Raw genomic sequence first — 71392 nt, 5'->3', positions numbered from 1 at the left:
AGGAGCCCAGGGCACCTCGGTCTCCCCCCGTGCTCCCACAGCCGTAAAGATGGGCTCCGGTGCAGTGCGGAGAGACCCCTGAAGGGAGAAGAGCTTCTGCCATCAATGGGGATCAGCATTCAGCTCCCCCAGGGATCGGGGGCCAGGGTGGAACATGAAGCTGGTGTGTCTGCCTTGAGCAATTGTGCCGCGTGCTTGCCATCCCTGGAGAGAACGGCTCCCACTGGGACACGTGTGTCAGGAGCCTTTCTGGGTGCTGAGAGCTGGCAGCTCCAAAGGGGAGGCTACTCCTACACGAGCACACGCATCTCCTTCTTCTTTTCACCCAAGGCTCTCACCTGGCAGAAGGCTCCTTCACCACGTCTTGCTGCCTTGAGCTTGGCTTGCGCTGCAGCAGCATGGAGGGGGGAAGTGTCTTCCGCCTCTGCAGCAGCCTGCCGGCAGAGCCCCCTGGAACCAAGACAGAAAGAAGTTCTTCAGAGCAGCCCCACGGACACAGCACGTGAACCTGGATCCGGTCACCCGGCACGGGACAGGGCCCACCTCCCTACAGCTGGGACCCGTTCCCTCACCTCTACTCATCTTCCGCTCTACTGCAGCTTTCTTTTCCGCGGCAACCTCTGCTCTGCTCTTTTCCACAGTGAGCTGAAACCTGGAAACAAAGAGTGACAACCCTTGAAGAAGGATGACTTCCTACCCCACACAGTTGGTTGGCAGTATTTATCTATGTGCTATGCAAAGCGTGGCATCCTTTTCCTTCCTGGCCACGCCAAACCAGCACACGTAGCCCAAATTCCTCTGCACGTGCAGTCCATTCTCTCTGATGAGAATCGGGACAGCTTGGGCACCAGTAACACAACCATGATTCCCAGGAGCCAGACTTTCCAGGATTTCTACCCGACTGGATGCCGAGCACGGAGACCCAGCAGGGCACGTCTCAGAGGAGGAGGTGGGAAATAAGCCTGTCTCCTGGCCAGCTAAGTGCTGCAGAGGAAATGCGCTCACCTCGGGAACACCCGGATCCCATGGGCGGTGGTCTCTGGCCCGAAGTCAGCAGAATCTTCTGTCCAAAATCTCTGCAAAGGGACACAGACCTGCTGGAGGCTTGCCAAGGCCATTTTTTCATGGCTCTTCTTGACAGGAAGCAAGCCTGGCTCCCATGCCAAGAGAAAGCTGCTCTCCACCAAAGCCTCTTCCGTGAACATCAGAGCTTTGTTCTGCTCTGAAGGAGCAGGATGGCCAAATAGAGAGGCTGTGCAAGAGCACTGCCAGGCTTTCTGCAGGGGCAGAGATCCAGGAAATCTCTTTGCCAGTGGAGAAAGCCGTGGGGACAAGCATTGGACTGGCCTGCCACATCCAGGCTGGCCAGCAGTGATCTGATGGCGCACCCTCAAAACCTCCTCAACTTACAGTGCGGAACAGAGAAAGGACGGTGGCATTGCTTTCCAGCGTTGCAATGCAGCTGCAGAAGAACCTCATGAGGAGGAAGTCGTCTTGGCACGTCATAACGCCGATGTTCTTAAAGACAAATGAGACGGGCTCCCTGTTCCTCAGGAGGTGACAGTATAAGAGCACGCTCTCTCGCACGCAGCGCAGCACCACGTTCAGCGGGACGCCGGAGGCTCGCGAGAGCTGCCGGTAGTTGAGCGACTCAATCTTGACATCGTCTGCAAGGAGAAGGCACAGCCTCACTGCCACAGCAAGCCACATTCCCATGCAACATGATCGTGACCAAATCCCATAGAAAAGGTCTTTCAGAGAAACAGCTCTTGAGCTGTGGTTCCTTCGGGACGAACTCACGCTGTACCCCGAGCTTTGCAGACAATTCTCTGCTGCTCCCGGCCATTTCCAGAGAGCAGGGATAACACACCCAGCCAGACGTGGGACAGGAAGGGGAAGGTGGCTGCTGCCTTCTCACCAGGGATGATGTCGTTGGGAGACTGGAGGTCCTGCAGCCACAGCACCCCGATGTCCAGCTGGAAGACAGGCCTTAGCACCGAAACTGCCTCTTCTTTGCTGTGGAATTGCTCTCGGACCCCAGCAAAGACCCCAAGCCCCGGAACCAGGACTCCCTGCACGGGGAAAAGACAGAAAGGCTGACGAGTGTGTACTTTAGGGGCGGCAAAAGCCACAAACATCAAGAGCATGGGGTCACTGCTCTCCGCCCTCCCCACTCCTGATGGACAGCAGGGTGAGATGGGGCTCTCCGGAAAGCTTTGGAAAAATCTGTGATCCCTGCAAGACAGTCACCTTCGCATAGTATTTCCCAACATCCTTTGGCTAGAGAAGAGCCCGGGCATTTACAGCACAGGGCTTAAGCCTGGGACTTATTCCCAAGGACATCCTTGGCATAGGGCCAGAAAAAATCCCCCACCCATTTCTCCCTTGGCTCTCCCCGTTCTGATCACAGGGCAGAGCAAAGCCCCTGCGTGTGCCAAACGTTTGCTCAGGGCAGCTCTGGCCTTGGGTTTCCCTCCCAGTTGGCCAACAGGCTGCTCTGGGCACCCGGCTTGGGCTCAGAGTGCTGCTCAGTGTGGTGCTCAGGGAGGGACTGCTCTGTGAGGCCCACACTCTTGGCGGGACTGAACCTCTCTCCAGGGCAAGGGCCACCAGCATACCAGCCCACCTTGTCCAGCTTCATCTGTTCCAGGATGTAATCAGACACGGCATCCCAGACCGCCACAATCTCTGCAAAGGAAAGAAAAGACATGTCATGCTCCAGGACAGCCTCTTCACAACTGCTTGGCAAGCTCCTCACACAGACAGTGATCGATACAGGCACACGCACACACCCCAGAAAAGCACCGCCATGGCTAGCGGAGCTGGGCTTTGCTCTGATTTCAGCCTTATTCAGGGCCCCGAGGGGAAACGGGGACATAGGAAGCCTGTGGGACACAGGATGCCTTTCCTCCCAGAGCAGGAACCTACGGAAACACCTGTAGGTGTGTTCTCCCAGGGAAACCTGGTCTTGGACTGCCCTATCACAGGGGACTGAGCATGCCTAAAGGAACCTGGGGGCTCTGGGCAGCTCGACTATTGGGACCTGGCTGCCACGTGGTCCCCAGAAGAGCTGGACCCTTGGGCAGGGCTCTTGCAGCAGCCCCCAGCCATGCCCAGCCAAGCACAGAGAGCAGGAGCTGAGGCTTTGGACAGCTAACAGCCCCGTGCGATGCCTTGGGAAGGGAGTCCGGAAAGCCTTACCTTTGGTAGAGAGTTCCAGCAGCGTTGGGAACGTGTAGACCAGCTCCGAGCTGAGGCTCACAGTCCAACAGCCTTCCATGTCGCTGGCCGACAGCCCTCAGCTCAGAACTAAGGATGCCCTCCACAAACAAGGCTCCTCAACCAACCAACAATTCTCCGCAAAGTGCCCCTGCTCCTCCACGTGTCAACAAAGGTCACCCAGTGCAGCCTTGCTGCCCCTGAGCCGACTCCTGACCGCAGAAGGACAGAGCTCCTGAGCAGTGCTGCAGCAGCGCCCAGGCCTTGCAGGGAAGTGCTGGCACTGATGCTGCCCTGTGGAAGATCTCCTTGTGATGCAGCGCATCGCACTGTGACATCAGCCCGGGTCACCTGGAGCTCTGTTGGGTCACTGGCATGGAGAGGAGATCTCCTCTTCCAGGAGGAGTTCCAGTTAACTTACTGAATTCTGTTATGAAAGAACGCAAGCCTAACTTTAATGGCTTAGTAAGAGAAGTTGTTTCACGTCTGCTTAATAAACAAAAACCTGTGCGTTCACAGGCACACACACACCTCACGAGGTTGAAATATCATTATTGACAGTCACCGTGGTTTACTCGGCAAATGGCACGAGAACTTGCCACGTGTCATACAGGCTGAAGCTGGTGAGCTGCTGGCGACGCACAACGATGATGACACTGCATCACGGCTGTGCCACGCTGATGTCACATGTGGTCTCCTCTGGTGGTGGCACAGAGTTCACCACCGTGTGTGTCCCCGTCCTCGTGGCAGGCAATGATGGGCACCAGAGGGCTCCAGTGTCACTGAGTCCGGCTGTAGGCAGGCCTGGAGGGGTGACAAAGGACAGCAAGAGGCTCAGAGACAGCACGGTGACAACGCGGGGCCACCAGTGCCTACCTCTGTGTGGTGATCACAGCACAGGGAATAATGTCATCCAAGGGATGGTGACACACGAGTGATGGCGACACCGGATGACGGTAACAACAGTGACAGCCAGGGATGGGGACACTGCATCACGGCTGTTCCACATCGAGGTCACCCTGTGTCACGGTGTTACCTGAAGACAGTGACACTCGATGACACCCAATGGCATCCAGTGAAGGTGATACCCAACGATGGTGACACCACCAACCCCATGTCACACCCCACGTGTCCCCCAACTGTCCCCAGCCCCCCTCCCTGTACCCCTCCTCATCACCTCTTCAATGAGGATGGCACCGCGCTGCAGTTGTGCCACCATGGCAGGGGGGACAGCTTGGGACAGTCATGGACAGCCAGGGTGACAGCGACACCAGGCTCCAGGAGCTGTAGGACGCTGATGGGGCTCTCGAGGTAGACGGGTTGGTACGGCCCCAGATTCCATGGTTACAGTGACAGTGTGGACTTCGGGACAGGCGGTTGTCCCGGTGCTGGCATCCGGTGCTGGGACCGGGGGGGGGGGGGGGCAGACAGGTGGACCCTGGGGGTCAAAACGGGGGAGGCACAGAGGGGAGGGGTGGGCACCTTCGGCCCAGAGAGCCGAGCGCGTTCCACCGCCGCCTCCTCCTCTCCCTCCCTCCCTCCGCCGCTCGGGCGCGTAGCGCTTCCCCACGCCGCTCTTCCTTCCCTCCACCCCCTGCCGCTCCTCCCTTTTCTCCCCCCGGCCCCCTCCGGGCCCCGTCCTCCCTCCCCACCGGCTCCGCTCCCTCCCCCGGCTCCCGGGGGTCTAGCCGAGCTGCCCTCCCCCTTCACCGCCCCTACCCGGCACCGCGCCCCTTTCCCCGGGCCGTGCCGGGGATTACGCGCAAATCGCCTCGGCCTTAACCCTGTTTGCGGCCGCTCGGGCTGTCGGGGAGCTCCCGGGGTGTGCGGACGGCCCTTCTCCGTTGCCCCGGACCGGACCGGACCGGACCGGCGACCCCCGGCCCTCATCGAGCGACCTTCGAGCTCGGCGCCCCCTAGACTCGCAGGAGGGGCCCGAGGGGGTGAGAGCATAAAGGGCAGCCCTACTGAGCAGCCCCTTGCCCCCGCTGGGGGATCTGGGCTCAGCAGCTGGTCCCGCGTATAGGGCGAGCACTGCGATGTAGTCCTTCGAGGCATGGGTCGGGACGCGATCCGTGGCTGGGACGTGGGCTGGGACATGGGCCCTGCGTTAAATGCAGAGCAGAGATGGACACCGTGTGCATCCGTTCATGGGGGCACCACGCCTTAAGGAGCAGCACATTTCTCTGCCCTCCACCAAGCCTTTTATTGACACACTGAGTGTTTACTTGGAGGCTTCTCAGTTTACGAGTTACCAGCATACCCTTGAACCAGCATACCAGCCAACGTCTCATGGCTCTTCAAGTGGAGCTCATGTCTCCTACAAACTCAACCCTTTCACTGATTGTTTTTTTCCTCTTGCTGTACAACAGCAGGGTATGTGAAAGAGCAGAATTTCAGAGGAGATAGGAAACAAAGCTCCATCACCACGTGAAGCCACGCTGTTCTTTTCTCCAGCATTGCTGTGTTGCTTTCGTTCCAGCCTGCCCTTTTGAGTTCACAGCTGCCAGGTTTGATCACAGAAAGTAACCACTGGGTTGTCTACTTGGTAAGTGCAAACATCAGGAAAGCAGTTGGAATTCACAAGAATAGAAGAAAGGAAATTGCATTGCTAATATTTAAAGATATAGTCATTTTCTTTGTGGTTTTAGGCTTTCATACAGAGCATTGGGATACTGCAAACTGAGGGTAGTTTGCAAAAAGTAGCAATTTTTGCCTCTCCTGCCCTCCCTCTCAGTAAAAAGGTGAAGTACCTTCTGTATTTTATTAAGCCTACTAAGTTAAAGTGGTGCACCACTAACTCGAGCCCAAAGAAGTGCTGCAGTGGTATAGCTCATCGGGAGACTGAAACTGCTGCAGCTCTTCCAGCAATAGAAAAAAGAACTATTTTTGTTGACCGGGAGTTTATGAGTGGTCTGTTGTTGAATTGCTTTTGTTGTAGGGTTGTAACCTCAGAAGGGAGCAAGCCAGATGACTGACAGCAGGTTACTTTTTTGATGATGGTGAGAAATTGCATGTGGTTGTCCGAGGATGTTTGGTCTCCTTCCCTTTACCCCCAGGTGAAAGATACTGCTAAGGAATACCATCCTACAAAAGCCTGTAGACTAAGAATTGGTGTCAGAGTCATATTAGCTCCCCTACTTACCACGTGATGCACTGGATAATCACACGACTGCTGTTCTGTATCCTCTGACATCATCCAGCCTCTGTAGCCATGGCCATGCTTTGTGGCAGAAGTGGTCTGCTATTAAATATTTGTCATCCTTGCACCCTGCTGAACCACAAAAGCCAAAAACAAGAAACAAGACTCTTATTTAAGCTACTTCTTCAGCTCCAGCCCTATACATATTCTACTACCTTAAAGTTCAAACTCGTTCTTGGTGTCCCTTTTGCCCCATTTTTTATTTCATATGCCTTAAATCTTACAGCTGTGACTAGATAGATAGACAATTTTGTTCACCTCATTTCATCCCCTGGAGTTCAAAACTTAGTTTCCATTAGTGGAAAGCCAGTATAGGCCCCTGAAGACTACAACAACCTACTTAAGCTTAAGGTATGTTTCAAGGTCGTGTTGGATAAGGAGGAAAGAAATCAGCTCCTACTAGCTAATGAAAACTGCAATGTCATTTCAGATCAGGCCTGCCAGTTTGGGCTCCAAGATGCCAAATTTGTTTTTTCACTTCTTTTTGTTCAGGGGATAGATTCAAACCTGCTGACAAGCCTGCCCTTAGTGATTTCCCCTCATGTGAGCTTTGCTCACCCTATCTGAGAGCCCCATTTTACAGAGACCAAGGTCTGTGCACTGCTTGACAGAACTAACTGAAAATCACAGGCCAAGTACTCCTCTAAAAACATGTAATTCTGTCAAAGCAGACATGGAATTTGAGGACAGGTGTCAAAACCACAGGATTACTTATTTATTTGTTTGTTTATTTTTAGGGGCATGCTGCTGTGTTTGCAGAGGGGCAAGAGAACTGAAGGCAAGGGAACTTAAGTTGAGGAGGTGCTGCCCACTAAAATAAACCATGGCACCTGTCCCCTGAAGGAAGGGGGTGGTGGTCTGGGAGGAAACCTTCCAGAGGTCTACGGTTGAACCAGATGATATTCATGGCCTTTTCCTACCTTAACGATTCTGTGAGTCCAGAATTCAGAGAGCAATCTTCACAGCTGGCCTGGGAGCAGGAAGTGAGCATATAGCTGGTCTGCCAAACTGCATCAAAACATCTCCATGAGGGGAGATGGAGTTTGTTTCATTTCATCCTGGTTTTTTGACTTCGTTCCAAGTTGTGTTTTTGTGTGTTGTTTTTATTTTCTTTTCCTTCAAGTTTTTCCACTTAGTCTAGACGTTTGGGTTTGAATTTCTCAGTAGTCCGCTGTATACGCTGCGTTCAAAGATGTCTCATATCCTTCTGTCTCTTCTGTTCCCTGCCCTTAATGACTCAGTGAGAACTGGATCAACAGAGTGAATGCTTCATTATTGACTTTTTTTTTTTTTTTTAAACATGAAACGCATTGAAAATAGTAACACATGCCTGCCTTCTCTAAGCAAAATATTTTGGCTGTGTTGGACACGCTGAAACATACAGATTTTGAATTCAATGCAAATGTTTTGTTTAGACATTGACAACAAAACCCCCATCTCTTGAAGTACTTCCATTCTTCATGGAAAACAAACAAACAAACAAAACAACAAAAAAGCCTTTCCATTGAAGAACTTGCCATTTTCTTTCCCTAAATTGAGGCAGGAAGACCTTAAAACAATGATTTTTCTTCATATTTTTTTTTCCAGCATTGCCTTCAGCATGTACCATATAAAGAATATATGCTAATGTTCATCAACTGATGCTAGCATCAAATTTCCTTCTTTTCTTGGCACATAATACGCACGCCTACTTTGAGTAAATTCTTCAAGGAAATGTTGCTCATTCTCCTCATAGTAGATATGCCAGTTGGATTCTTTTCTGTTAAGTAATTTTGGATGACATCCAAAGGTAAGGTTTGATCAACGGGGTAACTGGGTAGTTCCTGCCAGACAGATAGGTGGTAACAACCCACAGGAAATGGATTACAAGCAGAGAAAAAAGCACTTAGTTTTCAACCCTTCAGAGAGAGCCAAAGTAACACAATGGGTTAAGGAACACATTTAAAACTAACGGTATGTTTTATTATTGGCCAAATCCTGATACCTGTCTTGAAGCCCGCTCCTTTCTCTTTGTGAGGGCATTCAGACAAAATGCTGTAGAAGTTCTGGATTTCTCCCACTTCACAGTGTCTGTTGCTTGGGAATATTTCGTGCAAGGAACCTGAAAAAATGCTTTCGCCCACACTTTCTTCACAGGCTTTTTCCACCTTGTGCTTTTTCTTGTCGTTATTATTCCTCTTGTTACTGTAATTGCTGCTTCTGTATGTATCTGTACAAGACAGGATGCTCTTAAACAGTTCCCCACTGTTTTCAGTGTCACAAGGTGGAAGTTATTAATGCAGCTGGCAGGAATGTGTCTGTTGCCTTAGGGAAGGGCTGCAGGAAGCAAGAAATTGCAGTGAGAAGAAAGCCCTGCCCTCAGAAAAGAATTTTAGTGAAGGACCAGCAGAGGTATGGAGGGACAACCCACCTGCCACTTCATTGCCTTCTTCTTGTTTTACTTCCCCTTCTCAGTATTTTTTCTCAGATGTTAGCATCTCCTACTTTCTCTGTTGTTCTACTGACTTGATTCGGAGATATCTAGCAGGAGGTTGATGTGTTTCTCATTCAGTATTGTCAGGGCATTAGGAAAAGTATTAACAGCAGGTTGTGTGTTTATGGCCTCAAGTTGTGCCAGGAAGATTCAGATTGGACATTAGGAAAAATTTCTTCTTCAAAGGTGTGGTTAGATGCTGAAATGGGCTGCCCAAAGAGATGGTGGAGTCACCTTCCCAGGAGGTGTTCAGAAAACATTTAGATGTCGTACTGAGGGACATGGTTTAGTGGGGAAATATTGGTGGTAGGTGGATGGTTGGACTGGATGATCTTGAAGGTCTTTTCCAACCTTGGTGATTTGATGATTTGATGATGATGAAGAGGACTACAGTGATCAGAATGGGGGAACTGGAAGGGGGAAAAAGGGGAGGGGAGGCGCAACCCCGGGGGTCACACAGAGCGACGGGGGAGGCTGTGGGCGACCAGTGGCGGGGGGAGGGGAGGAGGGCAGTGAAATACACGGGGCGGGGGAGGCGGGGAGACACAGGGCAGCTGCCCCCGCCGAGCGGAAGCCCCGAGCGCCACAGAGACCCCGCGGGGCCAACGCAGAGCGGCACGTGGCCCCCAGCCCCCTTAACCCCGGCCCCGCCCCGGTGCCCCCCCCGAACACCCACCTGTAGAAGCTGAGGCGGCGCTCGGAGCCCCGGGGTGCGCCGCCCCACTTCCGCACGGCCGCCTCCTCCTCGGGTCGCGGGGCTGGTGACGTCACCCAGCGGGGACGGCGCGGCGCACGCGCTGAGGCGCTGTCGCCACGGGGACGCCATCACGCATGCGCTGTCGCCGGGGGGGCGGCTTTACGCGCTGCAATGAGGGAGGGCGCGCCGTCTCCACGGCATCAGATGGAAAACGGCGCTTGGAGACTGCAGCTGCGGGGCAGCAGCTCAGCACAGCGCTGCCGATGACTGGAGCCGAGCGAGAAGCGGACTCCGCTGGGCCGGACTCCGTGCCGGGCTCGAACGCGCCTCGATCCGCGCGATCGCTCCCTCTCTTCCGGGGCTGCCCGGCTCAGCCAGGAGCCGCTCCCGGACACCGGGCGGGTCCCGCCTCTCGCGGTCAGCCGCCGCTTCTCGCAGCCCGGCAGCGCCTCGCCGCAACGACGGAGGACGGCTCGGTTCCCCCTCCGAGGACAGCCGGATTCTGACGGGGGACGGACGGGGCCGGCGGCGGTGCCCCCGCGCCGCCTTCCCCCGACCGCGCGGCGTCCCCGAGGGCGGCGGCGGGGCAGCGGAGCGGCGGAGCTCCGCTTTCCCCGCACGGAGCCCCGCGGCTCCTCCATCCCGCCGGCGCCATCGGCATCACCATGGCGGCGGCCCCGCGTCCGCAGCCGCCATTGGCGGAGAGCCCGCGCTCGGCCCCGCCTCCTCCGCTCTGCCATTGGTCGGTGCGCCGAACGGGGCGGGCGCTCCGCGCGGGGTCCTTTCCGTCCGCGGGCGCGCCGTCATTGCGACATCACCGCGCGCGTCCCCGTGGCCCCAGCCCGGCTGCCCTCGCGATGCCTGCCGTCGTGCGCCCGCTCCGCTTCCGGGGCCTCGGCTGCGGCTGCGGGAGGAGGGCGGGGACGTGGGGGACCTCAGCGAGGCCGGGCCCGCCCCGCCCCGCTCCGCCCCGCCCCGCTCCGTGCGGGCCTTGCTGGAGAGCGGCGAGCGCGGGCTGGCGGCCGCCGGCAGGTGGGGGAGCGGGGCGTCCGGGCGGGCGGCGCGGCCCGGCGGTGGCGTGGGGAACCCGCTGGAGACGAGCGGCTCCGGGGCACCTTGGCGTCCCGCTGCAGGCGGCGGTCGCGGTGCCGGCCCGAGGCCGGCGCTGTGCGGGGCGGGGCTGAGCGCGGGGCGATCAGCGGCTGCTGCTGCTGCTGATGCTCGGCCGGCTTCTCGGCCGCCTGCGCAGGGCGCTGCTGGCTCGCGTTCAGCCGAGCGTCGGCCCGCAGCTCCGGATCCTTTTCCTCCACGCGGCCTTCCGGCCGCTCTGCCCCAAGCCCGCAGCGATGCCTGGGGTCGTTGTGACCAAAGTGCGGGACCCGGCGCGTGGTGGTGTTGAACCTCGTGCCGTTGGCATCAGCCGTCGATCGGCCTGACCGGAGCCCTCTGCAGGGTCTTTGGAATCCTTAGGCAGATTATAGGCGGATGGCGTAGCTGAGGGGCGATGGGAGACAGGGAGGGGAGCATCCTGCCGTGCCACCGGCAGCCCGGGGACCACGTGCTGTGGGTGCCGGCACGAAGCTCCTCCATCCGTCAGCACGGGAGCTGCGGTTCTGGCTGCAGCGGCAGGAACTCAGCGCAGCCCTGCAGAGAGCGGTCCGGCAGCACGAGAAGAAGATGACGGCCGTGGAGTGCGAGAGCCTCAGCAGCGTCTGCAGCCCGCGAGGAGCTGAGCGGGGCTGGGAAGGGGAAGCTGTGGGAGTCCTGGGGAGGGACTCCCAGAATAGCAGCGTGAGTGGCAGGATCAGCTGCTTCCTCCTGACACCGTTTCCTTTGAGAAGCCAGTGCAGAAGCCAGTCCGCATTGTCACATCTGTGGGGTTGCACAGAACGCACAGGCATGGGGTAAGTTTAGGTTGGATATCAGGACAAACTTCTATACAGTAAGGGTTGTTGAGCACTGGAATGGGCTCCCTGGGGTGGTGGTTGAGTCACCATCCCCAAACATGTTTAAAAACTGTTTGGATGTGGTGCTCCAGGACATGATTTAGAGGAGGGTTGTTAGAGTTGGGGTACTTTGCTCAGGTCATGGTTGGACTCGATGCTCTTGAAGGTCTTTTCCAACGTGAGCGATTCTGTGATTCTGCAGGGACACAGTGTGTTGGACTGCTGTTTGTTGCAGAGCACCAGCACAGGGCAGGACTGGGGACTGGGAAGATCACAGAAGATCACAGAAACACCAAGGTTAGAGAAGACCTGTAAGATCATCCAGTCCAACCGTCCACCTATTACCAATAGTTCTCACTAAACCATATCCCTCAACACGAAATCCAAACGTTCCTTGAACACCTCCAGGGTCGGTGACTCCACCACCTCCGTGGGCAGCCCATTCCACTGCCTGACCACTCTTTGAGAGAAGTAGTATTTCCTAACGTCCAGCGTAAATCTCCCCTGGTGCAGCTTGAAGCCATTCCCTCTAGTTCTGTCACCAGTTACATGAGAGGAGAGGCCAACACCCAGCTCACGACAACCTCACTTCAGGTAGTTATAGAGAGCAATAAGGTCTGCCCTGGGCCTCCTCCACACTAGCTGCTAATGGATCGCTCCATTAATGCAAAATTGCTGTAATTAAGAGCAGGTAAATGCTCCTGCACAAGACTGGGCACTGAGACCTTTGTGTCTGTCAGTGATTCTCCAGCACGTTCTGTGCACGTGGCTGCTTTGCTTTCTAGGGCCTGGGAACAGCCAACAGCACTCTGATCAGAGTGATGGTGTCCTGCTCCGAAAAAGGATCTTTTTAGATCTGCTCTTCTTACCTGTATCCTCTCTTCTGTTCTGCCCTCTTTCTTCTCCCCTCTTGTTCATCACTCTTCTCCCCCTTACAAGCTTCTCTCTTCCCTTTTTCCTTTGTTCTGCTCAATCTTTTCTCTCCTCCTCTCCTCTCCTCTCCTCTCCTCTCCTCTCCTCTCCTCTCCTCTCCTCTCCTCTCCTCTCCTCTCCTCTCCTCTCCTCTCCTCTCCTCTCCTCTCCTCTCCTCTCCTCTCCTCTCCTCTCCTCTCCTCTTTGTTGGCAAGAGGGCTCCGAGCTCCCTTGCTGGTGCGGAGAGGCTCAGACTCCCTTGCTGGTGCAGAAGGAAGGATGAAGGACCTTTACTGAAGATGCTTACAACCTTTTATACCCGTGCAACAGCAACTTACATGTAGGAAGCAGGAGCCTCGTGTGTGTTTACATCTGGCTCAAGTTACTGCTAAGTTTCTTTACTCATTAGCAAGATAATGACTTTCTTTATCCCACATCTCCCCCTTCGCTATTAAGAGAAAAAGAAGCACGGTTCAAAAACAATCCTAAAAGTAGCTAAACTAAAATTAATACACTGAACAAGGATGGGTTCTTTAGAAGTATAAACAGCAGTCCATATTAACCAGTTCCAACGATTCCAATTCTTATGATTCCTTGGTGACACAGTTGACAAAGTGCGTCTTGTCGCTGTGAGTCCAAACCACTGATGAAAGTGCTGTGGTCATGTTACAGCAGATGATGAGACGGATGGCCAGACCCCCCAGATTCGCATGAGCACCCACTGGACACCCCAGGACTCCTCTGGGACATCCCCAGACCCTTCTGGATGACTCCAGGACTACTCAGACCCACATGAGAACTCCCTGGACCCTACCAGACCCTGCTGGGCCATTTCCAGATCAGCCCAGGGACTCCTCAGAGCTCTTGGGCCCATAGTGGGAACTTCCAGATCCTTCCATGGTGCCACAGGACCAACCCGGGGACTCCCTGGACATCCCAAGGTCCCTCTGGGATATCTCCAGACTCTTCTGGTTGAGTCCAGAAGAGCCCCCTAGAGCCCCCAAACCTCTCTAGGATGTCTCATGCAGATCCTTCTGCATGATTCCAAGGGGGGATAAGAGGGGATAAAGGAGGGTTGAAAAGGACCACAATGACCATCTAGTTTCAACCCCCTGCCATGTGCAGGGACACTGTCCACCAGACCAGGCTGCCCTGAGCCACGTCCAGCCTGGCCTCGAATGCCCCAAAGGATGGGGCATCCACGTCCTCTATGGGCTACCTTTTAAAATGCCTCACCACCGTCTGAATGCAAAACTTCCCCCTGATATCTAAACTAAATCTCCCCTGTCTCAATTTAAAACCATTCCCCATTATCCTGTCATTATCCACCCTTGTAAACATCTGTTCCCCCTCCAGTTTATACAGTTTATACGTTTCCTTCAAGGCCTGGGAGGTCTCCCGGAGCCTTCTCTTCTCCAAGCTGAACAAGCCCCGGTCCCTCGTTGCACCAAGAATGCCTCGGCGGCTGCATTTCCCTCGTCCCCCACCAGGGGGGACTTCACTGCACTTCAATGCACTTCAGTGCATTTTTTTTGTAACTTTTGGGTTGAAATGTTAAAGACAGTAAAAGGAATGTTATTTTAGTGATCTAAAAGTACAAAACAATAGTTGTAATTCTTATTTTCAGGATAGCTGGGCTAATCAGAATCTAGTTGCTCTTCAAGCTTAGTGTTGCTTATGTTGAGCTGTTTCAAGCTTTTACAGATGTTTAAATGGGAGCAGCTAATGACACCCAGTTTTCCCAAAGAACATAAAGACGACTTGCCACTCAGGAGTAGTGGTTTAACACAAAGCTTTTGAATGGCGTGGTCTTCCTTACAGCTGCAATTCTAAGATGACTGTGTGTTAAGATAAGCTGCATCAAGCAGCTCTTTCATCCGGTTGCTGAAGACTAACAAAGACTAAATTTGTCAGAGGACAGCACCTAGCATTTAAAGAAGAGGTATATGTAGTTGTACCGTTTCCCTCCAGACTCCCTTGACTGTGCAGTCCAGCACCATAATGGATAGACCTTTATTCTTTGGAAGCCAGGTGCAAGGTGTTGTGTACACATCTCTGCTTGGATAAATAAAGGAGGATTACATTTGGGAGTTCTGCAAATTTGCAGGTGGATCCTAAATTTGTCAGCGATGAAGGGCAGGTGATTGAAGTATGCTGGCATCCCTGCAGACAATAAATGCCATGACATGATTAGCAACAGTATTGCAGTCAGGATAGAGCAAGAACATACACCAGGCAAGAGTTGTGTGTTGAGTGGATGTACAGATGTTCAGCTGGATGTTTACTAAAAATGCATATGTGACTCTTCATTGCTGGATTTCCAATGCTCAGATGTTCAGGATTAGGGAAGCAGCAAAACAAAGCCATATTTGTAGAGGGTGGAGCAGATGTAAAGAAATATTTTCATTTTTAATATCATGAAGACATTTGTAATTAGATGACACAAGATTCAATTGGAAACCCAAATCAGACTTGCCATCATTCTCCTTTTATTTCATTTTAAATAAAACAGGAAAGCTATTGAGATACATTTGAGAAATTACCGTCAATAAAATCATTGCTTGAAAACTTTGTTTCTCCTTCCTCTTCAGCTGTTTTGTTTCCACTGCAGTCATGATTGAAGGAGATGGTAAGCAGTTCTCTAGCTGTTTTCTTAGCTTAGTTACGTTTTGATGAAAGTTCTTTCTAAAAGTGGAAGGAAGGTCCTTTGTTGAATCCCTCACTGCTCCCATTAGACCGCAAAGAGGCATTCTCTCTATCAGACATCAGGATAGATGTGATTAGTCAGAGGCCAAATGGGCAGAAGACCTTACAGCAGCTGTTTTGTGATGATGGAAGATGAAACAGGAGCTAAAGAGAAACCTTTTAGTAATAACCAAAGGCCAGAGATGCTGGGAGATGCAGAGGAGGCTTCCTGCCCCACCAGCTTTAAAAAGGGACACATACCGCTGTGAGGGTGACCACATAGGCATCTCCCCAAATGAACTTAGGGATCCATGACCCAGATTTGTAAAATATTTAGATACTGAACAATTTAGGTGGGCTTTGTGAGGGATTATTTTTTATTAAGTGCCTAGCTTCTATTGTTTCAGTTTGGTTCCTGGAGATATTCACCTATCTGTCACAGGCACCTGTCTTTTGAAAACAGAGGCTGATGATAATTGCACAAAACCAGGAAGGGATTGTACCTGGAAAGATCTGTCCTGCAAAGGCAGAAGTGCAAGTGTCTTAATTTTGAGGAGGAGAGATTGTTTGGTGGGCTTTTGGGACTGTCATCAATGATGAAATGCCCTAAGGCAAATCATTTCACGTGCGTCATGCCACGTTATTTTGTCCCTAGCTCTACAGCTCCCTCACCTAACACTGTAATACACGTCTTAGCCTCACCTAGGCCAAATCCATTCTCAAAGCGGGAGGAAGCCTCTGGTATACAAAAGGAGCCATAAAGTAGCTCATAGTCATGTGGGTCATGTAGTCATATAGGGTGAGACCTACGTTCCAGAAATGCGCTTTCCCCACACTTGGGGACTGGGCTGGACCTCGGCGGCTGCATTTCCCTCGTCCCCCACCAGGGGGCGCTGCTCCCCATCCAGCTCAGCACGCACCCTGCGCTCACTTCCAGGGGGCGTTCTCAGCAGCGTGCGCCCTTTGCACCGGGCAGCCCGGGCTGCGCTTTACTGACGTGCTGCTCGGCCGCGTTCACAACGTGTGCTCCAGTCAGCCCGCAGGCTGTCGGCTTTTCAGCGTCTATTACACAGCCCAGTGCCGGAGCTGGTGTGCGCTAAAGGCACCTGCAGCTGCCGGGACAGCCTGAAGAAAAGCCTCGGGAGGGGTTTGCACGACCCCAGGTGAGCCGTCAGCCCGGCGCTAAGCGCACAGAAGGGAACGCTGGAAGGGCCGCTAGAGGCAGATGTTGCCTGCTGGCACGTTTCTCTTCACTGAGCGAGTGACTTCTATTGCTAACAACTTCCTATCCTGCTTTCTCAATTCGGTCTTCTCTGCAAGGCATGAGCATGGTTAAGCTCTCTGTTGTACGAGGGCTGGCTATGCTATAACTCTCGAGGCCCACACATCATCCACTGTGGGGCAGAGAAAGCCCTGGTATGCACCAGGTACATTACAGGTACAGGGACCCGTATGTCTTAAGGAGATGTCCTCCATTTGGGTGAAGGAGCGAGGGTGCTCCCCCAGAGGGTGGATCCACAGCTATAGGCTGTGTGATGCAGATCGGTGTGGGAGCACAACCCTTGAGAGCAGGGTCCCACTTGGGGAGGTATCTCTGAGGTGAAATCTTGCAAGGCACCCTGAGATTGAGGCTATAATGCGCTCGGGAATGTAAGCTTTGTAATACTTTGGAGAAATCATCGCAACAAAAATGCGCTGGGGGGCATTTGCAGTTAGCTGCCAGGAAGGGGCCTGGTAGGATCATGTAACGAGTAAATGTCCAAACTGGTTTTTCATTGTCGTTATCTTTGTGATTGTTAAGTGTTTCTGTTATAAAATTATTGCTTGTGGAATTCCATTTACAATACAAGTGCTCTTGTTGCTGGGAGACATTGGTTATAGCTCGTGCCCAGGGAATTTGGTGTTCCTGTGCCCTGGGGAAGTAGGCAGACTCCATTACCCAGCAACGAGACTTTATAAGCGGCTGCTATCTAGTGTGAATGCTAACCTTTGGATCCAAGGTGTGAGTGGTGTGAACGTGGGAATCGAGTTTAGTTGGATATTTGTTTAACCCTGTATTTGTTATCAGAGCCTTGACCTGTAGTACTGTCCAGGAATTACAGTGGAATAGAGGAAACTGGCATTTTGGTTGGCGTTGTGGACTGGGGTTTAAAGAGGAGTATGTATTTGGTCACAGTAACTTACTAGCTATAAGGTGTGGACTTTGGGGAACAATAAAGAATCAATGAAATTTAGTATGGAGGAACACAGGGAAAGGAAGTTCCCAGGCAAATTCCACCTGAGATATTGCTGGAGAGCCTGGGGGCCCCGTGAGCAAGAAAACTTTAATTAAAAATTGTAATCAATGGTGGTTGGAAGGCGATGACCATTTAGCAGTTAATATTGTTTTTGCGAAGGCAGGAGATGAGATGCTGGGAGCGAATAGCCTTCATCTGCAGAGACCTGGGAAACTTGATATCCCAGTGTTAGCACGGGAAGCCTTAGGAAGGGAGGAGCTGAGAGCAGGGCTCTAGGACCAGAGATCTCCTCAGGAAGAGCTGACAGGGGAGAGCTGGAAGGGCCCAGGAGGTTCTGCCCCCATTGAACGGGAAAGCAGTTAGTGCAAAAAGAGGCGCTGGATTTGGTAACAGATGCAGTAACAGTCAAGGGTAGAGAAGATTAAGCTGAGGAAGGAATTGCAGCAAAGTGTGGAATTTGTAGTAACTGGAGCATCTAATTGGGTGTTAAATACTCCAGTGAGTGGTGAATTTGTAACCGTAAGGGAAGACACTGGCAAAAGTGAGGAAGTTTACTTTCTTAACCCTTAACTTAGTGTAGGTAAACAGGTAGGGATACACAAATGTTTGTAGGTGCCAAATTCACCAAAGCCTTTACTAGGGTGAGATTTATTAGAACAACTGGAATCTTGAAATCAAGTTGAAAGGAAAATTGGAATGTAAGGTACAAGAAGAACAGTTAATGGAGGTGCTTAGTTTATCATTAATCGCTACCCCTGCTGGGACCAGGATCCCAGACAAAGGAAGTGATCAAGTCTATCCTGGGGTGTGGGTAGTAGAGACCCCAGGAAGAGCTAAGAATGCAGCACCACTAGCAATCGGAATAAAGCAGGGAGCTCGGCCGGTTCGGATTAAACTGTACCCCCTCAGATTCGGAGATGGGAAAGGAATCCAGCCAATAATTGACAGTTTTCAGAAATTCGGGTTGTTACTGGAGTGTGAGCACAAGATTTAAGGGCCATCAATAGGATAGTGTAGGATTTATACCCATTGGTAGCATACCCAAACACGCTGCTTCCAAAATTATCAGGTGAATTGGCATGGTTTGCCGTTCTGGACCTAGAAGATGCCATTTTTTGTCCACCATTGAGTCCAGAGAATCAGCTCATGTTTACCTTTGAGTGGGAGAAAACTGATTCAGGAAGAGCAACACAACTTACATGCACAGCACTTTTCCAGAGGTTAAAACAAACAAACAAACAAACAAAGTCCCACTCTTTTCAGGAACCAACTTGCCAAAGACTGGAGCAATGGGTACGGCCCCAGGACAAGGAATCCTGTCACAGCACATGGATGACCTTCTGATAGCTACCACAACAAAGGAGGTATGCATAGCAAGGACAATTAGTCTACTAAACTTTCTCGGACTTGATGGCTATTGAGTTTCTCCACAGAAAGCCCAGATGGCGTGGCCACAAGTAACCTTGGGTTACGAAATTGCTGCTGGATTCCAAACCCTAGAGAACAACAAGGAAGGAAGCGATTTGCCAGACTGTGGAACCTCAAGCAGCAAAGGCGCTCCGGACTTTCCTAGGGATGACAAGGTGGTGTTGCATATGGATATACAACTATGGAATACTGGTAAAAACTCTCTATGCCCTTTTTAAATCCTATCCAGAGGTCCTCATTCAGGTTGAGGAGGGCAAAGCAGATTAAGGTTTACCTGTGGCAATTAGACACAGACTCTGTTGTTCGTGCAGAACAAAAACTTTTATTGTGTACAGTGGACTTGAACAATATGCTCTTGGTCAAGTGTCTTATGAATTGTGACCCTCCTGCTGCATGCGGCAGTGCTGGATCTTCCATCCTGCCCTGAAGGAGGTGGCACTAGAGCTGGGCTCGTCCCTCTTGTGCCATCCTGTGGCACACAGGCCACTCACCTCTGTCAGCCACCTCAGGTTTGCCACTGGTCAGCTTGACCTTGATAGCATCTGCTCACTCCTGGACGCCTCGTGATCACGTCGAGAGGCTCGGTCTGGCACAGATAGTTACAATCTTTCGGCTTTCTCCCTTCATTCTGCTGAACTTGTTTACATCTCCCAAGGTCTTTTGCTAATCAGCGCAAGAATGTCTTTTCTCCCGGCGATACACAGAGTAAAGGAAGCAAAATACAGGACCTGGATAAACTAATTGAGGGGGCTTGGAGAGCATTCAGAAACAGAGGACACAGAGGTGCAGGCTTCAAAACAAGATAATAGTTCCCACCTCCCTATTATGGGCCATAATCATGGCTGAGCACAGGAAAACTCACTGGGGAACCGAGACCCTGTATAAATACTTGAGCCAACGGGTTGTGGCTTGGAATTTATACACCACCACTAAGCAGGTAACACAGCAATGTGAGATCTGTTTACAGAGTAATCCTAGAACAGGCCCCAGGGTGCCCTGGGAGAAACAGGGAAGGGAATTTATCCTGGGCAACAATGGTGAATTGATTTCCCTGAACTCCCAAGAAAAGGGGGGTATAGGTATATGCTGGTATTAACAGACACCTCTTCAGGTTGGCCAGAGGCTTTTCCCTTGCAGGACCAACAGGGTGCAGGGAGTAACTAAAGTACTGTTACAAGAGATAATTCCAAGATCTGGGGTTCCAGAACATATCATATCATATCATATCATATCATATCATCATATCATATCATATCATATCATATCATATCATATCATCATATCATATCATATACAGCGATCAAGGTGAAAGAGCAAGCTTGTGGAGCTACACGTGAGTTAAGAAGACATCTCAACCCCAGTGGAATATTAAGAAGACTGGACCATTGGAGCTAAGGATTAAGAGACAATAAGTTTAGAATGTGTTTATAGATTGCACTTGCTTTAGCCTGGCGTGAAATCACCTATTCAAATATCACTAGCGGTTAGCCTAAAGCTCACTGATTGTTGGATATGTACAGCCTTACCAAGAGATGGAGGAATGGAAATCCCTCAGTGTGGGATTCCCTCCACCAATTGGACACTATGGGTGGAGCAGGAAGTAGGCCTAGGTGTGCAAATAAAATCACGACAATAGGAAAAAGGACCTAAATTCAGTATACAACTATAGACAGGCCTCAATGTGAGACCCTTCCTGAGAACTAGAAAGGACATTATGAGGAGGATACTTAGTGCTTCAATGGAACAGCGCCTCCTCCAGGGATACTGAGAACCTCTTGGAAAAGGGTGAAGCAGGTAATAACCCCCATATAGACAGGCCCTCTGGGTTCCGTAGTTTTATTGGATGGTTTATTCCTAGACTAGGAGTAAGTGAATCAGAAAAGGCAATTATCAGTATAGCAGCTACATTAGGGAAATCAAGAACTCAACTATGGATGCTATTCTTGGACTGCAGACAGAGGTATCCTCTCTTAGTCAAGTAGTATTGCAGAAAGGAATGGCTCTTGATCTCCTGACGGCCAAAGAAGGAGGGGTGTACGCTATAATCAATCAAAACTGACGAAACTCAAAGAAAAGAAACAGATGTGCACACTAAACTATGGGAATAAATTCAGGTGATCCACCAAGTTATTTTGGATAACACCTCATTTGGATTTACAGAACTGTGGAGCAGATTAACCAGTTGGTTACCGGGCTTTGCCTGGCTAAAGCAACTCTTCAAGGCTTGTGTAGTCTTACTCTTTCTTGGAATATTCGTATGTGTTGTTACATTGTTTCTTGAGTATGTTTAATGGAAACAGCATAAGATACACTAAAAGATGGAAAGCGGGGCGTTCTTCATAAATCCTGAGGTGAGAATGGTGTCATCTAGCGACGTGACAATTGCTAGATTGTAGAAAAGGGGGGAATTGATGTGGGACTATTTCTTTAGAATTGTTTCGGAATTATGTACTAGGTAAGGAGGTGTAGAGCAGAAAAAGTGACGCAGACGCTTCGGGGGGGACGTCAGAGGGGGGTTGACTCACCCCTCCTAGCAGCAGCCTGGAGAAGGGGGAGGTGAGCCGAGGAACGCATCTCTCGCACCGCTCCAGGCACTCGTGCTCACTTACTGGTTCCTTGCTGTGCCACTACAGCAAGGAATAAGAGCTGCAAGCCACAGTAACTCAGCAGTTGGGGTGGAGAATATTATAACTTCTTGGAACCAGTGAATATCTCCTCCTATACTAAGGGTAATATCAGAATAATCTACACCTCCTTTCTTAGAATCAATCGTAATATCCTCTCCTATTCTTGCATATGTGTAACTTGTCTCCATAAATATCCTTAAACTGTCCTTTTACGGTGTGCATGTTAGGAGAGGCTACTCCCTCAGTACCCAGCGTGTGTGTGCAGTGCTGTAACTCAAAATATACCTGCTTTATAACCACTTTGTGGTTATGGAGTTTGATTTTCCACAAGTCGTCCTGTTCAGGCCATGATCTGTGTTCTTCCACACATATGGAAGTTCTGTTTAGCCTTGAGTGAGACAGAAGTGAGAACACTTGGAAGAATCTGGTGAACCATGTCCCAGACTAGACTAGGGTGGGCTTCTTTGTTAGCTTCCTTGTTTGTTTTCTTTTTCTTTTTCTTTTTCTTTTTCTTTTTCTTTTTTTTTTTTTCTTCTCAAGAGCAGAGTCAGAAGAGGATGTGTTGACCTCCTCTGCCATAGGGATACTGGCCCTTTTGTTACAAAACCATTGCTTCCTAGAAAATTTTGATGTGAGCAGAGGAAATAATTTTGCTCATGTGTGCAGCTGGGTTACCAGCACAAAGGAAAGAGATGCGGCTGTGATCACGGCAAAGTTCAGAGGAACATCCCCTGCAGAAAGATGCGTAGAGTTTAAACATTGCCAAGTGAAACTTGGAGCCACTTTTGCCCCACAGAAAATGCAATAGAAAAGGAAGCAGTCTTCTCCAGACACAAACCCCCGGTTACCCCGAGGGCGGTTCCTCCTGGGTGACCTTAAAGTCAGATCTACATAAGTGAACAGCAGAGCTGGCCCTCGTACACAGAGAGCTTAACCATGCTCATGCCTTGCAGAGAAGACCGAATTGAGAAAGCAGGATAGGAAGTTGTTAGCAATAGAAGTCACTCGCTCAGTGAGGAGAAACGTGCCATGAGTGCCATGGGCAGCGCTCAGTGAGGAAGTGAGCCAGCTGCAGGGAGATGCTGCCCTCGAGAGCAGGGCAGCGGGAGATTGCCTCTTCTGGGACCTGCTCACGGGTGAGAGGAGTTAAAGGAGCGCCAGGACAGCAACGTGGGGATGTGCGACCGCAAGGATGTGCGAATGGCCCCAGCAAAGGAAGCAAAGGGACGGAGCAGAGAGCGACGCTTCATTAGCGTGACAAAACACAGCCCCCATCCTCCCCTCTCTCCCACGGGTGCAGATGTGCCACGAGAACGAGCTGTGAAACTGCCAAGGCCTGGCAGCCGGCTCGGGGCGTGCTCGCTGTGGGAATTGCTGCCCGGCACCTGAGGCTGTGCCGAAGCGGCCAGAGCCTGGCTGGAAGCCATCCGGGCAGCACCGCGGCGGCAGGAGGTGCAGCAAGGCCGTCCTGCGGCCAGCTCCGGGCTGCGGGCACTCGGCATCCCCTGCTCTCCCAGGAGCGACTCCCAGGAGCCCGGTTGCCTGCGCCAGAGGTGGGAGCAGCCTGCTCCGCACCCAAGGTAGGAGCCCTTCGTGCCTCGTGCAGAGGAGCGCACGCTTCCTGCCCCCTGCCAGCAGCGGCGGGAGGGCAGCGGGGAGCGGCACCGGGCGGGGCGGAACCGGCGCTGCTGTAGCCCAGGCGGGAGCCCGGTCCCGGCCCCAGCTCCTGCCCAGCACGGCAGGTTTGCTGGGCCAGACGGGCTGCAACGAGGGGAGCAGCGGTTGCCAGGCGTGTTGCAGCCCGGCTTGGGCTCCGAGAGGCACAGGAAGGGGTTGCAGCTGGGACAGTGAGGAAGTGAGCAGAGGAGCTCAGCGTGCTCTGCTGCCCGGTTGGCTCTCTGTAACACAGCCCAGCCGGGAGTGCGTTTCTCCCTCTGGGCCACGGCAGACACGAGATGATCCCGCTCCACAGCTCTGCACGCATGGATTGATGGCAGCTTTCAACTCCTCCTTTGGAGTGTCTGAATGGGAAGCCTCCAGCGGGGGAATTTCCACTCCCCTCTCTCTCCCCGGCAGCCCGCAGTTTCCCTTCGGGGACCCAGCAGGCAACATCTGCCTCTAGCGGCCCTTCCAGCGTTCCCTTCTGTGCGCTTAGCGCCGGGCTGACGGCTCACCTGGGGTCGTGCAAACCCCTCCCGAGGCTTTTCTTCAGGCTGTCCCGGCAGCTGCAGGTGCCTTTAGCGCACACCAGCTCCGGCACTGGGCTGTGTAATAGACGCTGAAAAGCCGACAGCCTGCGGGCTGACTGGAGCACACGTTGTGAACGCGGCCGAGCAGCACGTCAGTAAAGCGCAGCCCGGGCTGCCCGGTGCAAAGGGCGCACGCTGCTGAGAACGCCCCCTGGAAGTGAGCGCAGGGTGCGTGCTGAGCTGGATGGGGAGCAGCGCCCCCTGGTGGGGGACGAGGGAAATGCAGCCGCCGAGGTCCAGCCCAGTCCCCAAGTGTGGGGAAAGCGCATTTCTGGAACGTAGGTCTCACCCTATATGACTACATGACCCACATGACTATGAGCTACTTTATGGCTCCTTTTGTATACCAGAGGCTTCCTCCCGCTTTGAGAATGGATTTGGCCTAGGTGAGGCTAAGACGTGTATTACAGTGTTAGGTGAGGGAGCTGTAGAGCTAGGGACAAAATAACGTGGCATGACGCACGTGAAATGATTTGCCTTAGGGCATTTCATCATTGATGACAGTCCCAAAAGCCCACCAAACAATCTCTCCTCCTCAAAATTAAGACACTTGCACTTCTGCCTTTGCAGGACAGATCTTTCCAGGTACAATCCCTTCCTGGTTTTGTGCAATTATCATCAGCCTCTGTTTTCAAAAGACAGGTGCCTGTGACAGATAGGTGAATATCTCCAGGAACCAAACTGAAACAATAGAAGCTAGGCACTTAATAAAAAATAATCCCTCACAAAGCCCACCTAAATTGTTCAGTATCTAAATATTTTACAAATCTGGGTCATGGATCCCTAAGTTCATTTGGGGAGATGCCTATGTGGTCACCCTCACAGCGGTATGTGTCCCTTTTTAAAGCCGGTGGGGCAGGAAGCCTCCTCTGCATCTCCCAGCATCTCTGGCCTTTGGTTATTACTAAAAGGTTTCTCTTTAGCTCCTGTTTCATCTTCCATCATCACAAAACAGCTGCTGTAAGGTCTTCTGCCCATTTGGCCTCTGACTAATCACACCTATCCTGATGTCTGATAGAGAGACCTCTTTGCGGTCTAATGGGAGCAGTGAGGGATTCAACAAAGGACCTTCCTTCCACTTTTAGAAAGAACTTTCATCAAAACGTAACTAAGCTAAGAAAACAGCTAGAGAACTGCTTACCATCTCCTTCAATCACGACTGCAGTGGAAACAAAACAGCTGAAGAGGAAGTAGAAACAACAAAGTTTTCAAGCAATGATTTTATTGACGGTAATTTCTCAAATGTATCTCAATAGCTTTCCTGTTTTATTTAAACTGAAATAAAAGGAGAAGGATGGCAAGTCTGATTTGGGTTTCCAATTGAATCTTGCGTCATCTAATTACAAATGGCTTCATGATATTAAAAATGAAAATATTTCTCTACATCTGCTCCACCCTCTACAAATATGGCTTTGTTTTGCTGCTTCCCTAATCCTGAACATCTGAGCATTGGAAATCCAGCAATGAAGAGTCACATATGCATTTTTAGTAAACATCCAGCTGAACATCTGTACATCCACTCAACACACAACTCTTGCCTGGTGTATGTTCTTGCTCTATCCTGACTGCAATACTGTTGCTAATCATGTCATGGCATTTATTGTCTGCAGGGATGCCAGCATACTTCAATCACCTGCCCTTCATCGCTGACAAATTTAGGATCCACCTGCAAATTTGCAGAACTCCCAAATGTAATCCTCCTTTATTTATCCAAGCAGAGATGTGTACACAACACCTTGCACCTGGCTTCCAAAGAATAAAGGTCTATCCATTATGGTGCTGGACTGCACAGTCAAGGGAGTCTGGAGGGAAACGGTACAACTACATATACCTCTTCTTTAAATGCTAGGTGCTGTCCTCTGACAAATTTAGTCTTTGTTAGTCTTCAGCAACCGGATGAAAGAGCTGCTTGATGCAGCTGATCTTAACACACAGTCATCTTAGAACTGCAGCTGTAAGGAAGACCACGCCATTCAAAAGCTGTGTGTTAAACCACTACTCCTGAGTGGCAAGTCGTCTTTATGTTCTTGGGGAAAACTGGGTGTCATTAGCTGCTCTCATTTAAACATCTGTAAAAGCTTGAAACAGCTCAACATAAGCAACACTAAGCTTGAAGAGCAACTAGATTCTGATTAGCCCAGCTATCCTGAAAATAAGAATTACAACTATTGTTTTGTACTTTTAGATCACTAAAATAACATTCCTTTTACTGTCTTTAACATTTCAACCCAAAAGTTACAAAAAAAATGCACTGAAGTGATTCTGATACGTTATTAATGACAAAGACTACATTTTCAGCACCACTGCATCTTGTGAAGAAAGTACATGCTACAGGATATTTTCACAACAAAAGGACTAGACTGCTTATCTTTATAACTTAAATGGAAGATAAAGAAGTAAATCTTGTACAGAGACTTGAAATATGAACTGTCACCTAAACTGCTTTAGAGATACTTACGTGGCAAGTAACTGGAAGCCATAGAAACATTATAATGCCCACTAGCACTACGTTTGTCACAGAACTTTACTGCCTTTCCATATATCCTGCTTCTCACTTGGTGACATTTTCTTCTGCAAGGACCTCGCAATGCTTCCTGGGACATCTCCTGATTTTAGCTCCGCAGGCAGAGGTCTTTTCTCAGTGGAAGATCAGGCACATCAAGGTTGAAAATGGGATTAGGAGATGCATTTGCTGATCACTGCTGCACACTTTTCTAACCCTTTCATGGAAGCTGATCAGCGATATTCCAGGTAAGTACGTTAACCTTTACACTTGTGAAAGACAACGTGTCAGCTGATGCTTACCTCCACGTGCCACTGTTTGCCCATAGCATTCACCACACGTCCTTCAACTGGTCTTCTGTGTGCTCCACAGATGGGGACGCCCATTTTGTCACGGCAGGTAAACCATGTAATTATTCTCCTTTCGGTTCGTGAGCATCAGCAGTGAATTCCTTCCTGTTCAAAAATTCATTAATTGAGAGCATGAATAGAACAATTTCAACTTCAGAGCTTCCGTAGAGATCATTTAATTTTTAGCACTTGTTTCAGTAACAGGATTTATACTATAATAATGTCTTTAGCAGCATCAAATACGACAGTTCAATATGATTATTTTTTTAAACAAGCTTGATTGATTCTGAGAAAAGCCTGCTAAGTAGGATGCATCAAATCTCTATGAAAATAGCTACGGAGCTTGTCTCAAACAGGTTAGAAAGCTGTAGTCATGCCTGGCTTACATTCTGGCTCTCTTAGCACAGGTTTCTTTTAGATTTACTTAAATGTAATTGAAGGAAAGAAAAATGCACTCCTCTGCATTTTCCCCGTGATATCAAACATCAGAGAAAGAAAAATATAAGCTGACAATACCGCTGACACAACACTACAGGTTGTTCTTCAAATCAGCCTCTGCCATGATAATGAAATGATAGCTTCCTTTGTACTAAAAAGCAAACAACTAGTGACGTGTGTTATATCCTACAATGCCCCCTCATCCATGCATCACTGGGGGATGTAAAAACATGCAGCTATGTATTCTGCAGCTGCAGAAGCTGATGAAACGAGATGAAGGAAATCTGAAAAGAAAAACACACTTTGTGCAACTCAACTAAAAGCAAAGAACATAGGCAAGATAATGACTGAAGCAGCTGAAGACAACCAATTTTCTGCCCTTTGTATTAGAAAAATAATGTCAATCATTTTGCTGCTATAAGCAAGTTTGCACTCAGATTTCCTATTTCCTATGGTACCACCCTGTGCTGCAAATTGCAGACTTTCATCCCGCCCCACTCCCATGTTTACCCTCAGCCTCTTCAGAAATTTAGATTGGAAGCTGGATGGCAAAACGGGCCCTAACTCTCTACATAACCACGTGTATTGCATTAAAAGCATGAAATCAATGGCTACACAGTTTACTTAAAAAAAAAAAACAAACCGTGAAGGATCCCACTGAAATGAGCGCATTTATTAGTGAAAAAGGTGATAAACTGGACTCAAATTGGGGAACCCATGTTGGGAAAATAAAAACCTATTTAAAAATGACAAAACTTCTGCATCTGATTTGTTTTTAAGTGTCTACCACAGTGTATCCTACTCATCCTGAAACATCACCAGGTACAACACACACTTGACAGGAAATCCGGTGTCGAAGTAGACAAGTAGTTAATATTTTATGCACACATTTTAAGATATCCACTCTCAGTTTTGTGATGCATTCTTAGACCTTTTTCTCATAAAAGACACTTTGGTTACTCCATCTCAGCAGGAAAGCCTTAGGAACCATAACCATCCCTCCCAACTGTCATTCCATTTTCATCATTACCAGTGATAGAAGGAAGGGTGAAGACCCACCTGCCGTCATTCTTGACGAATCCAACTCCTGCCAATACTTGTTGGCAGATATCACAGCAGAAGCACTTCCAGTGGTTGTTCACAGCTTTAGTAACGCAACCAATAACGAACTCACCTGTAGGAAACACAGTAACAGGATGTAAAATGCCATGCTACACAAAGTTAAAAGAAGCCTGCAACTGAATCGCTAGAATTACATCACCATTTTTGCCTTGCTCCTCTTCTAGAAAAGGACACTTTTCAACTGTTATTCACACAGTGTTGGCTTCTACTCCACTAGGCCTAGAATCAAGGCTTGAAAGAGCTCCATACTCAAAGCACAACAGAACTGAGTTTGGATGGCCCTGACCCTCCTGCGAGAAAACTCCTGCAGTCAAAGTACAGTAGAATACAAAGACACACAGAGATACAGCAGGAGAATGCACTTGCTAAACAGCAAATCCAACACGCACACCAATTTCTGATCTACCACAGAGTCCTGTGCTGGGAGGCACTGAGGAAGTGAGAAAACTACCATTTCATATTCTCTGCTGCACAGCCATGCCAAACACTCACGCTGTTCTCTGCACGCACGCTGCAGCCAAGGCCCTGAGCAGCGCAAACGCTGCCTGCAATACGTCGGGAGCTCCGCCTCCTGCTGCTGCCAAAGGCTGACACCCGGCTCTGAAGAGCCTACAGATCAAACAGCTGCCAAAGAGAAGTGATCAGGCAGATAACAGGTATGAAGAAAACGAAGTCTAACATGCAAGTCTGTGGCATTCCCCTGAAGTCATAGCTTTCCAAGAATAAAATGCGATGGTCTCTAGAAGTGTCGGGAAAGCTTGAGGCATCGCTGCTGACTGCAGCCCTGCTGATTTCGGCTACTCTCACCACATTCAAGAACTGGAAAAGCCCACTTTCAGGCAGGATTCATGGAGTGCTGCAGCCCAGAAGGGTTTTTTCTCTCAATGAAAAGCCTTCACATTAAGCTTACCTGACATCGAAGTCACTAACTATTCTGTGAAATGTGGTATTCTTGAACCCACAAGCCTTTCTCCCCTGTGCACAGGGCCCTGAAATTTTCAGCTGTTCGAGGGACAATATTTGAAAGCAGCTCCGTGGTTGTGTGTCCTAAAGGTTCGTCACTGGCAGAAACAAAACACACAACAACAGGGTTGGTGTCCTTTGACAGCTCCGCTGCCAGAGAGAGGTGGCCCTTCTGCAGCTCTGACAAGCTTTGCTGGCATTCTTCAAATCTCCTCTCAAAAGAATTGGCCAGTTCTTGAACTTTAGCTCTGACCCCAAATTGCTCTACTTTCACTTCACCATCTGAAAACAAATCCGAGATTTCCTTAGCTCTAGTCACTGCAGCCAGAGATCAGCAGCTTTTGTTCTGTATAATCTCCAGGGTAAAACAAAGCCAAACAAACTACAGAAGATACTGAAAAGAACTGTAAAAACCACTCAACCGACTAACCAGCATCACCTGTAGCTGTCCAAATTAAAACACTGTTTGATGTTTCAGAGGGCACTAAGTTCATTTCTTTAGCGATGACATGCTTTGCACACACCTCAAGAACTTGGTCCCTTCTCATAAGGATCCTGTAACACTTCTTCTGTGTATGGAAGAGGACCCTGAGCTCTCCAACACCGCGTTCCTTCCACTGAGCAGCATCTCTGGCCCAACTGTAAAATTTCGCCCTCTCTTTGAAGGGAATTCCTTCATCTTCTTCTCCAGACTACCTCCACCTAAAACACAGCACAGTAACGCGTGATTTCCCCAGAAGTTGTTGTCACCAACAACACTGTTACAATTCTGACATCATAATCCAAAATTATTCGATGTTTTCCTTTCTTCAGTGGCTTTGTACCCACAGCTCTATACTCATCATGCACTGAAGTGACCAAACAGCCCTGCCTTCTCAAAAGGAGAGAGCCCAACAGATTTCAGCCTTTGAAATTCATTTTTAAGCTATCAAGTGTGCCGGCATATTTCCCAGTGAAATTTCAGGTCTGCTGAATGATGTGCTGAGTGATAACCCAGCACTGTTAGCATTCCAGGTGTTCCCCTTATGAAGGCTGCTAAGTAACTTAATACTGGCATTTGATCAGAATAAGAATCAACTGAAAATAATAAATGGAGGCCTCACAGCTGCGTATCCTCCTCACTTTATATGTGCACATTACTGCCTTTTAACATCCTTCAATTAACACATCTTCCACAGTTAAAGAAAAGCTTGAAAGAACTGGAGAAACATGTGACAGACAAGCATTTCTGAAGGAGAAAGAGAGCAGGCAAGGCAAGAAAGAAAACAACAGACGTCGTAATATGATTAACGGATGAGGAAAGGCAGACAAGATATTGCAGAAAGAGGAAGACAACATTTTGCAGACTTCATCAGATTAACTGTTCCAATTAAAGGACACTACATACTGTTTTTTTGTGCTCCATCAGTCTTGCTTAGTCATTATACTAACCTGCAATTAAGTTCTATTCTTTACAGGAAGCCAAACTAGAAGACTACAGTCATTGCAAGCTTCTCCTCTTATTAGGCATACTAAGGTTAAACACGAAATCCAGACATGAACAACTGAGTTAAGCCTTACAAAGCTACATCAGGCTTCTTCAAGCAAGTTGTTCTACTTCCTAAAAAGCTGTATCACCACCTCCTGGTAAACTCTCTGACACGCGAGCAGTTTCTGTGGATTCTGCTTCTCCGCTGCTGGCAGCTGACTGCACAAATACTGTTGCTGTTGCTTCACTGGTTGATGGAGTATGTAATTCTTCCTTACTTGTAGAGACTGAGTCAGTACGATTAATAAAACAGTAAGCAAATAAGCCGTAAGAGCCTAAGATACAAACTTCAAACTACATTAAGTCTGGACACTAAGAATAATGACTCCCTCCAAAAAAGCCACATTTCCCCTCTCCCCTCCCTCCCTTCCAGAAATTGATAAATTTCTTCATTTATTTACAACAGCAGTACAGTAAAAACATGATAGTAAGTTCTCAGTCTCCAACTTTCCTATAGTGCTACTAATGTTTCAGAACAGCTAACTAACAGGGATTAAGGGAAGTGAACAACTGGGGAAAAACAAAAAAACAAACAAGAATTGTTGTTGGAAGGTTTCAGACATTCTTCATCACTCTTAAAACACACACAGCTTTGACTCAACAAGAGACTGAAGTACCTTTGAAGCAGTACGATTCCAAAACAAGCCCCATTTCCCTTGGAAACTGCTCTGAAATCACTTAACTCTTACATACCTGCTAGGAGGAATTCTACTAGCCAAAGCTGTTTCTACTTTAGGAGGCAAAGCTGTTTCCTTTCTCTCCCGGAGAAACTTAAGTTCTTAGTAGTACCATAGTTCCAGTGCCAGAACAGACTTGAGACACAGTCAAACAAGCCAAGTAGTTTCTAATCTGCCGGACGCTTTATTTCTCACTAAGTGAAAATAGTCTAAGGATAATACTGCAAATTTATTGCCTAAACTTTCGTAAAGACTTGACTCGTACTTTTTCTTTGAGTTTTTACTTCTTTCTGAGAGCCTTCTGGACTGGCATCCTCCGCACTGCTACTAAAGCCACAGACAGACGTAGAAGGGACCTGTGGAGTTTCTCCGTTAGCCTTCTGCTCAGAAGATTTAGTTTCCCAAGCAGTAACACATTCACGTTTGACTAGGGGGCCTGCTGCAAAGCACAAAAGTTAGTGGAAAACAGCTGATAAGACAGCTAAATACTGTGATCATTTTTGGCACATACGTTATAAAGTAACCTAACGATATTCAGAACATCTTAAATGTAGAGCTTTTGAAATAACATCATTATGTAAAAAGACACTCATTCAGGATAACCAAGGAACTGTAAATCCATCACACTTGGGTTTTCTGCTGCTATCAAAGAACCTCCATGCAATAATGAAGACTTCAATCTTGCAACTGCCACTACAAAAACTAGCTTCCTTTGACATTTACTTATATTTCTGGAAGCTCAATACGTGCCACCTTTTGTTAGTACACAGACACTCACAGCCTCAGAAAGAGTGACTGGCCAAATGGAAGATGACAGTTTTTCTCAATTTAAATATTGTAAACATATTGTAAATGTTGTCTGTTGGTTCTAGTAGCACTATACACTTTCCTTTTGAAATTCAAGTCTCAGACCAAGAACAGGTCAGCATTTTCATATTGTTACAAGAATTATTGATGGCCATACGCCAAACAAAATACAGCTACAGAGAAGAGCCATATGGGTATCATCTACAGAGGAAAAGCAAAACCAAGGACTGAAAAAGAAAGTAAGAAACAGAAAGCAGTCAGCAGCAGCGTGTGCTACCGATGAACTTTGAGCATTTGGAACTCCAGATGGTATTAACCAGAGACTGAATAGAGCTTATTTCACAACACTTCTGGGAAGTACAAGAAGAAAAACCACGACAAACAAAGGCTCAAGCGACAGATGTGAAGTTACTGGAAAGGAATGGAAGCAGACAAGAAGGATGCCTCCTAGTTGAAGGGATAATTTGAGTTGAAGCTTAAGCACAACTGCTGTTCTCGTAGGTTACCAGTCAGAGCGAGGCCTTGAACACAATAACTGCCAGCTTAACACAAAAAATGCACTGTCAGCACTTCACCCTGACATTTTAAACAACGCCTCGTTGTTTAAACAATATTAGCATCTCCTGGTTCTAGCAGTACCAAACTCCTTCCCTACAAAAAAAAGCAACACTAAGATCAACTCTGACGCCCCGGACAGATTCCAAAATCCTACCTGCAACTCCCTTTCTCACTACAGAGTTGCACTGAGTCCTGCATAAGGCACGCTTCTGTTCTTACGTGCAAAGAACTACAACTTCATATTTACTCAAGTTGAACGTCTAGGATTTGAAGATTCACAGACGTGCATTAGAACTGAAAGAAATGACATACTATTAAGACAGAAGAAGTAATACACAATGACCAGCATTAACAAGTGACTGACTAATGAGCTGCACACTTGAATAAATTACTGGTTCAATTAACACTCACCTTTCTCCAGGATTTTAAACGAGAAGTTGGAGGGCCCACCCTGTGCCGAAGGAGCCAGCTGGGATGCCTCGCTCTCCCAAGGTTTCTGAGCAGCACTACAGCTTTTGGGTGGTTCAGCTACTCCCGCTTTTTCCTGCTCTGCTTTCCGAGATGCTGAAGTTCCTTCATCGCTCTTTCTTGGACGATTCAAGCTGAATCCAAAGAGGGAGCCGGGGGCTGAAGTATTCCCAAACGGGAATGTCTCTTTGTTACTGAAAACGCTCCTGACAGATTCAGATCTAAATACAAACTTCGGAGCAGAAACCTCCGTTTTTGCTGGCGTTTCAGAGGTGCTTGATACCTCTAAAGCTTCTACGGTGGCATCAGAAGCATCACTACCATGGCCGAGGTCGCTTCTCACCCTGGTAGCTTCCTCCAGCACAGCTACAGCGTTGTTACCACAAGGAGATGCTTTGGCTGCATTCGTACGAGAAACATGAGATGTTACCAACGTGCCTTTCTCACGGGTGTGCTCACTCTTGTCCCTGTCTGCTGTTTCTTCAGACTGGAGTGTAACTCCACTACTTGAAGGCAGTTCGTTTTTGTCTTTTTCATCCATGTTTGTCAAGTCAGTTGTACACTCTTTGGATGGATCATCTTTCTTAGCGGTATTTTTACTGGACTCCTGTATACCAAATTTAAATCCACCGAGAGGCATCCACATTGAAAAATTACATCCTTCCTCTGCAGGCTTTGCTTCACCATCTGCAAGATTCTGAGAGGTACATGCTGGTGTTTTCCCTTCAAGTTTCAAGGAAAATTCTTGTAGAGATACTTCTGAATTAGTTTTGCTTGTATTCTGGCAAGTAACACATTTTGGGGCAGTGGGTTCATTTCTTACTAAACAGATGTCACAGTTCCACTGGCCTTCCTTTTTAGCAAAGGCAGATCCCAATTTGTCCTGTGCGACACTAACACTGGATTCTAGAGGTTTTAAAACCACACGTTTTGTGAAATAGCCTGGTTCAGGCAGTGGTGGATTTGTGCTTGCCTGTGGAAGGCTGTAGTTGTAGCGATCACCACCACCACGAGGCAAAATGATTCCAGCAGATGGAGCATCAAAATGCAAAGGTGCGCCATACGTGTCTTGAGGAAACACAGCAGCGCAAGTGTTTCGCAGAGGTGGCGTGCGGATTGCTTGTTGATGAGTGTATCTACGCTGCTGAGGTGCAAGTCCATCCATGCCACAGACAGGTGCCTAAAGAAAAAGCACCGTTACTTCCTTGTGGAAAAGGAGGAAAAGGGATTAGGGTGCTAAAGCCCATGCAACACGCACTCTTAATAGCAAGGCGTACCGTAAAATTACATTTCAACTCTAATCAGTTTAAACTAAAATCATACGTTCAAAACTTGAGTGGTATCTGAAAACACAGACTGGGGAGAAGCGTAAGCTGAATAGACTCATTTTTCTTTAGTATTTAAAAAAAAAAAAAAAAAATCAAGCCCCCATACTATTTTGGGGAAAAGAACATTGCAGACAACGAGCAGAGGACATATGTTAGCAGGTTAAAAACATGCTTTGCTGGCTGTTTCTCCCAAACCCAATATCCCAAAGCTTAGCTGATTACGGAACTTTCTGCCTGTCTCCAGCAGACCTCAAGTTTAGTAAACGCTCTCTCGGGAACCGCAGTTATATCCTGCTACACACAGAATCAAAACCAGTTGTTTTCAACACATCAGTAGAAATGGCTTGAGCAGATTCGTATGTCCTCACCTTTGTTGGTGCTACACTGGTTGCAGCAGTTCTTTGAAGAGACTGTGAGTTACAAGCAGGTGACTGGCTACAGTGAACAGATGGGCCAGAGGTAGCAACTGAAAAGGAACACCAAGAAAAGAGTTTATATCCAGTTTTTGTGATTACTGACTTGAGTGAACTTTCCCAAGGGACCAGTTTTACTCATTCATCTCAGAACACTGCAGAAACATTTTAAGAAGTCTTACTCCGTTTAGCTAAGTGTTCAATTAAAAATTCAGCATCAACTTACCCCTTAAAGGAGCTTCATGAAGATTTTGTGCTCTCCGATAACCATCTGACACTGTACCTGTTTCATAGCTTCCAGCAGGCCAGCAGTGAGATGATACATTTACACTGGAACTATTACGTTTCATTTCCCATATTTCATTCTATTAAAGACAGTGTTTCAATTAAGAGCATGTAAACGTATTACATCGGTATTTGGAGGAAACCTAAGGAATGATCCCTACGCTCCTCTGCTATTTTAAAGCATGTTCAAGGTCTGAGACACACACAAAAAAAAGATGAGTTAAGTGCTGCAATAATCTATGATCTTCCTATGCTTTACGAAACTGAGACTGTTCCCTGAAGCTAGAAATAAACCCAGAACAAAGTAGCTAAGCTGAAGAAAGCACAACTTTCTGCACGCACAATCCTCAGGATTACTTCCCATATCTGAGTACCAAATCAGAGTTTGTAGGCAACAAAGTTTTACTCTTGAACTCAGTTTAAGCAGGTGTTTATAGCAGTTCTCTTCACTGAGTTAAGAGGTAGCCTGGTAAGTGAAGTTCAATGCTTGGGTCACAAAGTACTTACCAGAACAAAAAGATCAACTGTTCTGCATCGAATATAGTGACTCAAGTTGTTTACCGTTAAAGCTTCCACTTGCTGACCCATATCGTGGGCTCACTCAGGAAACTCCAGTGGAGTGGATCTTCTGAAGAGAGAGAGAGAGAGAGATCCTTCCCCACTTGTAGTCAGCTCTTAAATGGGTCTAGGAGAGGTGGAGCCAGGCTCCACCCCTTCCTGCAGCACAGGTGAATTGCTTTCACCTGTGCTCCCAGGGCTGACTCATTGCTCACCTCAGGTGATTAATCAGAGGTTCAGGCCTTGACTCAGCAGTTCCCATACAGTAATCAAATAGGAGGAGGTACTAAGGCAGTTCAGTATCTTCCAATCAGAGTTTTAAAACTCAGAAGTTCAACAGAAAGATACTACCAAATCTCAGTAGTAGCAGTACAATGACAAAAACAAAAAAACAAAAAAAATAAAACCAACCACAACCCATCAACACACAAAGCCAACTGAAACAAAAAACAAACCAACCAGCTAACAATTCATATGTAAGCCTGTGACATACAACCCCTCTTACTCTCATCTTTGAATAATCCATCAGTACCTGGATGTCCACACTATGGAAATGTCTGAAGAGAGGATACGCAGGTTCGGGAATACTTCTGTGCTTTTTGATAGTTCTCAAGCTAAGCAAAATTTTCTTCCAGTAGTAGACGCTTCTTCCAATATATTCTTTCTGGTCGTGGGAGTTAAGGCTAACGCCCTGTTGAAGAAAGAGAAATTCAAACTATCGCAGAATATTTAAATAGAGTGTTATTCATACTTATTCTTCTCTGATGCAGTTGAGAGTAGTGAGGTAAGAGTATTTGACTAGAGCAACTGCCTTGCATGACATCCCATCAAAATTAGTAGCAGCAGTTCTCAATACTACATTCTCATCTGATTTTATTTAGTCTATTAAGTTTGCAAAATTAGAGAAAAACAGATGATACTTATTTACAGATAATCTTAACGTACTGTTTTTTGCAGACTTCTTGCCCAATGTATAATTAAGGCAGGCTGAAGGCCGTGTTTCTCCAGGGCTCGCACAGTACTTAATCCGTGCTGTACAAGAAGCTTCAGTTTGGTTGCCGAGTCTGGTCTGAATATCAAAAGAAATATTCCTCAATTAGTATTCCCTCTTTTTCATCTGTTCACACGTCATTTGTTTGATGAACATAACAAGCAGCTTCAGTCCTAAGCTAGCTCTTCTTTACAAATGCACTGTCAGAAATGTAAAGCCCATTTTTATAAAGTTCTTCAGCATCTCACACCCCTACAGCAAAAAACATTTAACATTTAAAGGACGTCAAACAAAAGGAACTAGTTTTACGCAACCTATGGGAATCAATTCAGAAGCCATCTAGAAGGTTGGTTCCAATATTTCCAAACTGAAGAAGCCTTACTTTGTTTTTTTCTGCATAAGAGCACAAACAGCATCCCACCAGGATCTTTGCTTCTCAGTACAGAACTGTTTGCACAGCAGCAATGGTAAGAACAGAGGTTGATGTGTGCCACGCTGAGTATTAAACTTCTCTTGCAGTTCTAAGTTGCTAGTGAACACCATCCCGAGTAAAAAAACCTGTTTTGGTGAAAATAAACAAACAGAAGGTATTAGGTAGCAAAAAACAGGCATTTAAATGCATTTAAGAACTTAGGAAGCTTGCTTACTTCAAGGTCCAACAGGCAAATGGACTCAGGAGCATCTGTTTCCAGTCTCGATGTCTCTTGGGGCAAGTGAAAGAGTTGTTGTAATGATCTGCGCAGCGGGAATAACACTGACATGGAATTCCACTGCAAGCCAAGCCATGCAAGGTGCTGGAGACTACCACTGTGCATCCAAACAGCACCTATGCAAAAACAAGGGTTGCAAGAAGCGTCCTCGTTAGGAAAGGTATCATTCTACTCCTGTTACACTCAAATTCAAAGCCAGACTTCATCATCAAGTTAAGCCTAAAAAATGGGAAGATATCATTAGTTCACAATTCATCCTGGAATTCTAACCATCTCAGGAACTTCTAGCTGCCTTATTAGAGGGGCTTTTCCCTTCCACTCTGTTCGTCACAGAATGCTGAAGTGTAGCATCGGAAAAACAGAGAAAAACGAAATGTCCCTAGGAATAAACGGAAAGGCATAAGAATGAGAGAGAAGCGTAGTGCAGAATGCATGGACACAAGGAGAAGACAAGAACCGCTCCTTTGCGATGTGCGCAGAAGAAGCCGCTCGTCCGAGAAAAGCATCCGGCTGAAGTCGCTCTTTCTCGGCATGCGAGAGAGACGAGACCGCTGCTGAAGGCACACAGCGGCATTCGGGGAGAACCGCGATTTCTCGGCCAGCAACTGCAAACTCTCCGAAGCGGTTAACAGAGAGTGGCGCCGTCCACCCACGAGAGCGAAATAGCGAAATTGCTATGCCGAGAACGTGCGATTTCAGAATACTGCATTTCCTGAAAACAGGGGGTTTTTTCTCCGCAGGAAAGAATCCACATCTCTCGACTTTCTGTAACGTCCTCTCTGAAAGCACAACGTGTGTCGCTCCTGGAACTTCTAGCTGCCTTATTAGAGGGGCTTTTCCCTTCCACTCTGTTCGTCACAGAATGCTGAAGTGTAGCATCGGAAAAACAGAGAAAAACGAAATGTCCCTAGGAATAAACGGAAAGGCATAAGAATGAGAGAGAAGCGTAGTGCAGAATGCATGGACACAAGGAGAAGACAAGAACCGCTCCTTTGCGATGTGCGCAGAAGAAGCCGCTCGTCCGAGAAAAGCATCCGGCTGAAGTCGCTCTTTCTCGGCATGCGAGAGAGACGAGACCGCTGCTGAAGGCACACAGCGGCATTCGGGGAGAACCGCGATTTCTCGGCCAGCAACTGCAAACTCTCCGAAGCGCTTAACAGAGAGTGGCGCCGTCCACCCACGAGAGCGAAATAGCGAAATTGCTATGCCGAGAACGTGCGATTTCAGAATACTGCATTTCCTGAAAACAGGGGGTTTTTTCTCCGCAGGAAAGAATCCACATCTCTCGACTTTCTGTAACGTCCTCTCTGAAAGCACAACGTGTGTCGCTCCTGGAACTTCTAGCTGCCTTATTAGAGGGGCTTTTCCCTTCCACTCTGTTCGTCACAGAATGCTGAAGTGTAGCATCGGAAAAACAGAGAAAAACGAAATGTCCCTAGGAATAAACGGAAAGGCATAAGAATGAGAGAGAAGCGTAGTGCAGAATGCATGGACACAAGGAGAAGACAAGAACCGCTCCTTTGCGATGTGCGCAGAAGAAGCCGCTCGTCCGAGAAAAGCATCCGGCTGAAGTCGCTCTTTCTCGGCATGCGAGAGAGACGAGACCGCTGCTGAAGGCACACAGCGGCATTCGGGGAGAACCGCGATTTCTCGGCCAGCAACTGCAAACTCTCCGAAGCGCTTAACAGAGAGTGGCGCCGTCCACCCACGAGAGCGAAATAGCGAAATTGCTATGCCGAGAACGTGCGATTTCAGAATACTGCATTTCCTGAAAACAGGGGGTTTTTTCTCCGCAGGAAAGAATCCACATCTCTCGACTTTCTGTAACGTCCTCTCTGAAAGCACAACGTGTGTCGCTCCTGGAACTTCTAGCTGCCTTATTAGAGGGGCTTTTCCCTTCCACTCTGTTCGTCACAGAATGCTGAAGTGTAGCATCGGAAAAACAGAGAAAAACGAAATGTCCCTAGGAATAAACGGAAAGGCATAAGAATGAGAGAGAAGCGTAGTGCAGAATGCATGGACACAAGGAGAAGACAAGAACCGCTCCTTTGCGATGTGCGCAGAAGAAGCCGCTCGTCCGAGAAAAGCATCCGGCTGAAGTCGCTCTTTCTCGGCATGCGAGAGAGACGAGACTGCTGCTGAAGGCACACAGCGGCATTCGGGGAGAACCGCGATTTCTCGGCCAGCAACTGCAAACTCTCCGAAGCGGTTAACAGAGAGTGGCGCCGTCCACCCACGAGAGCGAAATAGCGAAATTGCTATGCCGAGAACGTGCGATTTCAGAATACTGCATTTCCTGAAAACAGGGGGTTTTTTCTCCGCAGGAAAGAATCCACATCTCTCGACTTTCTGTAACGTCCTCTCTGAAAGCACAACGTGTGTCGCTCCTGGAACTTCTAGCTGCCTTATTAGAGGGGCTTTTCCCTTCCACTCTGTTCGTCACAGAATGCTGAAGTGTAGCATCGGAAAAACAGAGAAAAACGAAATGTCCCTAGGAATCAAGGGTTAAGAATGAGAGAGAAGCGTAGTGCAGAATGCATGGACACAAGGAGAAGACAAGAACCGCTCCTTTGCGATGTGCGCAGAAGAAGCCGCTCGTCCGAGAAAAGCATCCGGCTGAAGTCGCTCTTTCTCGGCATGCGAGAGAGACGAGACCGCTGCTGAAGTCTGAAATTGGTATTCGGGGAGAAAAGAGATTTAACGGGCAGCAACAGCAAACTCTCCGAAGCGGTTAACAGAGAGTGGCGCCGTCCACCCACGAGAGCGAAATAGCGAAATTGCTATGCCGAGAACGTGCGATTTCAGAATACTGCATTGCCTGAAAACAGGGGGTTTTTTCTCCGCAGGAAAGAATCCACATCTCTCGACTTTCTGTAACGTCCTCTCTGAAAGCACAACGTGTGTCGCTCCTGGAACTTCTAGCTGCCTTATTAGAGGGGCTTTTCCCTTCCACTCTGTTCGTCACAGAATGCTGAAGTGTAGCATCGGAAAAACAGAGAAAAACGAAATGTCCCTAGGAATCAAGGGTTAAGAATGAGAGAGAAGCGTAGTGCAGAATGCATGGACACAAGGAGAAGACAAGAACCGCTCCTTTGCGATGTGCGCAGAAGCCGCTCGTCCGAGAAAAGCATCCGGCTGAAGTCGCTCTTTCTCGGCATGCGAGACAGACGAGACCGCTGCTGAAGTCTGAAATTGGTATTCGGGGAGAACCGCGATTTAACGGCCAGCAACTGCAAACTCTCCGTAGAGATAATGTCATTGGATTGGAGAAATGTGGTATTTCGGGGAGATAATGTCCTAATTTGGGGAGAAGATGCCGTTCTGTGAGGGGGAAGCATGCATTTCTGAGAGAAAATCTCCTATTTAGGGTGAAAGTGTCATCTTGCTAACGAACTTCGTGGAGAAATTATGAGGTATTTTTATGAAACCTGGTATTCCCTTGAAAGAGTATATCTGTGATCAAATGCCATATTTCTGGGAGGGAACATCTGATGTGGGGGGGAGAAGGTGATGTATGTGTGAGAAAGCTGGTGTTTCTGGGAGAAAATGTCAGGTATTGGTGAGGAAACAGATGCTAGAGAGGGAAAAGGGAGAGAAGTGGTTTCTCCCCTTTGGGAGAGAAGTGGTATTTCTGGGAGAAAATGCCCCAAATCGGGGAGTAAGTGTCATCCTGAGGCGTGTCATGGAGTAGATTTGGGAGGAAATGGAGGTGTTTCACAGAGTAGCGGCACTTCTGGGAGAAAATGTCCTCAGTGGGAAAGACAATGTCCTCTTGAGGGAAGAAAACAGGTCTTTCTTACAGCAAATGTCATCCAATTGGGAGAAAATCTCCTCTCTTGGGGAGAAAAGTGGTCTTTCTGAGAGAAGGTGTCCTCTTCTTGGCTGCAAGTGTCCCATTTGGCATTGTCACGGAGGCTTTTTGGGGAGAAAGCGTGTGGCAGTTGTAAGAGAAGGGGTATTTCTGGGAGCAAATCTCCTCTTTTTGGAAGAGAAGGTGAAATTTCCAAGGGAAAAGTGGCATTTCTGGGAGGAAATGACATAGCTGGGGGAGAAAAGTGGGAACCGGTGGGAAAGAAGATCTTGTACTGGAGAGCAACGGTGGTCTTTTTGGTGTGCCAAGTGGTCTCTTGGGGAGACAACGTGGTAAATAGGGGAGAAAATGTCCTCTGGAGGAGTGTCAAGTAGTATTTGGGAGAGCAAACGTCAGGTATTTCTCGGAAACCGGCTGTTTCTGGGAGATAGTAGCAGACTTGGTTGGAAAATGACAGGTGTTTGTGAGAAAGCTGGTATTTTGGGAAAAAAAGGCCGTTTTTTAAAGAATAAGCTGGCATTTCTGGGAGAATATGTCCCATCTTTGGGAGAAAACGGGTGTATGTGGGAGAAAATGTCGTGTATTTGGGAGAAAGCTGGTGTATGTGGGAGAAAAGGCCATTGTGATGGGAGTCAGTGTGATCTTGAGGAGTGGAAAGCAGTATTCTTGAGATGAAACGTGAGGTATTTCTAAGAGTCCTGGTATTTCTGGGAGAAAATGTCTTGTTTTGGAGAGCCAAAGTCCCATTTTGGGGGCAGAAGCTGGTATTTCTGTGACACTGCCATCTTGATGGGGGTAAGTGTGATCTTGAGGAGTGTAAAGCAGCATTTTGGTTAGAAAATGGGAGCTCTTCCTAAGAGCAGTGCTATTTCTGGGAGAAAAGGAGCTCTACTGGGCATAAAAATGGTGTATCTGTGATAAAATGCCACATTTCTGAAAGAAACTGTCCTCTTGCGGAGTGTAATGCTGTATGTTCCGGAGGAAATGGGAAATATTCAGCAGAGTCCTGGTATTTCTGGGAGAAGAGGTCTGATGTGGGGGGGGGAAGGTGATGTATCTGTGAGAAAGCTGGTGTTTCTGGGAGAAAATGCCAGGTATTGGTGAGGAAACAGACGCTAGAGAGGGAAAAGGCTGGTATTTTGGGGAAAGAAGGCCGTTTGTTAAAGAATAAGCTGGCATTTCTGGGAGAATATGTCCCATCTTTGGGAGAAAACGGGTGTATGTGGGAGAAAATGTCGTGTATTTGGGAGAAAGCTGGTGTATGTGGGAGAAAAGGCCATTGTGATGGGAGTCAGTGTGATCTTGAGGAGTGGAAAGCAGTATTCTTGAGATGAAACGTGAGGTATTTCTAAGAGTCCTGGTATTTCTGGGAGAAAATGTCTTGTTTTGGAGAGCCAAAGTCCCATTGTGGGGGCAGAAGCTGGTATTTCTGTGACACTGCCATCTTGATGGGGGTAAGTGTGATCTTGAGGAGTGAAAAGCAGCATTTTGGTTAGAAAATGGGAGCTCTTCCTAAGAGCAGTGCTATTTCTGGGAGAAAAGGAGCTCTACTGGGCATAAAAATGGTGTATCTGTGATAAAATGCCACATTTCTGAAAGAAACTGTCCTCTTGCGGAGTGTAATGCTGTATGTTCCGGAGGAAATGGGAAATATTCAGCAGAGTCCTGGTATTTCTGGGAGAAGAGGTCTGATGTGGGGGGGGGAAGGTGATGTATCTGTGAGAAAGCTGGTGTTTCTGGGAGAAAATGCCAGGTATTGGTGAGGAAACAGATGCTAGAGAGGGAAAAGGCTGGTATTTTGGGGAAAAAAGGCCGTTTTTTAAAGAATAAGCTGGCATTTCTGGGAGAATATGTCCCATCTTTGGGAGAAAACGGGTGTATGTGGGAGAAAATGTCGTGTATTTGGGAGAAAGCTGGTGTATGTGGGAGAAAAGGCCATTGTGATGGGAGTCAGTGTGATCTTGAGGAGTGGAAAGCAGTATTCTTGAGATGAAACGTGAGGTATTTCTAAGAGTCCTGGTATTTCTGGGAGAAAATGTCTTGTTTTGGAGAGCCAAAGTCCCATTTTGGGGGCAGAAGCTGGTATTTCTGTGACACTGCCATCTTGATGGGGGTAAGTGTGATCTTGAGGAGTGTAAAGCAGCATTTTGGTTAGAAAATGGGAGCTCTTCCTAAGAGCAGTGCTATTTCTGGGAGAAAAGGAGCTCTACTGGGCATAAAAATGGTGTATCTGTGATAAAATGCCACATTTCTGAAAGAAACTGTCCTCTTGCGGAGTGTAATGCTGTATGTTCCGGAGGAAATGGGAAATATTCAGCAGAGTCCTGGTATTTCTGGGAGAAGAGGTCTGATGTGGGGGGGGGAAGGTGATGTATCTGTGAGAAAGCTGGTGTTTCTGGGAGAAAATGCCAGGTATTGGTGAGGAAACAGATGCTAGAGAGGGAAAAGGCTGGAAAAGAATACTGCTTTCCACTCCTCAAGATCACACTGACTCCCATCACAATGGCCTTTTCTCCCACATACACCAGCTTTCTCCCAAATACACGACATTTTCTCCCACATACACCCGTTTTCTCCCAAAGATGGGACATATTCTCCCAGAAATGCCAGCTTATTCTTTAAAAAACGGCCTTTTTTCTCCAAAATACCAGCCTTTTCCCTCTCTAGCATCTGTTTCCTCACCAATACCTGGCATTTTCTCCCAGAAACACCAGCTTTCTCACAGATACATCACCTTCCCCCCCCCACATCAGACCTCTTCTCCCAGAAATACCAGGACTCTGCTGAATATTTCCCATTTCCTCCGGAACATACAGCATTACACTCCGCAAGAGGACAGTTTCTTTCAGAAATGTGGCATTTTATCACAGATACACCATTTTTATGCCCAGTAGAGCTCCTTTTCTCCCAGAAATAGCACTGCTCTTAGGAAGAGCTCCCATTTTCTAACCAAAATGCTGCTTTACACTCCTCAAGATCACACTTACCCCCATCAAGATGGCAGTGTCACAGAAATACCAGCTTCTGCCCCCAAAATGGGACTTTGGCTCTCCAAAACAAGACATTTTCTCCCAGAAATACCAGGACTCTTAGAAATACCTCACGTTTCATCTCAAGAATACTGCTTTCCACTCCTCAAGATCACACTGACTCCCATCACAATGGCCTTTTCTCCCACATACACCAGCTTTCTCCCAAATACACGACATTTTCTCCCACATACACCCGTTTTCTCCCAAAGATGGGACATATTCTCCCAGAAATGCCAGCTTATTCTTTAAAAAACGGCCTTTTTTCCCCAAAATACCAGCCTTTTCCCTCTCTAGCATCTGTTTCCTCACCAATACCTGGCATTTTCTCCCAGAAACACCAGCTTTCTCACAGATACATCACCTTCCCCCCCCCACATCAGACCTCTTCTCCCAGAAATACCAGGACTCTGCTGAATATTTCCCATTTCCTCCGGAACATACAGCATTACACTCCGCAAGAGGACAGTTTCTTTCAGAAATGTGGCATTTTATCACAGATACACCATTTTTATGCCCAGTAGAGCTCCTTTTCTCCCAGAAATAGCACTGCTCTTAGGAAGAGCTCCCATTTTCTAACCAAAATGCTGCTTTTCACTCCTCAAGATCACACTTACCCCCATCAAGATGGCAGTGTCACAGAAATACCAGCTTCTGCCCCCACAATGGGACTTTGGCTCTCCAAAACAAGACATTTTCTCCCAGAAATACCAGGACTCTTAGAAATACCTCACGTTTCATCTCAAGAATACTGCTTTCCACTCCTCAAGATCACACTGACTCCCATCACAATGGCCTTTTCTCCCACATACACCAGCTTTCTCCCAAATACACGACATTTTCTCCCACATACACCCGTTTTCTCCCAAAGATGGGACATATTCTCCCAGAAATGCCAGCTTATTCTTTAACAAACGGCCTTCTTTCCCCAAAATACCAGCCTTTTCCCTCTCTAGCGTCTGTTTCCTCACCAATACCTGGCATTTTCTCCCAGAAACACCAGCTTTCTCACAGATACATCACCTTCCCCCCCCCACATCAGACCTCTTCTCCCAGAAATACCAGGACTCTGCTGAATATTTCCCATTTCCTCCGGAACATACAGCATTACACTCCGCAAGAGGACAGTTTCTTTCAGAAATGTGGCATTTTATCACAGATACACCATTTTTATGCCCAGTAGAGCTCCTTTTCTCCCAGAAATAGCACTGCTCTTAGGAAGAGCTCCCATTTTCTAACCAAAATGCTGCTTTTCACTCCTCAAGATCACACTTACCCCCATCAAGATGGCAGTGTCACAGAAATACCAGCTTCTGCCCCCACAATGGGACTTTGGCTCTCCAAAACAAGACATTTTCTCCCAGAAATACCAGGACTCTTAGAAATACCTCACGTTTCATCTCAAGAATACTGCTTTCCACTCCTCAAGATCACACTGACTCCCATCACAATGGCCTTTTCTCCCACATACACCAGCTTTCTCCCAAATACACGACATTTTCTCCCACATACACCCGTTTTCTCCCAAAGATGGGACATATTCTCCCAGAAATGCCAGCTTATTCTTTAAAAAACGGCCTTTTTTCCCCAAAATACCAGCCTTTTCCCTCTCTAGCATCTGTTTCCTCACCAATACCTGGCATTTTCTCCCAGAAACACCAGCTTTCTCACAGATACATCACCTTCCCCCCCCCACATCAGACCTCTTCTCCCAGAAATACCAGGACTCTGCTGAATATTTCCCATTTCCTCCGGAACATACAGCATTACACTCCGCAAGAGGACAGTTTCTTTCAGAAATGTGGCATTTTATCACAGATACACCATTTTTATGCCCAGTAGAGCTCCTTTTCTCCCAGAAATAGCACTGCTCTTAGGAAGAGCTCCCATTTTCTAACCAAAATGCTGCTTTACACTCCTCAAGATCACACTTACCCCCATCAAGATGGCAGTGTCACAGAAATACCAGCTTCTGCCCCCACAATGGGACTTTGGCTCTCCAAAACAAGACATTTTCTCCCAGAAATACCAGGACTCTTAGAAATACCTCACGTTTCATCTCAAGAATACTGCTTTCCACTCCTCAAGATCACACTGACTCCCATCACAATGGCCTTTTCTCCCACATACACCAGCTTTCTCCCAAATACACGACATTTTCTCCCACATACACCCGTTTTCTCCCAAAGATGGGACATATTCTCCCAGAAATGCCAGCTTATTCTTTAAAAAACGGCCTTTTTTCCCCAAAATACCAGCCTTTTCCCTCTCTAGCATCTGTTTCCTCACCAATACCTGGCATTTTCTCCCAGAAACACCAGCTTTCTCACAGATACATCACCTTCCCCCCCCCACATCAGACCTCTTCTCCCAGAAATACCAGGACTCTGCTGAATATTTCCCATTTCCTCCGGAACATACAGCATTACACTCCGCAAGAGGACAGTTTCTTTCAGAAATGTGGCATTTTATCACAGATACACCATTTTTATGCCCAGTAGAGCTCCTTTTCTCCCAGAAATAGCACTGCTCTTAGGAAGAGCTCCCATTTTCTAACCAAAATGCTGCTTTACACTCCTCAAGATCACACTTACCCCCATCAAGATGGCAGTGTCACAGAAATACCAGCTTCTGCCCCCACAATGGGACTTTGGCTCTCCAAAACAAGACATTTTCTCCCAGAAATACCAGGACTCTTAGAAATACCTCACGTTTCATCTCAAGAATACTGCTTTCCACTCCTCAAGATCACACTGACTCCCATCACAATGGCCTTTTCTCCCACATACACCAGCTTTCTCCCAAATACACGACATTTTCTCCCACATACACCCGTTTTCTCCCAAAGATGGGACATATTCTCCCAGAAATGCCAGCTTATTCTTTAACAAACGGCCTTTTTTCCCCAAAATACCAGCCTTTTCCCTCTCTAGCATCTGTTTCCTCACCAATACCTGGCATTTTCTCCCAGAAACACCAGCTTTCTCACAGATACATCACCTTCCCCCCCCCACATCAGACCTCTTCTCCCAGAAATACCAGGACTCTGCTGAATATTTCCCATTTCCTCCGGAACATACAGCATTACACTCCGCAAGAGGACAGTTTCTTTCAGAAATGTGGCATTTTATCACAGATACACCATTTTTATGCCCAGTAGAGCTCCTTTTCTCCCAGAAATAGCACTGCTCTTAGGAAGAGCTCCCATTTTCTAACCAAAATGCTGCTTTTCACTCCTCAAGATCACACTTACCCCCATCAAGATGGCAGTGTCACAGAAATACCAGCTTCTGCCCCCACAATGGGACTTTGGCTCTCCAAAACAAGACATTTTCTCCCAGAAATACCAGGACTCTTAGAAATACCTCACGTTTCATCTCAAGAATACTGCTTTCCACTCCTCAAGATCACACTGACTCCCATCACAATGGCCTTTTCTCCCACATACACCAGCTTTCTCCCAAATACACGACATTTTCTCCCACATACACCCGTTTTCTCCCAAAGATGGGACATATTCTCCCAGAAATGCCAGCTTATTCTTTAACAAACGGCCTTTTTTCCCCAAAATACCAGCCTTTTCCCTCTCTAGCATCTGTTTCCTCACCAATACCTGGCATTTTCTCCCAGAAACACCAGCTTTCTCACAGATACATCACCTTCCCCCCCCCACATCAGACCTCTTCTCCCAGAAATACCAGGACTCTGCTGAATATTTCCCATTTCCTCCGGAACATACAGCATTACACTCCGCAAGAGGACAGTTTCTTTCAGAAATGTGGCATTTTATCACAGATACACCATTTTTATGCCCAGTAGAGCTCCTTTTCTCCCAGAAATAGCACTGCTCTTAGGAAGAGCTCCCATTTTCTAACCAAAATGCTGCTTTACACTCCTCAAGATCACACTTACCCCCATCAAGATGGCAGTGTCAGAGAAATACCAGCTTCTGCCCCCACAATGGGACTTTGGCTCTCCAAAACAAGACATTTTCTCCCAGAAATACCAGGACTCTTAGAAATACCTCACGTTTCATCTCAAGAATACTGCTTTCCACTCCTCAAGATCACACTGACTCCCATCACAATGGCCTTTTCTCCCACATACACCAGCTTTCTCCCAAATACACGACATTTTCTCCCACATACACCCGTTTTCTCCCAAAGATGGGACATATTCTCCCAGAAATGCCAGCTTATTCTTTAAAAAACGGCCTTTTTTCCCCAAAATACCAGCCTTTTCCCTCTCTAGCATCTGTTTCCTCACCAATACCTGGCATTTTCTCCCAGAAACACCAGCTTTCTCACAGATACATCACCTTCCCCCCCCCACATCAGACCTCTTCTCCCAGAAATACCAGGACTCTGCTGAATATTTCCCATTTCCTCCGGAACATACAGCATTACACTCCGCAAGAGGACAGTTTCTTTCAGAAATGTGGCATTTTATCACAGATACACCATTTTTATGCCCAGTAGAGCTCCTTTTCTCCCAGAAATAGCACTGCTCTTAGGAAGAGCTCCCATTTTCTAACCAAAATGCTGCTTTACACTCCTCAAGATCACACTTACCCCCATCAAGATGGCAGTGTCACAGAAATACCAGCTTCTGCCCCCAAAATGGGACTTCGGCTCTCCAAAACAAGACATTTTCTCCCAGAAATACCAGGACTCTTAGAAATACCTCACGTTTCATCTCAAGAATACTGCTTTCCACTCCTCAAGATCACACTGACTCCCATCACAATGGCCTTTTCTCCCACATACACCAGCTTTCTCCCAAATACACGACATTTTCTCCCACATACACCCGTTTTCTCCCAAAGATGGGACATATTCTCCCAGAAATGCCAGCTTATTCTTTAACAAACGGCCTTTTTTCCCCAAAATACCAGCCTTTTCCCTCTCTAGCATCTGTTTCCTCACCAATACCTGGCATTTTCTCCCAGAAACACCAGCTTTCTCACAGATACATCACCTTCCCCCCCCCACATCAGACCTCTTCTCCCAGAAATACCAGGACTCTGCTGAATATTTCCCATTTCCTCCGGAACATACAGCATTACACTCCGCAAGAGGACAGTTTCTTTCAGAAATGTGGCATTTTATCACAGATACACCATTTTTATGCCCAGTAGAGCTCCTTTTCTCCCAGAAATAGCACTGCTCTTAGGAAGAGCTCCCATTTTCTAACCAAAATGCTGCTTTACACTCCTCAAGATCACACTTACCCCCATCAAGATGGCAGTGTCAGAGAAATACCAGCTTCTGCCCCCAAAATGGGACTTTGGCTCTCCAAAACAAGACATTTTCTCCCAGAAATACCAGGACTCTTAGAAATACCTCACGTTTCATCTCAAGAATACTGCTTTCCACTCCTCAAGATCACACTGACTCCCATCACAATGGCCTTTTCTCCCACATACACCAGCTTTCTCCCAAATACACGACATTTTCTCCCACATACACCCGTTTTCTCCCAACGATGGGACATATTCTCCCAGAAATGCCAGCTTATTCTTTAAAAAACGGCCTTTTTTCCCCAAAATACCAGCCTTTTCCCTCTCTAGCATCTGTTTCCTCACCAATACCTGGCATTTTCTCCCAGAAACACCAGCTTTCTCACAGATACATCACCTTCCCCCCCCCACATCAGACCTCTTCTCCCAGAAATACCAGGACTCTGCTGAATATTTCCCATTTCCTCCGGAACATACAGCATTACACTCCGCAAGAGGACAGTTTCTTTCAGAAATGTGGCATTTTATCACAGATACACCATTTTTATGCCCAGTAGAGCTCCTTTTCTCCCAGAAATAGCACTGCTCTTAGGAAGAGCTCCCATTTTCTAACCAAAATGCTGCTTTACACTCCTCAAGATCACACTTACCCCCATCAAGATGGCAGTGTCACAGAAATACCAGCTTCTGCCCCCACAATGGGACTTTGGCTCTCCAAAACAAGACATTTTCTCCCAGAAATACCAGGACTCTTAGAAATACCTCACGTTTCATCTCAAGAATACTGCTTTCCACTCCTCAAGATCACACTGACTCCCATCACAATGGCCTTTTCTCCCACATACACCAGCTTTCTCCCAAATACACGACATTTTCTCCCACATACACCCGTTTTCTCCCAAAGATGGGACATATTCTCCCAGAAATGCCAGCTTATTCTTTAAAAAACGGCCTTTTTTCCCCAAAATACCAGCCTTTTCCCTCTCTAGCATCTGTTTCCTCACCAATACCTGGCATTTTCTCCCAGAAACACCAGCTTTCTCACAGATACATCACCTTCCCCCCCCCACATCAGACCTCTTCTCCCAGAAATACCAGGACTCTGCTGAATATTTCCCATTTCCTCCGGAACATACAGCATTACACTCCGCAAGAGGACAGTTTCTTTCAGAAATGTGGCATTTTATCACAGATACACCATTTTTATGCCCAGTAGAGCTCCTTTTCTCCCAGAAATAGCACTGCTCTTAGGAAGAGCTCCCATTTTCTAACCAAAATGCTGCTTTACACTCCTCAAGATCACACTTACCCCCATCAAGATGGCAGTGTCACAGAAATACCAGCTTCTGCCCCCACAATGGGACTTTGGCTCTCCAAAACAAGACATTTTCTCCCAGAAATACCAGGACTCTTAGAAATACCTCACGTTTCATCTCAAGAATACTGCTTTCCACTCCTCAAGATCACACTGACTCCCATCACAATGGCCTTTTCTCCCACATACACCAGCTTTCTCCCAAATACACGACATTTTCTCCCACATACACCCGTTTTCTCCCAAAGATGGGACATATTCTCCCAGAAATGCCAGCTTATTCTTTAAAAAACGGCCTTTTTTCCCCAAAATACCAGCCTTTTCCCTCTCTAGCATCTGTTTCCTCACCAATACCTGGCATTTTCTCCCAGAAACACCAGCTTTCTCACAGATACATCACCTTCCCCCCCCACATCAGACCTCTTCTCCCAGAAATACCAGGACTCTGCTGAATATTTCCCATTTCCTCCGGAACATACAGCATTACACTCCGCAAGAGGACAGTTTCTTTCAGAAATGTGGCATTTTATCACAGATACACCATTTTTATGCCCAGTAGAGCTCCTTTTCTCCCAGAAATAGCACTGCTCTTAGGAAGAGCTCCCATTTTCTAACCAAAATGCTGCTTTACACTCCTCAAGATCACACTTACCCCCATCAAGATGGCAGTGTCACAGAAATACCAGCTTCTGCCCCCAAAATGGGACTTTGGCTCTCCAAAACAAGACATTTTCTCCCAGAAATACCAGGACTCTTAGAAATACCTCACGTTTCATCTCAAGAATACTGCTTTCCACTCCTCAAGATCACACTGACTCCCATCACAATGGCCTTTTCTCCCACATACACCAGCTTTCTCCCAAATACACGACATTTTCTCCCACATACACCCGTTTTCTCCCAAAGATGGGACATATTCTCCCAGAAATGCCAGCTTATTCTTTAAAAAACGGCCTTTTTTCTCCAAAATACCAGCCTTTTCCCTCTCTAGCATCTGTTTCCTCACCAATACCTGGCATTTTCTCCCAGAAACACCAGCTTTCTCACAGATACATCACCTTCCCCCCCCCACATCAGACCTCTTCTCCCAGAAATACCAGGACTCTGCTGAATATTTCCCATTTCCTCCGGAACATACAGCATTACACTCCGCAAGAGGACAGTTTCTTTCAGAAATGTGGCATTTTATCACAGATACACCATTTTTATGCCCAGTAGAGCTCCTTTTCTCCCAGAAATAGCACTGCTCTTAGGAAGAGCTCCCATTTTCTAACCAAAATGCTGCTTTACACTCCTCAAGATCACACTTACCCCCATCAAGATGCCAGTGTCACAGAAATACCAGCTTCTGCCCCCAAAATGGGACTTTGGCTCTCCAAAACAAGACATTTTCTCCCAGAAATACCAGGACTCTTAGAAATACCTCACGTTTCATCTCAAGAATACTGCTTTCCACTCCTCAAGATCACACTGACTCCCATCACAATGGCCTTTTCTCCCACATACACCAGCTTTCTCCCAAATACACGACATTTTCTCCCACATACACCCGTTTTCTCCCAAAGATGGGACATATTCTCCCAGAAATGCCAGCTTATTCTTTAAAAAACGGCCTTTTTTCCCCAAAATACCAGCCTTTTCCCTCTCTAGCATCTGTTTCCTCACCAATACCTGGCATTTTCTCCCAGAAACACCAGCTTTCTCACAGATACATCACCTTCCCCCCCCCACATCAGACCTCTTCTCCCAGAAATACCAGGACTCTGCTGAATATTTCCCATTTCCTCCGGAACATACAGCATTACACTCCGCAAGAGGACAGTTTCTTTCAGAAATGTGGCATTTTATCACAGATACACCATTTTTATGCCCAGTAGAGCTCCTTTTCTCCCAGAAATAGCACTGCTCTTAGGAAGAGCTCCCATTTTCTAACCAAAATGCTGCTTTACACTCCTCAAGATCACACTTACCCCCATCAAGATGGCAGTGTCACAGAAATACCAGCTTCTGCCCCCAAAATGGGACTTTGGCTCTCCAAAACAAGACATTTTCTCCCAGAAATACCAGGACTCTTAGAAATACCTCACGTTTCATCTCAAGAATACTGCTTTCCACTCCTCAAGATCACACTGACTCCCATCACAATGGCCTTTTCTCCCACATACACCAGCTTTCTCCCAAATACACGACATTTTCTCCCACATACACCCGTTTTCTCCCAAAGATGGGACATATTCTCCCAGAAATGCCAGCTTATTCTTTAAAAAACGGCCTTTTTTCCCCAAAATACCAGCCTTTTCCCTCTCTAGCGTCTGTTTCCTCACCAATACCTGGCATTTTCTCCCAGAAACACCAGCTTTCTCACAGATACATCACCTTCCCCCCCCCACATCAGACCTCTTCTCCCAGAAATACCAGGACTCTGCTGAATATTTCCCATTTCCTCCGGAACATACAGCATTACACTCCGCAAGAGGACAGTTTCTTTCAGAAATGTGGCATTTTATCACAGATACACCATTTTTATGCCCAGTAGAGCTCCTTTTCTCCCAGAAATAGCACTGCTCTTAGGAAGAGCTCCCATTTTCTAACCAAAATGCTGCTTTACACTCCTCAAGATCACACTTACCCCCATCAAGATGGCAGTGTCACAGAAATACCAGCTTCTGCCCCCAAAATGGGACTTTGGCTCTCAAAACAAGACATTTTCTCCCAGAAATACCAGGACTCTTAGAAATACCTCACGTTTCATCTCAAGAATACTGCTTTCCACTCCTCAAGATCACACTGACTCCCATCACAATGGCCTTTTCTCCCACATACACCAGCTTTCTCCCAAATACACGACATTTTCTCCCACATACACCCGTTTTCTCCCAAAGATGGGACATATTCTCCCAGAAATGCCAGCTTATTCTTTAAAAAACGGCCTTTTTTCCCCAAAATACCAGCCTTTTCCCTCTCTAGCATCTGTTTCCTCACCAATACCTGGCATTTTCTCCCAGAAACACCAGCTTTCTCACAGATACATCACCTTCCCCCCCACATCAGACCTCTTCTCCCAGAAATACCAGGACTCTGCTGAATATTTCCCATTTCCTCCGGAACATACAGCATTACACTCCGCAAGAGGACAGTTTCTTTCAGAAATGTGGCATTTTATCACAGATACACCATTTTTATGCCCAGTAGAGCTCCTTTTCTCCCAGAAATAGCACTGCTCTTAGGAAGAGCTCCCATTTTCTAACCAAAATGCTGCTTTACACTCCTCAAGATCACACTTACCCCCATCAAGATGGCAGTGTCACAGAAATACCAGCTTCTGCCCCCACAATGGGACTTTGGCTCTCCAAAACAAGACATTTTCTCCCAGAAATACCAGGACTCTTAGAAATACCTCACGTTTCATCTCAAGAATACTGCTTTCCACTCCTCAAGATCACACTGACTCCCATCACAATGGCCTTTTCTCCCACATACACCAGCTTTCTCCCAAATACACGACATTTTCTCCCACATACACCCGTTTTCTCCCAAAGATGGGACATATTCTCCCAGAAATGCCAGCTTATTCTTTAAAAAACGGCCTTTTTTCCCCAAAATACCAGCCTTTTCCCTCTCTAGCATCTGTTTCCTCACCAATACCTGGCATTTTCTCCCAGAAACACCAGCTTTCTCACAGATACATCACCTTCCCCCCCCCACATCAGACCTCTTCTCCCAGAAATACCAGGACTCTGCTGAATATTTCCCATTTCCTCCGGAACATACAGCATTACACTCCGCAAGAGGACAGTTTCTTTCAGAAATGTGGCATTTTATCACAGATACACCATTTTTATGCCCAGTAGAGCTCCTTTTCTCCCAGAAATAGCACTGCTCTTAGGAAGAGCTCCCATTTTCTAACCAAAATGCTGCTTTACACTCCTCAAGATCACACTTACCCCCATCAAGATGGCAGTGTCACAGAAATACCAGCTTCTGCCCCCAAAATGGGACTTTGGCTCTCCAAAACAAGACATTTTCTCCCAGAAATACCAGGACTCTTAGAAATACCTCACGTTTCATCTCAAGAATACTGCTTTCCACTCCTCAAGATCACACTGACTCCCATCACAATGGCCTTTTCTCCCACATACACCAGCTTTCTCCCAAATACACGACATTTTCTCCCACATACACCCGTTTTCTCCCAAAGATGGGACATATTCTCCCAGAAATGCCAGCTTATTCTTTAAAAAACGGCCTTTTTTCCCCAAAATACCAGCCTTTTCCCTCTCTAGCATCTGTTTCCTCACCAATACCTGGCATTTTCTCCCAGAAACACCAGCTTTCTCACAGATACATCACCTTCCCCCCCCCACATCAGACCTCTTCTCCCAGAAATACCAGGACTCTGCTGAATATTTCCCATTTCCTCCGGAACATACAGCATTACACTCCGCAAGAGGACAGTTTCTTTCAGAAATGTGGCATTTTATCACAGATACACCATTTTTATGCCCAGTAGAGCTCCTTTTCTCCCAGAAATAGCACTGCTCTTAGGAAGAGCTCCCATTTTCTAACCAAAATGCTGCTTTACACTCCTCAAGATCACACTTACCCCCATCAAGATGGCAGTGTCACAGAAATACCAGCTTCTGCCCCCAAAATGGGACTTTGGCTCTCCAAAACAAGACATTTTCTCCCAGAAATACCAGGACTCTTAGAAATACCTCACGTTTCATCTCAAGAATACTGCTTTCCACTCCTCAAGATCACACTGACTCCCATCACAATGGCCTTTTCTCCCACATACACCAGCTTTCTCCCAAATACACGACATTTTCTCCCACATACACCCGTTTTCTCCCAAAGATGGGACATATTCTCCCAGAAATGCCAGCTTATTCTTTAACAAACGGCCTTTTTTCCCCAAAATACCAGCCTTTTCCCTCTCTAGCATCTGTTTCCTCACCAATACCTGGCATTTTCTCCCAGAAACACCAGCTTTCTCACAGATACATCACCTTCCCCCCCCCACATCAGACCTCTTCTCCCAGAAATACCAGGACTCTGCTGAATATTTCCCATTTCCTCCGGAACATACAGCATTACACTCCGCAAGAGGACAGTTTCTTTCAGAAATGTGGCATTTTATCACAGATACACCATTTTTATGCCCAGTAGAGCTCCTTTTCTCCCAGAAATAGCACTGCTCTTAGGAAGAGCTCCCATTTTCTAACCAAAATGCTGCTTTACACTCCTCAAGATCACACTTACCCCCATCAAGATGGCAGTGTCACAGAAATACCAGCTTCTGCCCCCACAATGGGACTTTGGCTCTCCAAAACAAGACATTTTCTCCCAGAAATACCAGGACTCTTAGAAATACCTCACGTTTCATCTCAAGAATACTGCTTTCCACTCCTCAAGATCACACTGACTCCCATCACAATGGCCTTTTCTCCCACATACACCAGCTTTCTCCCAAATACACGACATTTTCTCCCACATACACCCGTTTTCTCCCAAAGATGGGACATATTCTCCCAGAAATGCCAGCTTATTCTTTAACAAACGGCCTTTTTTCCCCAAAATACCAGCCTTTTCCCTCTCTAGCATCTGTTTCCTCACCAATACCTGGCATTTTCTCCCAGAAACACCAGCTTTCTCACAGATACATCACCTTCCCCCCCCCCACATCAGACCTCTTCTCCCAGAAATACCAGGACTCTGCTGAATATTTCCCATTTCCTCCGGAACATACAGCATTACACTCCGCAAGAGGACAGTTTCTTTCAGAAATGTGGCATTTTATCACAGATACACCATTTTTATGCCCAGTAGAGCTCCTTTTCTCCCAGAAATAGCACTGCTCTTAGGAAGAGCTCCCATTTTCTAACCAAAATGCTGCTTTACACTCCTCAAGATCACACTTACCCCCATCAAGATGGCAGTGTCACAGAAATACCAGCTTCTGCCCCCAAAATGGGACTTTGGCTCTCCAAAACAAGACATTTTCTCCCAGAAATACCAGGACTCTTAGAAATACCTCACGTTTCATCTCAAGAATACTGCTTTCCACTCCTCAAGATCACACTGACTCCCATCACAATGGCCTTTTCTCCCACATACACCAGCTTTCTCCCAAATACACGACATTTTCTCCCACATACACCCGTTTTCTCCCAAAGATGGGACATATTCTCCCAGAAATGCCAGCTTATTCTTTAAAAAACGGCCTTTTTTCCCCAAAATACCAGCCTTTTCCCTCTCTAGCATCTGTTTCCTCACCAATACCTGGCATTTTCTCCCAGAAACACCAGCTTTCTCACAGATACATCACCTTCCCCCCCCCACATCAGACCTCTTCTCCCAGAAATACCAGGACTCTGCTGAATATTTCCCGTTTCCTCCGGAACATACAGCATTACACTCCGCAAGAGGACAGTTTCTTTCAGAAATGTGGCATTTTATCACAGATACACCATTTTTATGCCCAGTAGAGCTCCTTTTCTCCCAGAAATAGCACTGCTCTTAGGAAGAGCTCCCATTTTCTAACCAAAATGCTGCTTTACACTCCTCAAGATCACACTTACCCCCATCAAGATGGCAGTGTCACAGAAATACCAGCTTCTGCCCCCAAAATGGGACTTTGGCTCTCCAAAACAAGACATTTTCTCCCAGAAATACCAGGACTCTTAGAAATACCTCACGTTTCATCTCAAGAATACTGCTTTCCACTCCTCAAGATCACACTGACTCCCATCACAATGGCCTTTTCTCCCACATACACCAGCTTTCTCCCAAATACACGACATTTTCTCCCACATACACCCGTTTTCTCCCAAAGATGGGACATATTCTCCCAGAAATGCCAGCTTATTCTTTAACAAACGGCCTTTTTTCCCCAAAATACCAGCCTTTTCCCTCTCTAGCATCTGTTTCCTCACCAATACCTGGCATTTTCTCCCAGAAACACCAGCTTTCTCACAGATACATCACCTTCCCCCCCCCACATCAGACCTCTTCTCCCAGAAATACCAGGACTCTGCTGAATATTTCCCATTTCCTCCGGAACATACAGCATTACACTCCGCAAGAGGACAGTTTCTTTCAGAAATGTGGCATTTTATCACAGATACACCATTTTTATGCCCAGTAGAGCTCCTTTTCTCCCAGAAATAGCACTGCTCTTAGGAAGAGCTCCCATTTTCTAACCAAAATGCTGCTTTACACTCCTCAAGATCACACTTACCCCCATCAAGATGGCAGTGTCACAGAAATACCAGCTTCTGCCCCCACAATGGGACTTTGGCTCTCCAAAACAAGACATTTTCTCCCAGAAATACCAGGACTCTTAGAAATACCTCACGTTTCATCTCAAGAATACTGCTTTCCACTCCTCAAGATCACACTGACTCCCATCACAATGGCCTTTTCTCCCACATACACCAGCTTTCTCCCAAATACACGACATTTTCTCCCACATACACCCGTTTTCTCCCAAAGATGGGACATATTCTCCCAGAAATGCCAGCTTATTCTTTAAAAAACGGCCTTTTTTCCCCAAAATACCAGCCTTTTCCCTCTCTAGCATCTGTTTCCTCACCAATACCTGGCATTTTCTCCCAGAAACACCAGCTTTCTCACAGATACATCACCTTCCCCCCCCCACATCAGACCTCTTCTCCCAGAAATACCAGGACTCTGCTGAATATTTCCCATTTCCTCCGGAACATACAGCATTACACTCCGCAAGAGGACAGTTTCTTTCAGAAATGTGGCATTTTATCACAGATACACCATTTTTATGCCCAGTAGAGCTCCTTTTCTCCCAGAAATAGCACTGCTCTTAGGAAGAGCTCCCATTTTCTAACCAAAATGCTGCTTTACACTCCTCAAGATCACACTTACCCCCATCAAGATGCCAGTGTCACAGAAATACCAGCTTCTGCCCCCAAAATGGGACTTTGGCTCTCCAAAACAAGACATTTTCTCCCAGAAATACCAGGACTCTTAGAAATACCTCACGTTTCATCTCAAGAATACTGCTTTCCACTCCTCAAGATCACACTGACTCCCATCACAATGGCCTTTTCTCCCACATACACCAGCTTTCTCCCAAATACACGACATTTTCTCCCACATACACCCGTTTTCTCCCAAAGATGGGACATATTCTCCCAGAAATGCCAGCTTATTCTTTAAAAAACGGCCTTTTTTCCCCAAAATACCAGCCTTTTCCCTCTCTAGCATCTGTTTCCTCACCAATACCTGGCATTTTCTCCCAGAAACACCAGCTTTCTCACAGATACATCACCTTCCCCCCCCCACATCAGACCTCTTCTCCCAGAAATACCAGGACTCTGCTGAATATTTCCCATTTCCTCCGGAACATACAGCATTACACTCCGCAAGAGGACAGTTTCTTTCAGAAATGTGGCATTTTATCACAGATACACCATTTTTATGCCCAGTAGAGCTCCTTTTCTCCCAGAAATAGCACTGCTCTTAGGAAGAGCTCCCATTTTCTAACCAAAATGCTGCTTTACACTCCTCAAGATCACACTTACCCCCATCAAGATGGCAGTGTCACAGAAATACCAGCTTCTGCCCCCAAAATGGGACTTTGGCTCTCCAAAACAAGACATTTTCTCCCAGAAATACCAGGACTCTTAGAAATACCTCACGTTTCATCTCAAGAATACTGCTTTCCACTCCTCAAGATCACACTGACTCCCATCACAATGGCCTTTTCTCCCACATACACCAGCTTTCTCCCAAATACACGACATTTTCTCCCACATACACCCGTTTTCTCCCAAAGATGGGACATATTCTCCCAGAAATGCCAGCTTATTCTTTAACAAACGGCCTTTTTTCCCCAAAATACCAGCCTTTTCCCTCTCTAGCATCTGTTTCCTCACCAATACCTGGCATTTTCTCCCAGAAACACCAGCTTTCTCACAGATACATCACCTTCCCCCCCCCACATCAGACCTCTTCTCCCAGAAATACCAGGACTCTGCTGAATATTTCCCATTTCCTCCGGAACATACAGCATTACACTCCGCAAGAGGACAGTTTCTTTCAGAAATGTGGCATTTTATCACAGATACACCATTTTTATGCCCAGTAGAGCTCCTTTTCTCCCAGAAATAGCACTGCTCTTAGGAAGAGCTCCCATTTTCTAACCAAAATGCTGCTTTTCACTCCTCAAGATCACACTTACCCCCATCAAGATGCCAGTGTCACAGAAATACCAGCTTCTGCCCCCAAAATGGGACTTTGGCTCTCCAAAACAAGACATTTTCTCCCAGAAATACCAGGACTCTTAGAAATACCTCACGTTTCATCTCAAGAATACTGCTTTCCACTCCTCAAGATCACACTGACTCCCATCACAATGGCCTTTTCTCCCACATACACCAGCTTTCTCCCAAATACACGACATTTTCTCCCACATACACCCGTTTTCTCCCAAAGATGGGACATATTCTCCCAGAAATGCCAGCTTATTCTTTAAAAAACGGCCTTTTTTCCCCAAAATACCAGCCTTTTCCCTCTCTAGCATCTGTTTCCTCACCAATACCTGGCATTTTCTCCCAGAAACACCAGCTTTCTCACAGATACATCACCTTCCCCCCCCCACATCAGACCTCTTCTCCCAGAAATACCAGGACTCTGCTGAATATTTCCCATTTCCTCCGGAACATACAGCATTACACTCCGCAAGAGGACAGTTTCTTTCAGAAATGTGGCATTTTATCACAGATACACCATTTTTATGCCCAGTAGAGCTCCTTTTCTCCCAGAAATAGCACTGCTCTTAGGAAGAGCTCCCATTTTCTAACCAAAATGCTGCTTTACACTCCTCAAGATCACACTTACCCCCATCAAGATGGCAGTGTCACAGAAATACCAGCTTCTGCCCCCAAAATGGGACTTTGGCTCTCCAAAACAAGACATTTTCTCCCAGAAATACCAGGACTCTTAGAAATACCTCACGTTTCATCTCAAGAATACTGCTTTCCACTCCTCAAGATCACACTGACTCCCATCACAATGGCCTTTTCTCCCACATACACCAGCTTTCTCCCAAATACACGACATTTTCTCCCACATACACCCGTTTTCTCCCAAAGATGGGACATATTCTCCCAGAAATGCCAGCTTATTCTTTAAAAAACGGCCTTTTTTCCCCAAAATACCAGCCTTTTCCCTCTCTAGCGTCTGTTTCCTCACCAATACCTGGCATTTTCTCCCAGAAACACCAGCTTTCTCACAGATACATCACCTTCCCCCCCCCACATCAGACCTCTTCTCCCAGAAATACCAGGACTCTGCTGAATATTTCCCATTTCCTCCGGAACATACAGCATTACACTCCGCAAGAGGACAGTTTCTTTCAGAAATGTGGCATTTTATCACAGATACACCATTTTTATGCCCAGTAGAGCTCCTTTTCTCCCAGAAATAGCACTGCTCTTAGGAAGAGCTCCCATTTTCTAACCAAAATGCTGCTTTACACTCCTCAAGATCACACTTACCCCCATCAAGATGGCAGTGTCACAGAAATACCAGCTTCTGCCCCCAAAATGGGACTTTGGCTCTCCAAAACAAGACATTTTCTCCCAGAAATACCAGGACTCTTAGAAATACCTCACGTTTCATCTCAAGAATACTGCTTTCCACTCCTCAAGATCACACTGACTCCCATCACAATGGCCTTTTCTCCCACATACACCAGCTTTCTCCCAAATACACGACATTTTCTCCCACATACACCCGTTTTCTCCCAAAGATGGGACATATTCTCCCAGAAATGCCAGCTTATTCTTTAAAAAACGGCCTTTTTTCCCCAAAATACCAGCCTTTTCCCTCTCTAGCATCTGTTTCCTCACCAATACCTGGCATTTTCTCCCAGAAACACCAGCTTTCTCACAGATACATCACCTTCCCCCCCCCCACATCAGACCTCTTCTCCCAGAAATACCAGGACTCTGCTGAATATTTCCCATTTCCTCCGGAACATACAGCATTACACTCCGCAAGAGGACAGTTTCTTTCAGAAATGTGGCATTTTATCACAGATACACCATTTTTATGCCCAGTAGAGCTCCTTTTCTCCCAGAAATAGCACTGCTCTTAGGAAGAGCTCCCATTTTCTAACCAAAATGCTGCTTTACACTCCTCAAGATCACACTTACCCCCATCAAGATGGCAGTGTCACAGAAATACCAGCTTCTGCCCCCAAAATGGGACTTTGGCTCTCCAAAACAAGACATTTTCTCCCAGAAATACCAGGACTCTTAGAAATACCTCACGTTTCATCTCAAGAATACTGCTTTCCACTCCTCAAGATCACACTGACTCCCATCACAATGGCCTTTTCTCCCACATACACCAGCTTTCTCCCAAATACACGACATTTTCTCCCACATACACCCGTTTTCTCCCAAAGATGGGACATATTCTCCCAGAAATGCCAGCTTATTCTTTAAAAAACGGCCTTTTTTCCCCAAAATACCAGCCTTTTCCCTCTCTAGCATCTGTTTCCTCACCAATACCTGGCATTTTCTCCCAGAAACACCAGCTTTCTCACAGATACATCACCTTCCCCCCCCCACATCAGACCTCTTCTCCCAGAAATACCAGGACTCTGCTGAATATTTCCCATTTCCTCCGGAACATACAGCATTACACTCCGCAAGAGGACAGTTTCTTTCAGAAATGTGGCATTTTATCACAGATACACCATTTTTATGCCCAGTAGAGCTCCTTTTCTCCCAGAAATAGCACTGCTCTTAGGAAGAGCTCCCATTTTCTAACCAAAATGCTGCTTTACACTCCTCAAGATCACACTTACCCCCATCAAGATGGCAGTGTCACAGAAATACCAGCTTCTGCCCCCACAATGGGACTTTGGCTCTCCAAAACAAGACATTTTCTCCCAGAAATACCAGGACTCTTAGAAATACCTCACGTTTCATCTCAAGAATACTGCTTTCCACTCCTCAAGATCACACTGACTCCCATCACAATGGCCTTTTCTCCCACATACACCAGCTTTCTCCCAAATACACGACATTTTCTCCCACATACACCCGTTTTCTCCCAAAGATGGGACATATTCTCCCAGAAATGCCAGCTTATTCTTTAACAAACGGCCTTTTTTCCCCAAAATACCAGCCTTTTCCCTCTCTAGCATCTGTTTCCTCACCAATACCTGGCATTTTCTCCCAGAAACACCAGCTTTCTCACAGATACATCACCTTCCCCCCCCCCACATCAGACCTCTTCTCCCAGAAATACCAGGACTCTGCTGAATATTTCCCATTTCCTCCGGAACATACAGCATTACACTCCGCAAGAGGACAGTTTCTTTCAGAAATGTGGCATTTTATCACAGATACACCATTTTTATGCCCAGTAGAGCTCCTTTTCTCCCAGAAATAGCACTGCTCTTAGGAAGAGCTCCCATTTTCTAACCAAAATGCTGCTTTACACTCCTCAAGATCACACTTACCCCCATCAAGATGGCAGTGTCACAGAAATACCAGCTTCTGCCCCCAAAATGGGACTTTGGCTCTCCAAAACAAGACATTTTCTCCCAGAAATACCAGGACTCTTAGAAATACCTCACGTTTCATCTCAAGAATACTGCTTTCCACTCCTCAAGATCACACTGACTCCCATCACAATGGCCTTTTCTCCCACATACACCAGCTTTCTCCCAAATACACGACATTTTCTCCCACATACACCCGTTTTCTCCCAAAGATGGGACATATTCTCCCAGAAATGCCAGCTTATTCTTTAACAAACGGCCTTTTTTCCCCAAAATACCAGCCTTTTCCCTCTCTAGCATCTGTTTCCTCACCAATACCTGGCATTTTCTCCCAGAAACACCAGCTTTCTCACAGATACATCACCTTCCCCCCCCCACATCAGACCTCTTCTCCCAGAAATACCAGGACTCTGCTGAATATTTCCCATTTCCTCCGGAACATACAGCATTACACTCCGCAAGAGGACAGTTTCTTTCAGAAATGTGGCATTTTATCACAGATACACCATTTTTATGCCCAGTAGAGCTCCTTTTCTCCCAGAAATAGCACTGCTCTTAGGAAGAGCTCCCATTTTCTAACCAAAATGCTGCTTTACACTCCTCAAGATCACACTTACCCCCATCAAGATGGCAGTGTCACAGAAATACCAGCTTCTGCCCCCACAATGGGACTTTGGCTCTCCAAAACAAGACATTTTCTCCCAGAAATACCAGGACTCTTAGAAATACCTCACGTTTCATCTCAAGAATACTGCTTTCCACTCCTCAAGATCACACTGACTCCCATCACAATGGCCTTTTCTCCCACATACACCAGCTTTCTCCCAAATACACGACATTTTCTCCCACATACACCCGTTTTCTCCCAAAGATGGGACATATTCTCCCAGAAATGCCAGCTTATTCTTTAACAAACGGCCTTTTTTCCCCAAAATACCAGCCTTTTCCCTCTCTAGCATCTGTTTCCTCACCAATACCTGGCATTTTCTCCCAGAAACACCAGCTTTCTCACAGATACATCACCTTCCCCCCCCCCACATCAGACCTCTTCTCCCAGAAATACCAGGACTCTGCTGAATATTTCCCATTTCCTCCGGAACATACAGCATTACACTCCGCAAGAGGACAGTTTCTTTCAGAAATGTGGCATTTTATCACAGATACACCATTTTTATGCCCAGTAGAGCTCCTTTTCTCCCAGAAATAGCACTGCTCTTAGGAAGAGCTCCCATTTTCTAACCAAAATGCTGCTTTACACTCCTCAAGATCACACTTACCCCCATCAAGATGGCAGTGTCACAGAAATACCAGCTTCTGCCCCCAAAATGGGACTTTGGCTCTCCAAAACAAGACATTTTCTCCCAGAAATACCAGGACTCTTAGAAATACCTCACGTTTCATCTCAAGAATACTGCTTTCCACTCCTCAAGATCACACTGACTCCCATCACAATGGCCTTTTCTCCCACATACACCAGCTTTCTCCCAAATACACGACATTTTCTCCCACATACACCCGTTTTCTCCCAAAGATGGGACATATTCTCCCAGAAATGCCAGCTTATTCTTTAAAAAACGGCCTTTTTTCCCCAAAATACCAGCCTTTTCCCTCTCTAGCATCTGTTTCCTCACCAATACCTGGCATTTTCTCCCAGAAACACCAGCTTTCTCACAGATACATCACCTTCCCCCCCCCACATCAGACCTCTTCTCCCAGAAATACCAGGACTCTGCTGAATATTTCCCGTTTCCTCCGGAACATACAGCATTACACTCCGCAAGAGGACAGTTTCTTTCAGAAATGTGGCATTTTATCACAGATACACCATTTTTATGCCCAGTAGAGCTCCTTTTCTCCCAGAAATAGCACTGCTCTTAGGAAGAGCTCCCATTTTCTAACCAAAATGCTGCTTTACACTCCTCAAGATCACACTTACCCCCATCAAGATGGCAGTGTCACAGAAATACCAGCTTCTGCCCCCAAAATGGGACTTTGGCTCTCCAAAACAAGACATTTTCTCCCAGAAATACCAGGACTCTTAGAAATACCTCACGTTTCATCTCAAGAATACTGCTTTCCACTCCTCAAGATCACACTGACTCCCATCACAATGGCCTTTTCTCCCACATACACCAGCTTTCTCCCAAATACACGACATTTTCTCCCACATACACCCGTTTTCTCCCAAAGATGGGACATATTCTCCCAGAAATGCCAGCTTATTCTTTAACAAACGGCCTTTTTTCCCCAAAATACCAGCCTTTTCCCTCTCTAGCATCTGTTTCCTCACCAATACCTGGCATTTTCTCCCAGAAACACCAGCTTTCTCACAGATACATCACCTTCCCCCCCCCACATCAGACCTCTTCTCCCAGAAATACCAGGACTCTGCTGAATATTTCCCATTTCCTCCGGAACATACAGCATTACACTCCGCAAGAGGACAGTTTCTTTCAGAAATGTGGCATTTTATCACAGATACACCATTTTTATGCCCAGTAGAGCTCCTTTTCTCCCAGAAATAGCACTGCTCTTAGGAAGAGCTCCCATTTTCTAACCAAAATGCTGCTTTACACTCCTCAAGATCACACTTACCCCCATCAAGATGGCAGTGTCACAGAAATACCAGCTTCTGCCCCCACAATGGGACTTTGGCTCTCCAAAACAAGACATTTTCTCCCAGAAATACCAGGACTCTTAGAAATACCTCACGTTTCATCTCAAGAATACTGCTTTCCACTCCTCAAGATCACACTGACTCCCATCACAATGGCCTTTTCTCCCACATACACCAGCTTTCTCCCAAATACACGACATTTTCTCCCACATACACCCGTTTTCTCCCAAAGATGGGACATATTCTCCCAGAAATGCCAGCTTATTCTTTAAAAAACGGCCTTTTTTCCCCAAAATACCAGCCTTTTCCCTCTCTAGCGTCTGTTTCCTCACCAATACCTGGCATTTTCTCCCAGAAACACCAGCTTTCTCACAGATACATCACCTTCCCCCCCCCACATCAGACCTCTTCTCCCAGAAATACCAGGACTCTGCTGAATATTTCCCATTTCCTCCGGAACATACAGCATTACACTCCGCAAGAGGACAGTTTCTTTCAGAAATGTGGCATTTTATCACAGATACACCATTTTTATGCCCAGTAGAGCTCCTTTTCTCCCAGAAATAGCACTGCTCTTAGGAAGAGCTCCCATTTTCTAACCAAAATGCTGCTTTACACTCCTCAAGATCACACTTACCCCCATCAAGATGGCAGTGTCACAGAAATACCAGCTTCTGCCCCCAAAATGGGACTTTGGCTCTCCAAAACAAGACATTTTCTCCCAGAAATACCAGGACTCTTAGAAATACCTCACGTTTCATCTCAAGAATACTGCTTTCCACTCCTCAAGATCACACTGACTCCCATCACAATGGCCTTTTCTCCCACATACACCAGCTTTCTCCCAAATACACGACATTTTCTCCCACATACACCCGTTTTCTCCCAAAGATGGGACATATTCTCCCAGAAATGCCAGCTTATTCTTTAAAAAACGGCCTTTTTTCCCCAAAATACCAGCCTTTTCCCTCTCTAGCATCTGTTTCCTCACCAATACCTGGCATTTTCTCCCAGAAACACCAGCTTTCTCACAGATACATCACCTTCCCCCCCCCACATCAGACCTCTTCTCCCAGAAATACCAGGACTCTGCTGAATATTTCCCATTTCCTCCGGAACATACAGCATTACACTCCGCAAGAGGACAGTTTCTTTCAGAAATGTGGCATTTTATCACAGATACACCATTTTTATGCCCAGTAGAGCTCCTTTTCTCCCAGAAATAGCACTGCTCTTAGGAAGAGCTCCCATTTTCTAACCAAAATGCTGCTTTACACTCCTCAAGATCACACTTACCCCCATCAAGATGCCAGTGTCACAGAAATACCAGCTTCTGCCCCCACAATGGGACTTTGGCTCTCCAAAACAAGACATTTTCTCCCAGAAATACCAGGACTCTTAGAAATACCTCACGTTTCATCTCAAGAATACTGCTTTCCACTCCTCAAGATCACACTGACTCCCATCACAATGGCCTTTTCTCCCACATACACCAGCTTTCTCCCAAATACACGACATTTTCTCCCACATACACCCGTTTTCTCCCAAAGATGGGACATATTCTCCCAGAAATGCCAGCTTATTCTTTAAAAAACGGCCTTTTTTCCCCAAAATACCAGCCTTTTCCCTCTCTAGCATCTGTTTCCTCACCAATACCTGGCATTTTCTCCCAGAAACACCAGCTTTCTCACAGATACATCACCTTCCCCCCCCCACATCAGACCTCTTCTCCCAGAAATACCAGGACTCTGCTGAATATTTCCCATTTCCTCCGGAACATACAGCATTACACTCCGCAAGAGGACAGTTTCTTTCAGAAATGTGGCATTTTATCACAGATACACCATTTTTATGCCCAGTAGAGCTCCTTTTCTCCCAGAAATAGCACTGCTCTTAGGAAGAGCTCCCATTTTCTAACCAAAATGCTGCTTTACACTCCTCAAGATCACACTTACCCCCATCAAGATGGCAGTGTCACAGAAATACCAGCTTCTGCCCCCAAAATGGGACTTTGGCTCTCCAAAACAAGACATTTTCTCCCAGAAATACCAGGACTCTTAGAAATACCTCACGTTTCATCTCAAGAATACTGCTTTCCACTCCTCAAGATCACACTGACTCCCATCACAATGGCCTTTTCTCCCACATACACCAGCTTTCTCCCAAATACACGACATTTTCTCCCACATACACCCGTTTTCTCCCAAAGATGGGACATATTCTCCCAGAAATGCCAGCTTATTCTTTAAAAAACGGCCTTTTTTCCCCAAAATACCAGCCTTTTCCCTCTCTAGCATCTGTTTCCTCACCAATACCTGGCATTTTCTCCCAGAAACACCAGCTTTCTCACAGATACATCACCTTCCCCCCCCCACATCAGACCTCTTCTCCCAGAAATACCAGGACTCTGCTGAATATTTCCCATTTCCTCCGGAACATACAGCATTACACTCCGCAAGAGGACAGTTTCTTTCAGAAATGTGGCATTTTATCACAGATACACCATTTTTATGCCCAGTAGAGCTCCTTTTCTCCCAGAAATAGCACTGCTCTTAGGAAGAGCTCCCATTTTCTAACCAAAATGCTGCTTTACACTCCTCAAGATCACACTTACCCCCATCAAGATGGCAGTGTCAGAGAAATACCAGCTTCTGCCCCCAAAATGGGACTTTGGCTCTCCAAAACAAGACATTTTCTCCCAGAAATACCAGGACTCTTAGAAATACCTCACGTTTCATCTCAAGAATACTGCTTTCCACTCCTCAAGATCACACTGACTCCCATCACAATGGCCTTTTCTCCCACATACACCAGCTTTCTCCCAAATACACGACATTTTCTCCCACATACACCCGTTTTCTCCCAAAGATGGGACATATTCTCCCAGAAATGCCAGCTTATTCTTTAAAAAACGGCCTTTTTTCCCCAAAATACCAGCCTTTTCCCTCTCTAGCATCTGTTTCCTCACCAATACCTGGCATTTTCTCCCAGAAACACCAGCTTTCTCACAGATACATCACCTTCCCCCCCCCACATCAGACCTCTTCTCCCAGAAATACCAGGACTCTGCTGAATATTTCCCGTTTCCTCCGGAACATACAGCATTACACTCCGCAAGAGGACAGTTTCTTTCAGAAATGTGGCATTTTATCACAGATACACCATTTTTATGCCCAGTAGAGCTCCTTTTCTCCCAGAAATAGCACTGCTCTTAGGAAGAGCTCCCATTTTCTAACCAAAATGCTGCTTTACACTCCTCAAGATCACACTTACCCCCATCAAGATGGCAGTGTCACAGAAATACCAGCTTCTGCCCCCAAAATGGGACTTTGGCTCTCCAAAACAAGACATTTTCTCCCAGAAATACCAGGACTCTTAGAAATACCTCACGTTTCATCTCAAGAATACTGCTTTCCACTCCTCAAGATCACACTGACTCCCATCACAATGGCCTTTTCTCCCACATACACCAGCTTTCTCCCAAATACACGACATTTTCTCCCACATACACCCGTTTTCTCCCAAAGATGGGACATATTCTCCCAGAAATGCCAGCTTATTCTTTAAAAAACGGCCTTTTTTCCCCAAAATACCAGCCTTTTCCCTCTCTAGCATCTGTTTCCTCACCAATACCTGGCATTTTCTCCCAGAAACACCAGCTTTCTCACAGATACATCACCTTCCCCCCCCCACATCAGACCTCTTCTCCCAGAAATACCAGGACTCTGCTGAATATTTCCCATTTCCTCCGGAACATACAGCATTACACTCCGCAAGAGGACAGTTTCTTTCAGAAATGTGGCATTTTATCACAGATACACCATTTTTATGCCCAGTAGAGCTCCTTTTCTCCCAGAAATAGCACTGCTCTTAGGAAGAGCTCCCATTTTCTAACCAAAATGCTGCTTTACACTCCTCAAGATCACACTTACCCCCATCAAGATGGCAGTGTCACAGAAATACCAGCTTCTGCCCCCAAAATGGGACTTTGGCTCTCCAAAACAAGACATTTTCTCCCAGAAATACCAGGACTCTTAGAAATACCTCACGTTTCATCTCAAGAATACTGCTTTCCACTCCTCAAGATCACACTGACTCCCATCACAATGGCCTTTTCTCCCACATACACCAGCTTTCTCCCAAATACACGACATTTTCTCCCACATACACCCGTTTTCTCCCAAAGATGGGACATATTCTCCCAGAAATGCCAGCTTATTCTTTAAAAAACGGCCTTTTTTCCCCAAAATACCAGCCTTTTCCCTCTCTAGCATCTGTTTCCTCACCAATACCTGGCATTTTCTCCCAGAAACACCAGCTTTCTCACAGATACATCACCTTCCCCCCCCCACATCAGACCTCTTCTCCCAGAAATACCAGGACTCTGCTGAATATTTCCCATTTCCTCCGGAACATACAGCATTACACTCCGCAAGAGGACAGTTTCTTTCAGAAATGTGGCATTTTATCACAGATACACCATTTTTATGCCCAGTAGAGCTCCTTTTCTCCCAGAAATAGCACTGCTCTTAGGAAGAGCTCCCATTTTCTAACCAAAATGCTGCTTTACACTCCTCAAGATCACACTTACCCCCATCAAGATGGCAGTGTCACAGAAATACCAGCTTCTGCCCCCACAATGGGACTTTGGCTCTCCAAAACAAGACATTTTCTCCCAGAAATACCAGGACTCTTAGAAATACCTCACGTTTCATCTCAAGAATACTGCTTTCCACTCCTCAAGATCACACTGACTCCCATCACAATGGCCTTTTCTCCCACATACACCAGCTTTCTCCCAAATACACGACATTTTCTCCCACATACACCCGTTTTCTCCCAAAGATGGGACATATTCTCCCAGAAATGCCAGCTTATTCTTTAAAAAACGGCCTTTTTTCCCCAAAATACCAGCCTTTTCCCTCTCTAGCATCTGTTTCCTCACCAATACCTGGCATTTTCTCCCAGAAACACCAGCTTTCTCACAGATACATCACCTTCCCCCCCCCACATCAGACCTCTTCTCCCAGAAATACCAGGACTCTGCTGAATATTTCCCATTTCCTCCGGAACATACAGCATTACACTCCGCAAGAGGACAGTTTCTTTCAGAAATGTGGCATTTTATCACAGATACACCATTTTTATGCCCAGTAGAGCTCCTTTTCTCCCAGAAATAGCACTGCTCTTAGGAAGAGCTCCCATTTTCTAACCAAAATGCTGCTTTACACTCCTCAAGATCACACTTACCCCCATCAAGATGGCAGTGTCACAGAAATACCAGCTTCTGCCCCCACAATGGGACTTTGGCTCTCCAAAACAAGACATTTTCTCCCAGAAATACCAGGACTCTTAGAAATACCTCACGTTTCATCTCAAGAATACTGCTTTCCACTCCTCAAGATCACACTGACTCCCATCACAATGGCCTTTTCTCCCACATACACCAGC

At 46.9% G+C, this 71392-nt stretch overlaps 2 protein-coding genes across 42 annotated transcripts in view; both read right to left on the bottom strand.

Annotated features, from left to right (window-relative positions):
* The window catches only part of LOC149916702 (uncharacterized), a 12600-nt gene extending 2418 nt beyond the window's left edge, over positions 1-10182 (bottom strand). Inside the window, exons 1-12 of one of the 14 annotated variants that reach the window (XM_090145852.1) lie at positions 9571-10182; positions 7342-9103; positions 6365-6493; positions 4397-4620; positions 3751-4255; positions 3202-3667; positions 2627-2688; positions 1919-2072; positions 1411-1667; positions 1006-1076; positions 573-652; positions 339-450 (exon numbers count right to left, since the gene is read on the bottom strand). In XM_090145852.1, coding sequence (XP_090001978.1) covers positions 339-450; positions 573-652; positions 1006-1076; positions 1411-1667; positions 1919-2072; positions 2627-2688; positions 3202-3280 — 815 coding nt within the window. In that variant the 5' untranslated portion in view covers positions 3281-3667; positions 3751-4255; positions 4397-4620; ... (1 more) ...; positions 7342-9103; positions 9571-10182. Of the gene's footprint in view, positions 1-338; positions 451-572; positions 653-1005; positions 1077-1410; positions 1668-1918; positions 2073-2626; positions 3148-3201; positions 3668-3750; positions 4256-4396; positions 4621-6364; positions 6494-7341; positions 9548-9570 lie in introns of those variants that run through there. The other 13 variants (XM_090145855.1, XM_090145856.1, XM_090145860.1 and 10 more) reach the window with 13 other exon arrangements.
* A 14698-nt stretch (positions 10183-24880) lies between these two features.
* On the bottom strand, positions 24881-37568 carry LOC149916701 (uncharacterized). 28 transcript variants are annotated; one of them, XR_016469021.1, is made up of 12 exons: positions 37312-37567; positions 37047-37222; positions 36619-36742; positions 35889-36364; positions 35623-35743; positions 35057-35195; positions 34786-34883; positions 33033-34269; positions 31522-31695; positions 29576-29753; positions 28581-29149; positions 28053-28140 (listed from the first exon to the last, which is right to left on the bottom strand). XR_016469021.1 is itself a non-coding variant. In XM_090145835.1 (11 exons), exons 5-10 carry the CDS (start codon positions 35701-35703, stop codon positions 29596-29598), a joined length of 1887 nt encoding a protein of 628 aa, XP_090001961.1. In that variant the 5' UTR covers positions 35704-35743; positions 35889-36364; positions 36619-36742; positions 37047-37222; positions 37312-37567; the 3' UTR covers positions 28053-28140; positions 29576-29595. The 28 variants fall into 28 exon arrangements, 15 of the variants coding, with proteins under 15 accessions (XP_090001968.1, XP_090001967.1, XP_090001961.1 ...); XR_016469022.1 differs by having other exon boundaries at positions 28999-29149; XR_016469020.1 differs by lacking the exon at positions 28053-28140 and having other exon boundaries at positions 28147-28712; positions 28999-29149.
* Between the last annotated feature and the right edge of the window lie 33824 nt (positions 37569-71392).

This window comes from Phasianus colchicus, chromosome 9 (assembly GCF_987193195.1).
Source record: "Phasianus colchicus chromosome 9, bPhaCol1.hap1.1, whole genome shotgun sequence".
In the NCBI taxonomy this organism is placed as follows: Eukaryota; Metazoa; Chordata; class Aves; order Galliformes; family Phasianidae; genus Phasianus; species Phasianus colchicus.
This window is presented reverse-complemented; position numbering and strand designations above follow the sequence as displayed.

What these genes read in the sequence shown, in the direction of transcription:
- LOC149916701 (XM_090145835.1), bottom strand. Translation starts at nt 35,703, where the DNA reads ATGGGTCAGCAAGTGGAAGCTTTAACGGTAAACAACTTGAGTCACTAT. An exon ending in CAGTTGATCTTTTTGTTCTG is followed by an intron (nt 35,196 to 35,622) that starts GTAAGTACTTTG and finishes TGTCTTTAATAG; the next exon opens with AATGAAATATGGGAAATGAA. An exon ending in GTTTAAAATCCTGGAGAAAG is followed by an intron (nt 31,696 to 33,032) that starts GTGAGTGTTAAT and finishes TGTGCTTTGCAG; the next exon opens with CAGGCCCCCTAGTCAAACGT.